General features: G+C 33.0%; 1 protein-coding gene, 1 long non-coding RNA gene and 1 other non-coding gene across 3 annotated transcripts; all 3 read right to left on the bottom strand.

Annotated features, from left to right (window-relative positions):
• Positions 1-4,943: 4,943 nt before the first annotated feature.
• Positions 4,944-34,919, bottom strand: LOC109490699. The gene is made up of 5 exons (XR_002144068.2): positions 34,487-34,919; positions 30,110-30,175; positions 19,633-19,773; positions 7,660-7,800; positions 4,944-5,032 (listed from the first exon to the last, which is right to left on the bottom strand). It is a non-coding gene; the product is annotated as an uncharacterized LOC109490699 (long non-coding RNA).
• Positions 13,490-13,595, bottom strand: LOC117803183. Its single transcript, XR_004626877.1, has one exon. It is a non-coding gene; the product is annotated as a U6 spliceosomal RNA (small nuclear RNA).
• A 120-nt stretch (positions 34,920-35,039) lies between the features above and the next one.
• Positions 35,040-48,248, bottom strand: CYLC2 (cylicin 2). Its single transcript, XM_034665565.1, has 7 exons — positions 48,219-48,248; positions 39,113-39,153; positions 37,780-37,901; positions 36,191-36,389; positions 35,984-36,061; positions 35,573-35,899; positions 35,040-35,501 (listed from the first exon to the last, which is right to left on the bottom strand). The coding sequence occupies exons 1-7, from the start codon at positions 48,233-48,235 to the stop codon at positions 35,146-35,148; spliced, it is 1,140 nt and encodes a 379-aa protein (XP_034521456.1). The 5' UTR covers positions 48,236-48,248; the 3' UTR covers positions 35,040-35,145.
• Positions 48,249-63,395: the final 15,147 nt, after the last annotated feature.

Genomic DNA, 63,395 nt, shown 5'->3' with positions numbered 1-63,395 from the left:
GGAGCCTGATGTGGGGCTTGATCCCATAACGCTGGGATCACGCCCTGAGCCGAAGGCAGACGTTTAACCACTGTGCCACCCAGGCGCCCCTGTTTTCATTCTGACAGTAAGACAGTAAGACACTCTAGTTTCCTGTTGATTTATTTGCAAACTTGGTTTCCAGGGGCAGTGCTTTAATCTCAGGCCTTTTAAGTTGCTTTCTTATTCTTTGGGTTTGCAATAATTTCACGAATATTTTTTTTAAACGAACTCGACTTAAGAAATTGGCATATTTTCACAATGATAAGAGAGAGCCATCATTACTTTTTATTTGTGTTTAAGTAAACTCTAACACTTTTTCATGGGAAAACTTATGTTTGGATCTCATACATAATTTATAAACCTAGAATTCATGTGAGACCATATATGACCCTGATTCTTGTGTCTGGAGACAACCACATGCATCTAAGTTTGGATATTTATTATTCTCTTCCTCATTTCTAATCCCAAATGGAAGTAGGGGTAGTCTATCCAGTATTGCCTACCTAGGAGCACTAAAAAGTTAAAGCTAGAAGCTCACACATAATTGCTTTGTGGGACTTATTGAAATCAACAGCTTTAAAATAAGGACATGTTATTTTGTTCAACATTGCATAAGAAGGATTGTATTCAGCTTCATTATCTCCTGCAATAAAAGGTAAAGCTAAATATATATAATTGAATATCAAGATCTCATACTGTCAAGGCCACTACTGTTTATCTAAATCCACCAGTGAGATCCCCAGGCTATTTGAATACATTTCAGCCCTGCACACTGCAGCTGAAGTTTTAGGCTCCTGATACACCTCTCTGAAGAGAAGCACAGCTACTTTTACTGAATTTAGTCTAGTGGAGGAAGCTTGGTTGAGTACTAAGGCAGGCTGACTCCTAAGAAGTAGGTAGAAAAGGGTGATTAATTAACTATCACTTATTTTTATGAAAACAAAGTCAAAGAAAAGGAGTATATGACTGTGTTAATGAAGTTAGAGCAGGAAAAATAAAGAACAGAGTGATGGAGTGTATTTTTAGGGTAGATCAAGAAAATATATTAAGGCAATTTAAGCAGAGAAATAGAGTGCAGTGTTAAGGCTCTTATTTCCTGACACATAATAAGTGTTTAATAAATTTCAGTTTTTTAAAATATATGCCAATATGACAATCTATGTTTTTATATTTAGTCAAAGATATAAAAGTAATTTAGATTCTATGCAGTTTCCTATACCTTGTGTGACCCTGTTATTGTCTCTTTTGGCTAGAAACAGTGACTCATTAGTTCCATGGTAAATAAAATGATTTCTGAATAAACAAACTAAAAAAGAATTTCAGCAGTGACAATAGCCTTGCATTATTTTACTGTCAAAGTCACTGAAAACTAAAGTTCATAGGTGAAATAGAGACATCTTTGCCATCTTTGTCTCTGCCTTTTTTTTTTTCTGATTTCTGTAATGTCATCTATCAAATAAATACCAACTTTCAAATCATATGCTCTGGAGTCCTCAGTACAATCTCAGTAAAGCAATAATAATTGTGAAGTCTAATTTAGAATACTTTTACCCATTTTTATACAACATACTATGAAAAATGGAATAGAAGTTAAAAAGATAGTCTAATTGGAAAATATTATGTTGACCAGTCCTGAATAAATAACATCACTTACCATATCATTTGAAAAGACACAGATTGCAGACTGAAATAAGCATAAAGTTAGTACAGTAAAAACTGTTTCAAAAATCTACTGTCTTATTGCTGCTGGGCCATCAGAAATATGACTACAATATTCCAAGCAATTGAGAAGGAAAAAAAGGAATGACTCCTAACCTATTGTGGAGAAAAAAAGTGCATTATAATGGTTTTGCATTTCTGGCTACATATTTCCCCATGTGACTGAGAAAAAGAGAAAAAGATCCAAATTAGTATAAATCAGATGTTATCTAAGGAAAAACTGAAATTACATTTACCTATATTAGGAAACTAAAAAATCAATACAGAGGGATAATGTGATAAAGAGGTTAAAGGCATAAGTTCCGGAGATGAAGAATCATAGTTCAAATCCTGGCTATTCCACTTGTAATCTCTTTGGTAGTGTGCAAATCACCTCTCTGTGCCTTAGGTTCCTAATCTGTATGTTCATAGTATCTGTCTCAGAATAGTTTTTATGTTGTATATGATAGTGTCCATAACATATTTAATCATATCTCAGTGTTTGCCCTAATTTTTGGTGTTAGTTCATTATTATCCCATTCTCTCCAGCAAAGGTGGTATAGGAAGCTCACATATTCGGGTTGCATTCTTAGTCCTGGTGAACTAACACAGTTGTTGGACTATGCCAGGTTCATGGGTTATCTATCACTGGTCTGCACTGTAATGCTCAACTTTAGTAGATCCCCATTTACCTTGTCACTCTTCACAAAATTATTGCTCAAGGCTGCATGTAGTTGTGACTTTTATTGAGTAGATTTTCTGATATTCAGAAATGATATTCTGAATATAATTACAATATAACAAAGACTTCACCCATATTCTTAAAAAGTCTTTCATTTATTCTCACTGACCATTAACCCTTACGATGTGCCAGTTACATTGTCTGCTTTTTTTCTCTTTCTGTAAGGCCCCATCTACCTTTTCCTCAGATTTTCCTGGAAAGTCCAAATTTCTCACTTAATCATAAAAATTAATCTTGCTCTTTTGTGTCAATGTTTTTATTTCTAGACAATGCCCAAGGCAATATATTTTAAGAGCTAATTAACAGCTCACTGTATGTTCCTAATGATAGAAGATAATTATTCCAGAGTAAGAAAGTAATTAAAAATTATTGAGCATCTATTTTATTTCAGGTATATTTTTAGTTTTAAACAAATAAAAAAAAAATACGCTATTTGGAAACCAAAGAATGTTGGAAGAATACATATCTAGAAAATGGCAGGTCCAGAATCTAGACACATGTTCTGTGTACCACACTATGTTGCTATGTTTTTCTCAACTTTTACATAGAGAATCTTTCTTTTAGATTATACTTATGTAATCTAATCAGCTATGTACATATCTTGCCTTCAGAGCTGTATTAATTCAATTTAATAGTAGTATTTATTGAAACTATTCAAGAGAAAAAAATACAAACAATGGCTGTGGAATGCCTTTTGCCCCTTTTACTCTTATTTTAAATGCTGAACTGTGTGAGTAGCTGGGAGAAAAGGAGCTCCTATTACTTTATTTCCCCCCCCTTTTCCCCTATTATTTTAGAACAATTGGTAGAGTGATTCTTTGTTGAAAGACTCATTTGAGGCATGGTTTGCTAAACAGTTTAAGGGGTCCAGTATAAAATGAAAATGCAGGGCACTGGTTTGGGGCAGGAAATCATTTTCTTTTTCTTCAGAGCCTACCAACCTGGCCCATAGAGACCTTGAAGGGATTGCAGCTTTCATGCTGGGATGTACTCAGTATCTGGATGGGGAGTACGTGAGAGTTCCCCATCAAGTCCCTTTGGAGCCACCACTGAGTTGCCGCCAGAGTCAGGGAGGCTGCCACCTTGCCCAGCCCCAGATGCTACAAGGCTCTCACTTAAATCTGACCCTATCCACTCCATTTATAAAACATAAATTCAAAGATAATTTTAAAATGATGACAACAGAACATGAAACTTAATTGCAGGGCCTTTTTAAGTGCTGGGCACTGTGCAACTTCACTGACCAATGGAGCCAACCTCTATTAGAGGAATTGAAAGAGACTTCAAATACAATTCCTTTGGAAGGGTTACACTGCTGTCCATAGTTAATGCTGATTCCTGCTCATGAAGATAAGGAGAGCTCAACATTTCTCTGGTAGATGCCCACTGGGGCCTTAGGCTCAGATTATAGAAGATGGACTGGAAACTTGCCACGAGGCTAGCTGCCTAAATAGGGATATTAGGGGATATAAAAATGTTTGACAGATACAATGGAAGAAAATGATATTCTAGATCAAGTAAACAGTATAATAAAAATACCAGGAGGGGGAAGGATAAAATATATTTTGGAAAAAAAAAAAGAATGTTGATATATATTGTTGGATTAAAGGAGAAAGGTAGGAAAATAGTGGGAGTAAGATTGAAAATAAGTTAGTACCCAATTGTAAATGTTTTACATTTATTTATTTATTATTTATTTATTTTTCATGCTAATTCAAACAATTTTATTTTAATGCTTTACATTTAAATTGAAAAAAATGTGTGAAATTGAAAAATGATCCATTAAAGGGAAATGGTGTGGACTGGTATTGGTTGATACATATTTTAATTTTATTGACATCAATTTTGTTCCCTGATGATGGTTTTGAGTTTACTCAAAACAACTGCATGTTCACAAAGTTTATTTGCTAAATTTCAATCTGTCAAGGAGAACTGTGTTATAAATGGGGAAAACTAGGAATTAGGAACCTGAATGCTAGCATTTTTGGTATTTTTAGAACATCCAGGTAGAAATAAGCCTTGTAAAGGGGGAATTCTGGGGGATAATAGCCTAGTGTAAGTGTAGATTTTCCAATTCATATAAGAACCAAACCAAATTATGAAAGTATAAAAATATAAAATGAAAAAAAGTTCAGTGTGGAAATTAGAGAATAATGTCAAACACATAACTGCAAACTTTGAGGAAATCCTGAAATTCCTGACAAAAGAATTATGTGGTGAAGGAGAGAAGCATCACTCTGTATTCCAATCTTCAAGGGGCAAGAGCTGAAGGCAAAGCCAAGGTAGGATAGTAGGAAAAAAATGGATGACTTAACTAAGACTGTCTTAACAGTTTGACAAAACAGAATCCACAAACAACTATGTGTAGGTGGGATGTGAGTTAGGTCAGAACACACACGGAAAGAGACATGGTATGGAGAGTAGATTTTTAATTGATATTTTCACCATTGTGTGATGTGTTCATTCAAAATTAGAGCTGGCAAGCAATTTCCATGACAGGAAGATAGCAACTGAGTGGGATTTTATACTCCTCCAGGGTGTTAGAATTTTCAGTGTGTCTTCATGGTAGTCCTAGAATATAATCAGACCAGAGTTGCATCAGAAGCTAAAAATTCCTCTATTCCTCTACTGAAGCTGTGAGTTCCAAACTCACTACTATAGGATTCTGAGTTATTAAGTCTGTGAAATAAACTAATTTCATATGCCTCCTTTCATGGGCAGAATTGTGTTCCCAAAATTCAGATGTTGAAATCCTAACCCCTAGTATCTCAGAATGTTTCTGTATTTGGAGATAAGGACATTAAATAGGTGATTTTGGTTAACTGAGGTCATTAAATTGGGCCCCAATCCAATATAACTAGTGTCTCTATAAGAAGATATTAGGACACAGACACACAGAGGAGAAACAAATGAAGAGGGAAATGTTATCTAGAAGCCAAGGACAGATGTCTCAGAAGAAATCAACTCTGTAAACATCTTGATCTTAGATTTCTGTCTTCCAGAACTATGAGAAAACAAATTTGTTGTTTAGGCCATCTAGTCTATGATACTTTATTATGGAATCTCTAAAAAACAAACACACCCCTCCTACATAAGTTCTAAGAAAGACTTATTAACTATAACTACGAAAAGTTAAAGGCTGTCCGATTGATATCCATTTATTACTAGGTTTAAGAAAATATGTGTTTTGAATATAATTAGTTCAAGTATAGTATTCCCTCCCTTATCTGTGGGGATACATTCCAAGACTCCAGTGGATGCCTGAAACTACAGATAGTACTGAATCTTATATATACTGTGATTTTTCCTATGCATACCTAGGAAAAGCTTAATTTATAAATCAGGCATCATAAGATATTAACAGCGATGCTAATAATAAAATAGAACAATTATAATAGAATGCTGTAGTAAAAGTTATGTGGATGTGGTCTGTCTCTCTCCCCCAAAATACCTTATTGTATTGTGTTCACCCTTATGATGATATGTGATGAAAAACTGCCTACATGGTGGGATGAAGTGAGGTGAATGATGTAGGCATTGTGACATAGTGTTAGGCTACTACTGACATTTAACAATAAGTCAGAAGAAGGATCATCTGCTTCTGGACCAGTTACCATGGGTAACTAAAACCATGGAAAGTAAAACCTTAAACGGGGGAGCTACGGTAGTTATGGATAGGAGGGAATGCTATGAAAGAGAAGTCTCTGAAGACATAAACAGAACATACTGAATTCAGTTGATGGCTATACTTTTTTTTTTCAGATCAATTCATTTATTAAAGTAAATTAGCAGCAACAAATAGCTCTATTTCCTTGAAAATTAAAGACCTCTTTTATTAAATGTATTTCAGATGATTCTATTCCTTCAGCATTCTATGGATGGCATTTATGTCTAAATAAGAACACTTTAGCTATAATCAAATCATCTTTGAGACTTTCCAACTACCTAATATTATTTTGAATTTCAGGAGGATTCAATATTAATAGGAGATATATATTAATGGTTGGTTCATTTATAAGCTGGTTTCACAAGTGCTGCACATCTTAAATCCCCTTTTGAAATTTCTTCTCTGTCCTCTTTATTATTACCATTTTCCCAACTAGTATATCATTTATTCTCCAAAAATTCCTTTAAACAAAACTAGTGGTGCAAAAGTTTTTCTTTGTAGGTATGATAATAATAGGTGAGGCAAAAAAAACCTTACATATTAAACATCACTATCCTAAAATTAGATGTCCATTACACTAAAAGAGTATTTCTCCTTTCTCTTCCCATCCCATCCCTCCCCTCCTCTTCTTCCTCCCCACTCCTCTCTTTTTTCTTTTTTCTTTTCTTTTCTTTCTTTTTTCTTTTCTTTTCTTCTTTTCTTTTCCTTTCTTTTCTTTTCTTTTCTTTTTTCTTTTTCTTTTCTTTCTTTTCTTTTCTCTTTTATTTTCTTTTTTTTTCTTTCTTTTCTTTTTTCAGTAGGCTCCATGCCCAGTGTGGGGCCACAAACTCATGACCATGAGATTGAGACCCAGCTGAGATGAAGAGCTAGACACCCAACCAACTGAACCACCCAGATGCCCCTCTCCCTGGCTTTCTTATGCTCTTTATTGCTGTCTTACCCTTGCCTCTTAAAATAACTTTCTCTAGCACCAACTGTCAGCTTCCTTCTCTCCCCATAAAAAAAAAGAGAAAAAAAAAAGAAAAAAATAATCCCTGTTTATTTCTTATGTAGAGAAATTGACTTTTTGTAAAGTAAACTCTGGGTTATGCTTAGAAGGCCTCATCTTTCATGCTCAACTATCCCATTATTCTGTTAAGGTACTTTACCTGAGATGAAGAGAATTTCTTTTACTAAGTGGAAGTTACTTTCCCTGGTAAATCAACTGAATCAATTGGTATGCAGCTTTTTCTTTTTTGTTAATTTTTACAAGCAATGATTAATGAGAAGCTAAGACAACAACATGAAATTAATAGGGAACTATCAGAGATAAAAGAATTTAAACCAAAAAAATTCTATACTAGAATATAATGCCCTTAGAAGTAGTAAATACAGTAAATGTAACAATGATGGGTTAACTGGTGTGCATACACACACAAAGTCTATTAAAATTCTAAAGAAAAGAATAAAGCAATGACATGAATAAAAATTTAAAAAATAGTTGTTAAATCAAAAATGTAGTGTTTTAAAATTCTTAATACACTTCACCTACAGGCAATTCACAGTAGGGCTTCTGATGGATGGGAGACTGTTCACAGAGTCATAATCTTGATCATCCTCTTTTGCTTCACTCCCGTTAGGTGATTTAGGGAATCATTCCCATTAAAGCTGTTCTCCTTGTTTGCCTGTAATCCTTGAATAAAGGTCAGGGGAAGAATAATCATCCTACATTCATAGCTACCTATATGTCACAACTGTGGTACCAGCGTGATGATCCTTTTGTATCTTTTCTGCCTAGAAAGAAAACCAGGTGGCAATGATCTTTACATGGCAATGTGTTAAAGAAAAAAGCTGTCTCATAACCTATTTTTGGACCATGGTGGTGAACTACTGCTACCAAAGGTTTCTGCCTTTCCTCAACCTTAGGCTACTCTCTTTACATAGCTTTTCAGATCTTTATCAGCTTTCTTTCTTTCTTTCTTTTTTTTTTTAAGACTTTATTTGACAGAGTGTGTGAGAACAGCAAGCACAAGCGCACAATCAGGGGAGCAGCAGGCAAAGGGAGAGGGAGAAGCAGCCTTCCCTCTGAGCAGGCAGCCTAATGCCAGAATTCATCGCAGGACACTGGGATCATGACCTGAGCTGAAGGCAGATGCTTAACTGACTGAGCCACCCAGTGTCCCTCTTTATCATCTATTAATATTCATTCATTCATATCTCCAGAACTGAGCTTGAATTTCAAATCAGCAGTTGATATTAATTTTCATCTTTCCATTTTTTTCTGGTTTTTCATATATCTGAAGTTGAAAAGATACTGATATTTGTGCAACCCTTGATGTAAGAAGATCTAAAAGTTAAAGCTAGTCAAAGACAAAAATGCCCTACTGTGTGTCAAATCATTATGTTGTACAACTGAAACTAATGTAAAATTGTGTGAAGTATACTTCAATTAAAAAAAAAAAAGCCCTATTCTAAAAGGCACTTGACATGCTCAAATAGACCTTCCAAGGAACATTCAAGAGAAATGTTTTAGATGTGATTTATGTTAAAATTGTCTTAAGTATGCTTTTATTTAAATATATCATTAGATTTCCAAACATATTGTATAGTGCTTAATCTTGGTATCAATAAAAACCACACCTTTCCTTTTTTTTACTCTACAAAAATGTATTTCCAATTCCCAGGCATATTTTTGATTTAACTTCCTTTACTTCCTTTATCCCAAGGCTGAACTGCTCCATTCCATGTTCTTTACCCTCTATATACACCATGAAACATCTTTCTTTTATTATTGCCAGCTATAGGAATAAGAAATGAAATTACTGTGGCAACTATTCCTGTTTGCATGCAATAACTTAGGAAATGTAAAATATTAGTATATAATTTTTTGAAAACCACTAAACTAATTCTTGAACAGATTTAGCACCTTGATTAGATTTCCTGTTATGTTTTCCCTAGTATTTTAATTAGGAAACTAGGAGTTACTCTCTGGATATCCTCCCCCCTATATTTTATTCTAAAAAATATTTTTCATTTGTAACATATTATACTTTATTTCCACAGGCAATTTTGTTTTTATCAAGTGTTAGGCTCCAGATTAGGTTGAAGGCACAAGTATTATTTAAATCATTTAACAAGGAAAAGCTTGAAATGGAAGCAGGGCTTTCTTAGAAATTATTAGATGTCTCCAGATGCCGTATTGAATGATCAAAACACCAGAATTCATCCCTCCAGTGAAATTTCTAATGATTTATTGTCTGATGGATTAAAAATAGTTGTGAAAGAGCATGATGCAAAAATACTGAAATTACCAAAAAAAAAAGTCCAGGAGAGATAGATGAATATTTCACATTATTAATAAGATTTTGAGCATTTCTTTGTCTTAAAATGATTACTCCCCTCTCATTTTTAAAGAGAATAATCCAGGATTTAGCAAGTTATTCTTTCGTTACTTGACAAAGTCCAAGGGAATTTGAATAATGTTTCTTTAGAATTTTTTTTCATATAAACTCTGGACTATCACTTTCTCAATGAGGCCAAACTTTGTGTAAAAAATAATGCAGGTGTCTACAAAACTTGCATATAAGTTTTGAATGTTTATGGGCCTTAGGTTAATACCTTCTCCTTGGGAGGCAAACTTTTTGTGTACTTCATGAAGAAACTTTAGAAAACTTTACTCTGTAAACCCACAGAGTAGTGGTTTTGGATTTCTGCTATCTCTTGTGAAACTGAGCCCTACCTTAGAACTGTATTAATGATGCTTTATCTACCTAGCCATCCTCCTTTCCCCCCAGTTATCAAAATAGGTTAGCTTCACTTGGACCTCATTTTTGTCACTTAGGTGGTTTCATCACATTTCAAGAACCATTACAGAATGACTGTCACCTCTTCTACAGAAATAACTTAAATTCCCTTAACCTGAAGTAGCAAAGTTCAGTAGTAAGTTACTTAGCCATCAAACCTATAAGACAATGTCAAACATGAAGCATTTTTTGAAAAAAATAACTATTTCATGTCTTGTAGTACTTGGAAAGCCTATATTATCAGAGTTATATAGGAACTTAAAAGAAGAAAATCCAAGCAGCTTCTAGCTTTATAGAAGCAAAAGCTACAAAAGAAATGCAGGCTGTGTTTATGATGCAAAAACAGCAGAAAAATGAATAGCCCAGCCAATTAGTTATATGTACGGGCGTGTATGTGCATGTGTGGATAGTTTGGGCATTAACGGTCAATCCTTTAATATATGTATACCAAGGAAATCCTTATGTAGGAGGGGTTAGAGAACAATCTTGATAATTAAAAGATAGTCTTATTTCTCTCCTTTCATCTAATATGATATCTGGTATGACATACTCACCTCAGCTATGCATTATTTTCTAGTTCAGTAGGAACTGACCTATTTGTGATGCAGTATTAATAGGTTACACTATCCAAAGCTATAATTTCTCAAGTATCTGTCATCATATTATAGCCTGAGTTCTTATCATTCTCTTTCCTGGATCCAGAGTCTCATGGATTCTTACTACATTCCTGTCTTGGGTTCTGAACAATATCTCTAAATCCTTTCAGTAATCGTCATTTTTTTTATCTAAGTAATTTGAATATGTTCCTATTACAAGATATTTCCTGACAAAAATAGACTGGACTTTACATATATATAAAGGAAATATTTTAATTGACTTAAAGGTTCAACTACATTAAAAATTATGAAATTTGCATGAGAAATGTACTTTTTCCCCCCATTGGAATCTTGTAAATAGCTCAAACACTGGGGATAAAGGATTTTCAGCTGAAGAAAATGATGTCCCTGCTCTTAATCACCATGGAAAATAGAGCAGAATATGAGGCAAACATTTGGACTATAAGAGTAGACATCTCCTGTCTCAATTCCAGGTTTTATGGAAGTATAACATCATAAGCAATTCCAGTGGGGGTAGAGTGATATGCCTCTGGGCATATATGTCAGAATAGAAATGAGAAATTAGTGGTACCACTGTCCTTTTCTTTCGTTTGGGTTTAGCAGCAGAAACAAATTCTGGCAGCATCACCAAATCAGAAAGCACAAAACCATTGTATTTTTTAAAAATTCTAACTTAGAATCAATGTCAAAGTAGTAGTCCAGCAGAGTTTAAGATGCTGTCTCCTGGTGAGAACCATGAGGATCAAAGACTCATCCTTTGGATATAGAGAGAACCATGCCCTTTCTTCAAGATAGGAATAGAGCAGCGTAGATATAGTAGGGGTCACAAACAGAGAGTTGCTGGGCTTGCAGAGTGGATTTCTTTTTGGCATAATCTATAGTAGTGGTGATGTCATGGCCAGAGAAGAATTGGAAAAAAAAAATTTAAGATTTTATTTATTTATTTGGGAGAGAGAGTGAGAGCATGGCCAGAGTGAGCAGCAGGCAGAAGGAGAAGCAGGCTCCTCACTGTGCAGGGAGCCCAATGTTGGGCTTGATCCCAGGACCCTGGGATCATGATCTGAGCCAAAGGCAGATGACACTTAACTGACTGAGCCACCCAGATGCCCCTGGAAAATTTTTCTAGAGCACATTTGTCAGAATTAATGTATTCTGTCACTGGCCCTTCCTGTTCTACAGGGTTATGACCAGTAAGCATTACATGCATAGATCACTAGATATGGAAATCAAATATCAATATAAATTAATTTTGGCAAGAATTTGAAAAAAAATGTCAATAGAAAACATGGCAAAGCCTGATGACAGAAGAGAAGCTTCCTTCTTTTCACCTCACATTTAAATTTCATAACCCCTTTCTTTTTATCAATTTACCTCTTAGACTCTATCTACAGCAGCTCCATACTTGATTATCTTCCAGATGAAACGATTTTTTATTAAATATCTCTATAGTTGCATGGCAGCAACATTATGTTTATAAGATAGACATATATAAGCAGATATTCAGTAATGCAACATTTATTCTATGGTATGAGTTCACTTCTAGTTGGTACATTCCCTCAGCCTTCAGAATTTCAATGAAAAGTGTGCTTTATGTTCTTTCTCACAATTTTTATCCATCAAATTTTTCATAAACTGGGTCTTAGTTAAACTTCATTGTTCCAAAACAACCAGAATATATTTTTGGCTCCTATTTTCTTGTTGCAGTCTTAAATAACAGACTACTAGCATTTCGTGAGGGAAATAATTAAAGAAAAGCTATCCAGAAATATAATTCAGGTTTCCATTTATCGATACCTAATACTTCAAAGGAAATCTCACACAGTGGACTTGCTAGACCTTATCTTCTCCTTAACGCTGAAAGCCAAATGTGAGATAAGTTTGATGTGAGTTACATCTTACTTGGCCCTAGAAAAGGACTGAATTCTCAAAATAATACTTTGAAATTTCTGAAAAAAATGAAGGTCTTCTTTATTCTAATTCCTTGAGGAGAAAATTTCTTCATCTCAGGAAAGTAATCTATGTACCTCTACCCATAAATAGATCTTTGCCCTCTGAAGTTCCAGATATGCACATTTTGATTCCCATAATGATTCTTATTCTTTTTAACCCCAGTTGTGATCTTATGTGTGAACACAACAGTCAAAACTATGTTAATAATCTACCTGTGTATACTAAAGCCAAGCAGGAGCGAGGATGATTAAAATGATGGTATTGAATTTCATCAACAGAGCCCTTCATCTCCCCTCGTGGCAGTTAGATACCAAATATTAAAAATACTGCATATATTTATTGAAGCTTAGCCAGAGCACCTTTGTGTAAAGTGTACAGTGTGTTCTACTTATGCTCTCTTTAGGATTTGTTGGATGTACTGTGTATGCACACAGACACCCACACACACAGTTGCTGTCTGCATATAAGTGTGTGTGTTTAATTTGAACAATATTTCTATATCACCAGTGAAAGACTCTGGTAGAACCTGCAGTGAAAAATATATCTTGTGCCATAGACTAAAATGGGACCACCTAACTCTTTCTTGAATCAAACTTATTGCCATTCAGAGGAAAAAAATCAGAGAAAGGCTTATTTTTGTTTTGATGGGTTTTATTTTTCATTAATAATTATTAGAATTAACTATATATTTTACCAGCTTTCTTTCTCATCATTATTTGTTATATTTCATGATTCTTTATTGATAAATTTATTAGTGTGCAAGAATACATTTAATAGTAATTCATTGTTAGAAGGTCATTGGGTAGTAGATTTTGAGTGCTTACATTTCTGAAAATGTTTTTATTTAGCTCTCTGTAGTATATGCTACTGTGGTTGGGTATGAGTCTAGGTTCTGACTATTTTGGTTAATACTGATTGATTGACCTCTAGAGGATTCCAAGTATGTCTCATGTCAGTCAGATTTTTATTCCTTTGTAGATAATCTTGTGATACTATTGTGTTTGCTATGAGTAAAAATGTTTATTCTCTCTGGAAACATTTTGTGTGTCATTCTTGTGCAGGGGCCATTACTAATTTTTGTGCTGTTCCAGTTTTAGTATTATGTGCTGCTAAAGCAAGTTCTCTCTGGAAACTTCTTATATTGCACTTTTTTGTTTTTCACTTTTTAAAAATATATATAATTTACCATGTTGTTCCTTAAATTGTGCAGTTTTATATGAAATACATCATAAAACACATATGAAACATATATGTGACACATGAGGAAAAAGAAAACAAATATCTCTGAGCCCACAAATCAGCTTCAATATAAAATTTTCTGTTCTTCAAGCGTCCCCAGTGGGGTTTCCATGACAACCAATCCCCCCTTCTCTCTATTTTTTTTCCCTCTTCTCTCTTCTAAAGGACTGCTAGCCTCAATTTTGTTTTATCTTTTGTCTGTGTTTAGAATGTCATCAATGTCATCAATGTGTGAATTCCTAAAAATTATATTTTAAGTTACATGTATTCGACATCTAAATACATGATATCATACTGTAATTTTGGGGCTTTCATATTTCCTTTTCTGTAAATTGCCTCTATGTATGTCCACTTTGCTTCCGGATACTTTGTTTTTTTGTAAGTTTATAGGCATCTTATGTATAATCTCAGTCCTAAATTGTGCAGTGAAATGTGTTGAAAATATCATTGATTAGTTTAAAGCGCTGTCATATGACACTGCGATAATTATGGCATCTTTGGAAATAATACTTGATACTTATCTGGCAGGTAAATCCTGGGAATTCCTGGACTATTCTTGGCCTTTTACCACTTAAAATTTGTAGTGTGTTTATTAATTTCTACCAAATCCTTTTGGGATTTTGATTAGAATTGAATTGAATTTATATATCATTTTTGATAAATGTGGGATCTTGTGGTATTAAATTTTCTAATTTATAAGTATGTGATGTCTCTTAATATCTCTTTCAATATATATCAGTGAGCTTTATGTATACTAAATATAAATTATACATAAACTGTATAAATTATACATAAATATGATAAATGCATTTTTTTTGTAAAAATTTTGCCCACATTCTCTTAGATTTTACCCCTTAGGTACATTAGAATTTTTGGTGCTATGTTAAGTGATATATTTTAATTAGTTATTAGTTTTAATATAAGGTGTAGTAAAATTTCAAATATTAATTTGTATACAAATGTTCCATTGTTAATTTTAATAATTTTGTACAATCTACAATTTTTACAGCCTACTTGTAGATTCTTTTTTCTATACCATCTGTAAAAATAAAGAATCTGACTTGTTTTTTCCTATATCATTATCTATGTTTTTTACTTGATTTATTGCCCTAGACAATGTCCCCAGAAGAATATGAAATAAAATCAGTAAGAATGGATGTCTTTTACTTGTTTCTGGTCATAAAATAAGTACTTTAAATATTTCATGTTATGTATTTGTTTCAAGTTTTACAGTAGTTAAGGATTGTCAGGTTAAGAACATTTTATTTTCTGCTTTTCTTGCTAAGGATTTTTGCGAAAATAATGAACAGACTGTGATTCCTTAATCCCCATTTTTGTAACTATTGGGGTGATTACTTGATTTTCTCATATACAAGTTAGTTTATATTAATTTTTTTGTAATACTAAAAAATAAATTCCTGTAGAAAGTTTAAATTATCCAAGGTGTATTATCACCTTAATTGGTTCTTAATTTGGCTTGAGGATATTTAAGATATTTGCATTTATGTTTAATGTGAGATTTTCTTATAGTTCTATTTTTAATATTGTCTTTATTAGAGTTGGTACCAAGGTTAGGAGATTTGGTTAAAGTAATATAGATATGTTCTCTTTCTGGACTTTATAATAATTGTGGTAAATTTGATTTATCTGTTATTTGAATGTTAGTTGGTAATACTACTTGGACCTGCCCTTTTTTGTAGGATGATTTTTAAAAATCGTATCAGGTTTTATCATGATTAGAGTAATATTAAGCTTTTTTTGCTTTGAGTCAGCTTTGGCAAATATGATATTTTCTTGGGGAGTATAAGTTTTTAAATTTATTGGGATAAAGATTTCACAGTTTTTAAATATTGGTGTCCACTGTTTTCATTCATGTTTTACTTTCCTAATATGGTGTGTTTTTTGCTTTCTTGCTTTCTTCATCAATCTTCATAAATCTTAAAAGCTTATGAATCTTATATTTTTTAAGAAGCTCACTTTTGTTGATATGTTGATCTCATATTTTTAAATTTATTTATGATTTCTTTTTGGTTTTTGATATTTAATTACATTATGTTTTAGTTTTTCTAATTTGTTAAGTTGCATTATAGAAAGTCTCTACTGCAATTTTTTTTAAAAGGTTTTATTTTACTTATTAATTTGAGAGTGAGAGAAAGAGCATGAGTGAGGGGGAAGACAGGTGGTGGTGGGGAGTGGGGGTGGTGCAGAGAGAGAAGAAGAATCAGAATCCCTGCCAATAGCAGAGCCCAACATTGGGCTCTATTCCAGAACCCTGAGATAATGACCTGAGCCAAAGTCAGATGCTTAAGTGCTCCTCTACTGCAATTTTAATTAGATCCACAAGTTTTATTATACAGTTTTGTTATTACTTTTTCCTCATGCTTTTATTAAAAATATGTTATTCCTTGATTTATATAAGGATAGTTATTAATTTCCAATCAGAATTTTCCTAAATTATGTGTACTCTTGATTTTTAACTTAATTAATTTGTGACCAGATTTTTTTTTTTCATGTTTTGAATCTTGCTTTAGAGCTTTGAATGAGATCAGTTTTCATGAGCGGACCTTGCATACTGGAGAAAAAGGCATATATTTTCTTAGTTATTAGGTATAAAGTTATATATTTATCTAGTATATTTAGGTGTTCGTTATGTTGAATTTTCAAAATTCTTACTTATATTTATTGTCTGTCATTTCCAGAGAGAGATGAATTAAATTTTCCCAGTAGGATGTTGGATCTATGTCTCCTTTTAATTCTGGCAATTTTTGCTTTATATTTTTAAGATACTTTTGTTAGTTGCATCAAAGATTAGAATCATCATATTTCCCTGGTGCACTGAAACATATGTTATTGGTAGCAACTCTCCTTTCATTTCAAACTTTTATTTCTCCATTAGTGATTCTTTTGATTTATTTCAAAATGTCAATACCAATGATCTTTTGGTATTAATCTATAGTTTTTTAATCTGCCATTGTATAATTATTATTTTTATTTTTTATTCATAAAATTTCACTGATGTTTTTATTGATATGGGAAATACTTGTAATGGGCTGCTTTTTGTTTAGTGTGAAACATAATATTTATATGAAATTATATGGAGATATATAATGTATCTATTTTTCATGAGTTTAGGAATGTTCATTTATGTCAAACTACACTTGATAATTTTATAGAAAACCAGAATGTGCTCCTGCGATTCGGATGTGTCACCCTCATTCTTTTGGAGTTCAAGGTTCCAATTTGCTAAGTACAGCAAACTACCCAAAGGCATTGTCCTATCTTTACCAATCCATAACTTCATAACAACTATTATAAATATAGAATAATGGGGGTTGGAGAGAAAGATAGAAACACACATAGAGGGAGAGAGAGAATTTTACATAAAGTATTTTTTAAGTTTGTTGGACTTCCTAGTTTATCATCTTGTCTTGAATTATTGCAACACACATGTCCTGAGAAAAGTAACTAGATTGCAAAAATAAATGAGGTTAAACTTGTCACATCATGCACTTCTAAAGAAGTTATGGACAGTACTTAAACACAGACTATTTATTCTGAGTAATTCTATCTTATATTGGAGTGAAGGATTTATCTACTCTGTAAGTGCTTACTAGCTTACAAGAAATTTCTCTAGAAAAGCTTTACTTCTGCCAGGGTTTACCCCCAGATTCATAAGTCGATTTAAATATGCTTTTAATTTTTTAGAGATGCTTACATATGTCTAGAATAAAGAATTACAATGAATCAACCTAAAATTCTAACGTAGCATTTCTGAAATAGAACACATATATGTACACATGCATTCACATATACATACACAAACATATATACATGCTCTATATTTACATAGAATCACCTAAATTTTGCACGTTTTTCATTGCACATGCCATCAGTTTTAATGAAAGGTACATTGCCAAAAGTAGGACAAAATATTAGTTTCCTTTTACAATAAAAAATAAGTTCAATGTAGTAATTATTTAATAAGTATTTCTGTGTATCATGACTCTTGAATGCTAAATCCATCATAAATTTTATCTTATTTTCATAAAATTTTAGAAGCATAATATTGAAATCTACAGTTTATTTTTCAAATCAAATATACAATTTTCTAGATAGAGATTTTAGTGACTATCATTAAAATTTCTTAGAATTGTTAATATTTCTTATTGTAAATAGTTGAATTCATTCCAGGAAATTTAGTTTACTGGTTATTTTTCTATAATGTAACACCTGATTTTTTAATTTCTTTCGGTTGCCCTCAAATGTATAGCCTTCAAAATTAGAAGACAAAGTGCATTAAAAAACATGTATTTGAAAAAGAGTAAAACCATCTGATTAGAAAATACTTAAAGTAATAAAATCATCATGAAGGAAAAATATATTTCCCTATATTTTTAGTAAAGTGAGACAACATAGGGTCCTCTTAATTTTGACTTATAATTATTTCTTTATGCTTTGCTTTAAGATAAGCTAAATTCCATCATTATTTTTTGAATGCATGTAAATGGATTCACATAGCATGCTGGCATTTAAAAAAAATCTTGGCTATCAGTTTTCTAAATTGTCAGAGCAGCAGAGTATTTGGTATTTCAAACATTTCTTTTTCAGAAATAATGTGTTTATTGCTTATTGTTTTATAATTCCCAGTGATTGAAATGGATATTATGAAGGATTACAAGCAATCACTTATCATTCTTCGTTTATATCTCTGGCATTTGTAATATTTTATATTACTGTGGCTTAAAATAGCACATACAGTGAAAGATTGACTTTGGTCTATATGACTTGCCATTTATTAAAAATATTTGTTTTCAGTTTATTAATGAGTTTTAAAACCATACAATTTAACTTATTAGGAAATTAAAATTTCTTTCAGTGCCTTTCTACTACTAAGAAAACCTGAAGCCCAGGGCCATCTGGGTGGCTTGGTCAGTTAAGTGTCTGCCTTCGGCTCAGGTCATGATCCCTGGGTCCTGAGATGGAGCCCCCGCATTGGGCTCCCTGCTCAGCGGGGAGTCTGCTTCTCCCTCTTCCCCTCCCCCTCCCCCCTGCTCATGCATGCTCTCTCTCTTCTCGTTCACTCTGTCTCTCAAATAAAATCTTAAACAAAAATAAAAGAAACCCTTAAGTCCAATAATGTTCAAATTACTTGTCTAGATTAACTTTAGACTTTAACTCCACTCTCCTGAATACTAGTTAACCAGCCTAAAGTCCCTCTAATTTAGGGTATTTCGATAATGACTAAGCATGAGTTTATGTGGATTTATAAGTATATATCATTTGACCTCCAACCATCATCCATTGAAATCTCCTTTTATGGATATGAGTGTGACTGTTTTAAAAAGTATCAGTGCTGGGGGATTGGGTGGCTCAGTCATTTGAGTGGCAGACTCTTGATTTTAGTTCAGGTCATGATCTCAGTGTCCTGAGATTGAGCCTTAGGTGCGGCTCTGCACTCAGTGGGAAGTCTGCTCGGGATTCTCTCTCTCTCCCTCTCCCTCTGCCTTTCCCCTTGTTTGCACGTGGGCGCATTCTCTTTCTCAAATAAATAAATCTTTAAAAAATGTATCAGTATTAAAGTAAAACAATGCAAAAACAATTTAGCCAGTTACCAATATTCACTACGTTCAGAAATCATACATGAAACAGTTTTCTAGTGGACTTTATATCTATACTCATCATTATATGATTCATATGACACTAGATATATCAGTTTTCCCTTATTCTATTCAATTGTTAGTAGAATATAAGACAATGTAAACTGATTAATTGAAATGTAAAAAAAAATAGGAATTATGGAAGTACTTCTTGATGACATATAAAGATAAGGGGAAAACATGAGATATTCTGGAAAGTATCTTGTTAGAATTAATTCCTTAATAATATTGTAGGATAGATAAACAGATGAATCTTTACCTTTTCTCCAGTCATAATTCATTTTTTTCCTCATGCTCTTTAGAATCAGTGCTATTTGGATGTGAGATGATATTTTTCCATTGGGTTCAGCGTTTTATATTCTTTTTCTTGTCCCTCCTTCATGACTACATAATGGGTGAGCTAGGATTCAAATGCATGTTTTCAGTTTCCAGGTCTTTGTTCTCTATAGCATATTCCTGCAAATACACTTCATGTAACTTAATAATTAGAGTGCAATATTTATGAAGAGACACACTAAAGTATATAGGGAGTGGGGAGAGTAGTAGCAGGACAGGTTCCTTTGAGACTGATGGTACCAAGCAATTATGCATTGAACAGTTGCCTTTCTTAAGAAATTATATAGTGGGGACTTTACACATATGATGTAATTTTAGCATAACTATGCATTTTTGCAGATATAGAAATGATGCTATGATGAAACTGAGGCTGAGGTGTTTAAGAAAATTCACCAAAATCTCAGAACAATTAAGCCACAAAATCATGGTCTAAATCCTCGTGTCCAATGAGATTTAAATTCAGATTGCAATCTTGGTTTTACCATTAGCTGTGAAAATTTATTCCTGTTACTTAACCTCTCTGTGCCTTAAACAGAGATGACATATTTGGATTGTTATGAGGATTAAATAGCAATGCAAGAAAAATGTTTAGCAAATAGTTAGTGGTCAGTAAATATTAGTTGATTTTGCTGTTGCTGTTGTTTCAATTTAGAAAGATTTTGTAGTTTAAGCATTTCATTAGTGATTTGAAATATGATTATAATATTGAAATATTTTTCTATATTTTGCCATTGCTTTTACAGGATTTTCCTGGTTCTATAGTAATGTGGTCTATGACTTCTCACTTAGTAGGTGACTTCTAAATTTCTGTCTTTTTTTCAGTGATTGCTATTTGTTTTTTTCATTAATGGTACTTGATACCTCCTAGAAATAAAATTGAATACATACACAAGTAGTGATTTATATTTTAAATGTATCTAATAGTTTTTTAAATTTTTAAACTTTATTATTATTATTTATGTTTCTGATATAGAATTAGGACCATAGATATAAAAACAGATTTCCTAAATTTTTACTGCTACTCAATTAATAAAGCAAATAAATGGGCTTTTCAAACTAGATTATAACGTTTATTTATACCTCCAGAATGTGAAATGTTGTTTTAATCTGTGATAATACTTTTTAATGATTCACTTTAAGTTCCACATTGAATACATAGAGAAACAATATTTTGTTATCTTATTACTAAACTCAATCTTTTGATAGTTTAATATTTATTGTATGGTATAATAATGTGAGAAATAGAAATATAAATTACTCAGCTATCAGAAAGAACGAATTCTCAACATTTGCTGCAAACATCGACGGCACTGGAGGAGATAATGCTAAGTGAAATAAGTCAAGCAGAGAAAGACAATTATCATATGGTTTCTCTCATCTATGGAACATAAGAACTAGGATGATTGGTAGGGGAAGAAAGGGATAAAGAAAGGGGGGGTAATCAGAAGGGGGAATGAAACATGAGAGACTATGGACTATGAGAAGCAAACTGAAGACTTCAGAGGGCAGGGGGTGGGAATGGGATAGACTGATGATGGGTAGTAAGGAGGGCACGTATTGCATGGTGCACTGGGTGTTATACGCAATTAATGAAGCATCGAAATTTGCATTGGAATCTGGGGATGTACTGTATGGTGACTAACATAATATAATAATAAAATAAAAAAAAGAAATATTAAAATAAAATATAGAATAACAATTAGAGTCTAAATAATTTCTGTTTTTCTCCATGTGACATATGTCCTACCAAAAAGCACAAATAAAGTTTAATTAGTGGATAGAGGGAACTCATGCACTTTTTTTTTTTGAAATGTAATTATACACACAATTGAAGAATGGCTGAAACTATGAGTCAATCCCCTTTCATTAATAGAGCATAAATTCTGACAATTGTCTAGTAATAAAATCTAGGTTTATTAATATCTCTGCTACTTCTACTTTCTCTAGACTATACAATAAGATATTTATGGAGTAAATGATGTGACCATCTCTACTCTGCATAGTTACATGAATTAATTACAGCCAGAATGGAAAATCTATTAAAATTTTCATGCAAATAAGTTCACCATTTTAAATTAATTCTTTGTAGTGCCAATAATAAGAAATGTTTCTAAATCTATAAAACTGAATTGATAATTTAAAGACATTTTAACTCATTGCAAAAGCTGGGGCACCTGGGTGGCACAGCGGTTAAGCATCTGCCTTCGGCTCAGGGCATGGTCCCGGCGTTATGGGATCGAGCCCCACATCAGGCTCCTCTGATAGGAGCCTGCTTTGTCCTCTCCCACTCCCCCTTCTTGTGTTCCTTCTCTCACTGGCTGTCTCTATCTCTGTCAAATAAATAAATAAAATCTTTAAAAAAAATTCATTGCAAAAACTGATGCATACTCCACAAAGATTGGACAGAGAATATTTTGATGAAATTTGAATGCCCAGCAGACAAGGATCACATATGAGTTAAATGATAGTTTCTCATATACCATCCTACTATTAAACATTATTAAAATTCAGCAAAATTAAAGTTCAGTATGTATCATAGACCTTAAATAATAAAACCTTGAAAAGTCTTCATTGACAAAGTTCTGTTGTACTTCTGGAAGGACCTTTAAAATTTCCTTTTTCTCTATGTCTTTCCTTCTTAGTTTTTCCATGCTCATGTTTTCAATTATTTCTATGCTGTTTAGCATCTTTTTTTCTTATAACATTCTCTACATGATATAACATTACAGAGATAGAATTAATGATTGCCTCTGGGGATGAGTTTATAGCCAGTATTAATGGAATAAAAATTTATAACTCCAGAGCCACACCTCTGTTTCTAAATTTAAAACTTGATGTACCTTGGGTATTGACTATTGCTTCATTCTTTCTAAACAATGTCTCTACCAAAAATGTTTTCTTTTACAATAGTGTCTATGTAATACAAAAATCATTTTAATTTAGTGAAAAGGAAATAAATTATTGACTCTAGAACTTAGGAATTTGAAGCCAATTTTATTCCAATAATTATTCTGTATGATGATTTTATATAGAGAAATATATAACGAAAGTTCCTGTATCTAAATGGACCGATAACAATACTTTGAATTTTTTACATTAAGGGCCTTGTCATAGGATATCCAAGCATCGCGAATATTTTATGAAGTACATCTGCAAAAACTCACAAAAATGCTGAAGAAAGAATTAATTTTGTTGCACACACACATACATATACATATACATTAACACATCGATATATGATATATATATACTTATATATATGAGATTATATGTGTATATGAGATAGTGCTTTTTATTTTGTCAAGTTTTTTCAAATACAAAGAATGTAATACTTTACTAGTGATGATGCCTAAGTTAGAATGTTTTAGTTTTCAGTAGCTTATTTTAAACTTTTTATTTTGTCATAAGTTCAGTCTTCAGAAATGTCGCAATAATAGCTTAATTTTTCTTACTTCTTTGGTAACAGAGAACCCCTATCAAACTTAATAACCTAAAACATTTTACCTTATAATTAGAAATTTTTAATGCAGGTAACAAGAAAGTGTATCATTCATCTAAATTTGTTGCAAGAAAATCTTATTTCTCTTGAAATTTAGAGATCAATTTATTATAATTAAAATTGTTCTAATCTTCATTTAAATGTATACATTTTGTTTACAGTCTGATTGAAAATATACTGACCCTATCTCTAAGAATATTCATGAGAATTTATACATTTAGGACTAAAGATGAACTCTATCTGAGGAAAAAAATAAGTTCAGTTTTCTTGGACATTTAACCCATATTAATGACAAAATTTAAAAAAATCATTGTTACCAGGAAATGCTAAATTTTACATGTCAAATATATTTTTCTTGAGAATTAAAATATATGTATTTCTGTGGTTTTGATTAAAACATTAATTTTTTTTTCTATCTCCGATAAAGCCCGAAAATACTGATTCCATTTCTCCTTTTAAGTAGAGCCACCAAAGAAAACTTAGAGATGACCTTGTTAGAAGGTTGAATAGAGATATAAATTTAGTAATCAAAATTTTTGCTTAGTAGGCATAAGCAGAAACAGTGGAATGGGAATTTGAAGACCAGCATTCTCACACAAATTCTGTCACTGATATATAATAAAAACTTGAAATATTACTCAATCTCATTTGTTTTCATTCTCTTCATTAAGGGGTATTGGAGATAATCTCTCAGATTTCACCTGTTAAAATATCTACATAGTGTATAAAATCCAAATTTTAGAAAGTTTAGAAAATTTGATACATCTAAAAGAGGTATTGTAAGATTGAAAAGCCAAAAGAAGTACTTTTCCAAGAAAAAGGTACAAATGAGAGATTCTTTAGGAGAGTAGGTAACTCTTCAAAGGTTAGCTATCTAATCCTAGATAGTAATTCTTTTTTTAATTATGGTAAGAACACTTAACATGAGATCTGTGGTCTTAAAAACTTTTTCGGTGCACAGTACAGTATTATTTACTAATACATGATATACAGCAGATCTCTATAAATAATTCACCTTGTATAACTGAAACTTAGTACCTGTTGAAGAGCAAATCCTCATTTCTTCCTCCCTCTATCCCCTGGAAACCACTATTACACTCTCTGTTTCTATGAGCTTGACTATTTTACATGTCTCATATAAGTGGAATCATGTAGTATTTGTCCTGTGACATATTTATTTCACTTAGCATGATGTTCTCTAGATTCAATCATGTAGTTGCATGTAACAGAATTTCCTTCTTTTTTAAGGTCAAATAGTGCTCCATTGTATGCATATATCACATTTTCTTCATGCATTCACTTGTTGATGGACATTTAGGTGGTTTTTATATTTTGACTATTCAAATAATTCTAGAGTGAATGTGAGAGCACAGCTGTCCTTTGAGATCCTGTTATCAGTTCTTTTGGATATATACCCAGAAATGGGAAGACTAGATCATTCGGTAGTTCTATTTTTAATTTTTTGAGGAACCTCCATATCGTTTTCCATATGACAGCTCTCTTACATTCAAATCAACAATGTATATGGGTTCCAATTCCCCACATTCTCATCCATACTTACTAACTTTTGTTTTTCTGATAACATGTATGAGGAGATTAGGGATAATGATTAGGGATGCCAAGCATATTTTCATATGTCTGTTGGCCATTATATATTTTCTTTGGAGAAATGCCTCTTCAAGTCCTCGGACCATTTTGCTGCTGAGTTGTAGGAGTTTTTGAAGTAGTGTGGTTTTTTTGTTTTGTTTTGGCTTGGTTTTTTGTTTTGTTTTGTTTTGTTTTTGCTTTTGTTGACTGTTTTGATGATAAATCTAAGGAATTACTGTCAAGAATAATGTCATGATGTTTTCCCTTATGTTTTCTTTTAGGAGTTTCACACTTTAAGGTCTTGTGTTTAGGTCTTTAATCCATTTTGAGCTCATTTTTGTGTAGTATGAACTAGGGGTCTAATTTCATTCTTTTGAATGTAGGTATACAATTTTTAAAACACAATTTGGTGTCATTTCGTCCTGTGTATTTTTGGTATCTCTGTTAAAGATCAGTTGACTGTATATGCATGAGTTTATTCACAAATGTGTGAAAATTTAACAACGTACTCTTAAACAGCCAGCGGATAGAAGAAGAAATCAAAAGGGAAATTAGAAAATGTCTCAAGATAAACAAAAACACAAAATACCAAAACATATGGGATGAAGTAAAAGCAGTACTAAGAGGAAAGCTTGTAGCAGTAAACACGTACATTAGAAAAGAAGTTAGATCTTAAATAAACAACCAACCTTACAACTCAAGGAATTAGAAAAAGAACAATCTAAGCCCAAAGCTAGGAGAAGGAAGAAATAATAAAGATTAGAGGAGAAATAGATGAAATATAGAACAAAAAGTACAATAGAAAAAATCAAAACTGACTTTCTCTTTGAAAAGATAAACTTGAAAAACCTTGTACGAGACTAAGAAAACAAGATAAATCACAAAATAAGAAATGGAACAAGAGACATTTACAACAATGTTTCAGAAAGAAAAAAGATCATAAGGGACTACTATGAACATTTATACACCAACATGTTAGATAACCCCGAAGAATGGATAAATTCATCGAAACTTACAGCCTACCAAGACTGCATCGTGAAGAAATAGAAAATCTGAAAGGATTAATAATGAGTTAGGAGTTTGAATCATGAATCAAAAATCTCCCATCAAAAAGTCCAGGACCAGATGGCTTGTCTGATAAATTATAACAAGTATTTAAAGAAGAATTAACACCAATTCTTCCCAAAGTCTTCCAAAAAATAGAAAAGAAGGGAATACTTGCAAAGTCATTTTATGAGGCCACCATTACTCTGATACCAAAACCAGGTAAAAACACTCCAAGAAGAGAAAACTACAGGCCACTATCCCTGATGGGTATTGATGAAAAATTCCTCAACAAAATGCTACTAAACTGAATTCAGCAATACATTAAAAGGATCATACAGCAAGATTAAGTGGGTTTAATGCAAGGATAGTTCAACATATACAAACAAGTAATGTGATACACAACACTAACAGAATGAATGACAAAAATCATATGATCAGTTCTATAGCTCCAGAAATATCATCTGACAACATTAAACATGTTTTCATGATAAAAACTCTTAACAAACTAGATATAGAAGGAATTTACCTCAACATAATAAAAGCCATATATGAAAAGCTCACAGCTGACATCATACTCAACCTTGAAAACCTAAAGCTTTTCCTCTAAGATCTTTATCAAGGCAAGGATGCCCACTCAATCAACTCCTATTCAACATCGTTATACAAATCTTAGAGAAATTAGGCAAGAAAAATAAAAGGCATTTAAATCAGAATGGAAGAAACAAAATTATCTTTGTTTGTAGGTAGCATGAACTTTTAAGTAGAAGACCGAGAAGACTCCACAAAAAAATTAATAAACTAATGAAGAAAGTAGTCAGCTCACTGATTTAAGATATTAAATGTAAACTGTAAAAAGAGTCCTGACCCTAGATTCATGCTTGTGCAGAAAAAGTGACTTAGGAAAGATCACACAACTTGTAGTATTAGAAATCAAAACAGATGTCAGTGAGTTGACTCCTTTATGCAGCAGCAGCAATTGTAGTAATAAAAGCAGTGGAAATGATAATGGCAAGCCTTCTGTTGTGTGCCAGCCACTGTTTTAAATACTTTATACACATTAACTAATCAAACTGTCACAACAACCCTATACAGTAGATTCTATTATCATGTTCATTTCACAGATGTGGAAACTGAAGTATAGAGAGGTTATCTAAGCAGATACCAAAGTTGGTACGTTGCAGAACTGGATTTAAAAATGTAGGTACTCTGGTTCTCAGAGTACATACTAGTTTCTTAATAAGTGAAATAAAAAATAATTAAGTTGTCATTTTCTTCCAAACATCACAAACATAAATCTTTTTTAAACTCATGAAAACAATTTCAAAGGCACAACTACTCTGTTTTGGGTCAGCTTGATTATTAGCACAGATAATGCAGTGTTTTAGATATAGTTGACCCTTGAACAACATAGGGGGTAAGGGCACTGACCACCCTGCACAGTTGAAAATCTGCGTATAACTTTTGACTTCCCCAAAACTTACCTAGTAGTAGCCTACTGTTGACTGGAAACATTACCAGTAACATAAACAGTCAATTATAACATATTTTTGTATGTTATTTGTGTTACATACTGTATTCTTAAAGTAAGCTAGAAAAAAAAATGTTATTAGGAAAAACATAAGGAAGTGAAAATATATTTACAGAACTGTGCTGTAAAAAATCTGCATATAAGTGGATCACACTTCAAAACTGTGTTGTTCAAGCATCAACTATATCCATCTTTAAAGGACACTTTTATTTGTAAAGAAAATAGGTAATCACTGCCTTCTTTTCCTTGTGGTAGCCCTTAAGCCAAGTTCCTTTGCACTGTAGAAAACGACAAGAGGCCAATAGGCAGAGTTCTGATATTGGATATTTTTCAGTAAAAAGAGATAACTGTGCTCTCTAAGATTAAAATCAAAACAACAAAAAAAATGGACCAATCCTCCGATCTTCCTATATGAGTGAGGCACAGGCAGTGGTTTGCTGATAAATGTTTAATAACTGTCTCTCTGGAAAAAAATGTATGTGTTCTACATATAAGGTTATTATAAATTTTATATATGGAATTGTACCACACAATTTACGTATAATAATAAATAACTATATTATTATTGTAAACTTATTGTAAACTCAGAAAAAATGAACAAATTCAGTAAATTCATGAGATACAAAATGAGCGTACAAAAATCAGTTGTGTTACTTTGTTTTGTTTCTTCTTAGTTCATTTTTTAAAAATTCCACACATAAGTGAAATTTATATAAAATATTCAGAAATACTTATATCACATGGACTCTTAAATACAGAGAACAAACTGATGGTTGCCCAAGGGAAGGTGGGTAGGAGGATGGGTTAAATAGATAAAGAGTATTAAGAGATATAACTTGAAGTTATAAAATAGTCATGGAGATGAAAAATATAGCTTAGGAAATTTGGTCAATAATATTATAATAATGTTTGGTGACAGATAGTAACTACATTTATCAAGGTGAGCACTAAGTGTTATAGAGAATTGTTGAATCAATATGTTGTACACCTGAAACTAATATAACATTGCATGTTAATTATACTTCAATAAAAAAAAAGTTGTGTTATGTAATAACAAACTATCTGAAGAAAGAAATGAAGAAAATGATCCTATTTACAATAGCATCAAAAAGTAAAATACTTAAAAAATAAACATAACCAAAGAGGTGAAAGATTATGTATACTGAAAACTATAAAACATTGATGAAGGAAATTAAAAAACAAACGGAAATCATTTTGTGTTCATGGATTAGAAGACTTTAGACTGTTAAAATGTCTGTACTACCCAAAACAGTCTCTGGATTCAGTGCAACCCCTATCAAAATTTCAATGACATTGTTTACTAAAATGGAAAAAAAAAACAATTCTAATATTTATATGTAAACATAAAAGGCTCCAAAGAGCCAAAACCATTTTAAGAACAAAGCTGAAGAAATCAACATTCTAATTTCAAAATATGTTACAAAGTTACAGTAATTAAAACAATATGGTGCTTACATAGAAACAGACATATAGATAAGTAGAACAGAACAGAGAGGCCAGAAGTAAATCCACACATATATAGTCAACTGAGCTTTGAAGGGGTGTCAGGAGTACACAATGGGGAAAAAAGGGTCTCTTCAACAAACGGTGTTAGAAAAACAATATTCACAAGCAAAAGAAAGAAAATGGGCAATTAATCACCTTATCTTACCCCGTACACAAAAATCAACGTAAAATGGATTAAAGTCTAAAATATAAGACCTAAAATTGTAACCTAGAAGAAAATTTAAGGGAAAATATTTATGACTTTGTTGTAGACAATGCTTTTCTTGAGTCTGACAACAAAAGCACAAGCAATAAAAGCAAAAATAGACCAGTGGTACTACCTCAAAAGATACCCTCACAGCAAAGAAAACAATCAGCAGAGTGAACGGCAATTTATGGAATGGGAGAAAATGTTTATAATTCAACTAGTTTTTTAAAGCAACATTTCTTAAGGAACTAATATGTATACTGCAATGTGGCTATCACTGAGGATGTGGAAGGATAATGTATGACCCTTTGAAGGAATCTCATGATTATGAGCAATTGAAAGGAGACAATGAATGGCAAAAGAGGTCATGTAAATCTCCAGAAGTCTACTTCATACTATAGTGTGGATTGTAATACAGGCATGAGTAGATTTTTTTTCCTTTTTCTTCAAAGTTTTATTTAAATTCTAGTTGGTCAACACAGAGTGCAATATTGGTTTTAGGAGTAGAATTCAGTGATTCATCACTTACATACAACACCCAGTGCTCATCACAACAAGTGCCCTCTTTAATACCCATCACCCATTTAGGCCATCCCTGATTTTTTTTCAGTTGTAGTAGCATGTTAAAAGTCTAGGACAAGGCTTAAACTATTCCCAACTATAAAATACAGAAGTGGCACTTTTAGCTCTGTGAAGCACAGGTGGGAAATACTGTTTTGAGTGCAAAACAAAGTGTTACTAACATTAGTATTTATTATTTATATGTTAAAATTGTTGATAGTGATTTTATTACAAGAAACTGATAATATCTAAAGTTCTTACAATTTTAGAAATCAGTGTCTGTTTTATATTGGTCATAATGTGATGTTTGTTCCCCCTACATAAAACAGTTCTTAAAAAGTATTCAAATCCATCAGTATGAGTACTATAAAAGTCCTCATTACAAATTATAAAAATTTGAAACAGCCACAGTAAGTTTTCTAAAGAAAAAAAAAAGCATAACATGTAGAAATCCATGTTCTCACCTTAATAAAGAATATAAGTAAATCCTCAGCCCATGATTAGAAATCTTGCAATGTTCAGTATTCACGCTGTACAAAAACAAGCAAGCATGATTGATCAGGGATAAAAACAACAACAAAAACAAACAAACAAACAAACACCAAGAAGTTCTGGTAGCCTGAATAGACACATAGTTCATAAAATCACTACATAGTTCATAAAATTTCCCATACATCATCACATTAAATGAACACTGCAGCCTGCTGTCCAAATTGCCACTAACCATCAAAACTACCTTCTGTGGGACTTTCCCCTTTTTGAAAGGACACTGATAATCATTTTAGTTTGACTTTACTGAGAATGGTATTTTCCAGTTTGGGATTTTGGAAGGGCTCACCCCAAGTAAGTCATACTTTTCACTAGGTACTCCAAATCGTATTTATTCATTTACCTAACCTATAGTTAATGACTGTGTCCTACATGCTTGAGATGGTTCTGTATACTGAAGGTACAAGCAGTAAATAAGTCACATAATTTTCCTTTTCTAGTGGAGCTTTTATTCTTGTGGGAGAGATAGGCAATATGTTATACATGATTTAGACAATAAATAGATACACACAGACTGGTAGTTGTTTATGTTACATAGAAGAATAAAGCATGTTAGAAGATAGAAGTTACTAGGTAATAGGGAAGTGAATAATGAGAGAGTGGGCAGTGAAATATGTCTATATCAAAAGGACTACAGACCTAAATGTAAAATGCAAAACTATAAAATTCCTAAAAGATAATATAGGAGAAAATCTATATGCTTGTGGGTTTGCTGATGACTTCTTAGATACAACACCAAAGACACAATCCATGAAAGAAAAAAAAATGACTAGCTAAATTTCATTAAAATAAAAAATCTGTTCTGTGAAAGACACTGTTTAGAGAACAAAAGACAAGCCACACACTGGGAGGAAATATTCGGAAAAGACATACCTGATAAAGGACTGTTATCCAAAATATAGAAGAACTCTTAAATCTCAATAATCAAAGAAACAAGCCACCTGATCAAAAAAATAAACCAAAGACCTTAACAGATACACTAAAGAAGATAGTCAGCTGGCAAATAAACATGTGAAAAAACGTTCCACATTAATTGCCCTCAGGGAAATGCAAATCAAAACAACAGTGAGATACCACTACATGCCTATTAGAATGACCAAAATCTAAAACAATGGCAACACAAAATGCTGGGGAGGGTATGGAGCTATAGGAACTCTCATTCATTCCTAGTGGTAATACAAAATGGTACAGCCATTATGAAAGACAGAAGTTTCTTTTATATATGTGTGCTATATCTATATCTATAAATATATGACACTCAAAAAGCTGTGCAAATTTAATGTATGCAACCTGATGACCTGATGATTTGGGAAATAAGTATACACATATATACCTGTGAAACCATCCCCACAGTCTACACCATAAACATATCCATAACTTCCAAAAGTTTCCTTCCACCCTTTTTATGTATTATTATAATCATTTGCGTAATAAAACTTAACATAAGATCCCCTCTTAGCAATTTATTAAGCATAAAATACTTGTCAGAAAACTAAACATATTCTTATCATATAATCCAGCCATTGCACTCCATGGTATTTTCTCAAATAAGTTGAAAATATACGTCCTTTCCAAAACCTGCACATGAATGTTTATAGCATCTTTATTCATTATTGCCAAAATTTACAATCAACTAAGATGTCTTTTGGTAGGTGAATGGATAAATAATCTGTGGTAAATCTAGACAATGTAATATTATTCAGTGCTAAAAAGAAATGAGCTATCAAGACATGAAAAGACAGAGGAATATTAAATGCATATAACAAAATGAAAGAAGCCTGCCTGAAAAAGCTACCTATTCATGATTTCAGCTGTATGACTCTGGAGACAGTAAAGAGTGGTTGCCAGTCATAACAGGGAAGGATAGAATGAAATAGTAAAGCACAGAGGATTTCTAGGGCAATGAAATTACTCTGTATGATACTGTAATGGTTGATATATGTCATTATACATTAAAAAAACACAGAACGTACACCACCAAGAGTGAAACCCAATATAAATTATGTGTTTTGGGTAATGATGATACATCAATGCAGGCTTGTTAATTGTAACAAATATACTACTCTGGGCAGATGTTGACAAATAGGAGGAAAGCTATGCATGTGTGGCTATAGGGGATAAGTGGAAAATCTCTGTATCTTCTCATCAATTTTTCTGTGAACCTAAAAATGCTCTGAATATAAAAATTTAAGCTGAGAATAAATAATTTGGAGTCAGCAATATGAAGTTCTAGAAGAATTGGGTTATAGGCACAGGGAACAAGTTTGAAGCCTTGAAACCATCATGATCTGTATAGTTAAATACAGAAAGAAATCCAGTGTGACAAGAGCCTGGTAGACAATTTTTCTACCACATGAAGGCAGATACGTAGTCAGAAGCCAAATTATTAAAGCTAGAGCAAAAGAAAAGCTATGTTAAATGTAACATCTGTACACTAGAAGACTTAGAGTAATGGAGGAACATGATGATTTCTGCGTTGAGAATGGGATGCTGGGTGGTGGTGAGAAATGAAGTAGGTGTCTTTCCCTATGTAGTGAGATTTGGGATTTCCAAGTGAAATATAATGGCTGATTGGACTTTCTAGTGTAGGAGTGATGGAAATGGAGTGAAGTAGACCAATTTGGTGATAGCCAGGCAGGACTTAACAATACATAAGCATGGTGAAAAAGAAAAGAGAATTATGAATGACCCACCAATTTTTTATTGAATCACAAGTTAGATATCAGCATCGTTTACTGGGTTGGTAAAAACGTGGGGAAAACTGGTTTGGGTGGAGAAGTATTGAGTTCTCTTTGGGACATGTTAATTTTGAGATGTCTGGAAGACAGTCAAGCAGATGCTTTAACTTAATATTTGGACACATGATTTTGAACTGAGTGAAAAAATCAGTACTGGATTTAAAATGTAGATTTCAACAAAATAAGAATGATGTATAAAGCCATGGGAATGGAATGGAATAATTTTAGAGAAATATATAGACAGAAAAGAGGGGTTAGGGTAAAAAGGCACTTCAGTTGGAACTCCAAGAGGTTGGGGGGACCTTCGTGCATTTCAGTAGATCAGTAAAGGTAGGAGCTCAATTAATCTTACACAATACATTAAATTTTAATCTAAAACTTGATTTTGAATACCATGTTAGAAAATAAGGTAAGGGCTTTTTGTTAGAGGAATAGGTTTTTTTAAAATGATTCCCTAAATCCTCATAGAAATGGTAACATTTCCAGAAAATTTTGAAAATCTGAATATAGAATTTTACTTATAAGCAGAGGGAGAGGAAGAATGAGTTCTCGGAAGAGGGAAAGAATATTGGGGCAGGATTTGACTCTTGTCATTACAGCTGATTCAGGTCTGCCAAGTAGGGCCACCTGGACGACCGCAAATTACAGATGGCCATGAATCCTTCAGTAATTGATGTAGGATAACAGGGGCCAATGTTTAAAGGGCAGATAACACAATTATACCTCTTTATTCATAGAAAGCCAGTTCTGGAAAGCACGCAGAACTAAGAGTATCAAAGAGAAGTTTTATTTAGCATCCAGAATTTATATTGTGAGGGATAAAAGGGAGAGAAAATCACTTAGTAAGTTCTGCAACAATGTTGAGTTTATCTGAGAGAATGGTAAAGTGATTTAATTGCTACTAATTAGATATTTGAAGAGTTTTGCATTTTGCTTTATGTTGCTTTTTATTTGTCTTCACATTAATAGAATTTATGGATCACAAGAGAGTTTAATATAGTTATAAGAATATAAAATTAATTGTTTTCACATCTAAATAATATGTAGATGCTTTCACTCTGTTAGACTTTGTTGAATTCTGGTGAATTTGGTTTTGTGCTATGTATTAGCAATTTATCAGGCATCTCTTTAATATGCCTTGTTTAAATTTACCTATATTGGTAATTTGGAAAATTTTGATTTTCATCCTGTTTTAAATGGAGAGACTGGCTACTATTTTCTGTTTAAAAAAAAAACTCTTGATAAGAAAGTAATTGTTAAAGTTATCATGTATCATAAACCAGTCGCCTCTCTCATGATAAATAACTCTACTTAACTTTTTTGTTGATACTTTTAAAGTCTTCATTCTGTGGTATTCTCACCAAATTCATCAGTAATTTCATATTAATGAGAAAGCCCAAAGTAAGTGCTACTAAATTCTGCCAAATTCCAGTAAAAACATAGTCAGCAGATTACACAGATTTTTATAAGAATGGTAGATTTCAATTCAAACTTTAAATTGGCTCAATTATTGTTTAATCCAATTTGGCTTATTATAAAACAAAACTAACTTACCAAGTGTGTTTATCTTGGCTTGGAAGTGGAACATTCAGCATCCATAAACCTGATTGTGGCTGTTTACACTTCAGGGATGGTGGTATAGGTTCACAAGGAAATCATATTTTCTTTCCTTCTTTCTCTTTCTTTCTTTTTTAAGGAATGCTACCTTTAATTTATATTTGCCTTTATTCGGAAGTACAGTTTCTGAAATTTTCTTGGCTTCCCCTCATTACTCCTGCCGTTCTTTATTTAAATCTGTGGATGCAGCTTCAGACTTTGATACTATAGATTGAACATCTGCCTCCTTGGATTTTTTCAAAGTCTTTATTTATTTATTATTGTTATTATTATTCTTTTGTATCCACAGATTCAGGGTCATTAACTTCTACATCCTGGTTTGAATATTCTTTTTTGAACCTTTCTAGGGATCTTTCATTTACTCTTTCATATTTCCAGTCTTAGCATAAGTATCCTCCAAGTCCTTCAATGAATCATCTCTTAATTCTTCATATCTTTCTTATATTTTATGATGTTTTTCTGAGTCTTTCTTTTATTCTTCTTTGTCCCATTTTAAAAATTATTTGATTAATTCTTTAAATCCCCTTGTCACTCATATTCAGTTTCAGACTACTTTAAAATTGCTTATCAAATGCTTTTGAATTATTATTCAAGGCTTACTTGCCCTTCTTGGCATCCTTCTTGGCATCCTTCTTGGTATCCTTCTTGGCATCCTTCTTAGCTTCCTTCTTAGCATCATCCTTCGATTCAGTATCTGTCCCACCGGCCTTCTTTTCATCTTTCTTATCTTTTTTACTCCCCTTTCTCTTTGCATCTTTCTTGTCTTTTGATTGATCATCTTTCTCTCCTGGTTTCTTTGAATCTTTTTTCTCATCCTTAACCTTCTTCACATCTTCAGATTCTGTAGACCCTTTTTCTTTCTTTGAACCTTTCTTGTCTTTCTTGGCATCTTTCTTGGCACCTTTCTTTTCACCTTCAGATTCTGTAGCAGACTCCTTGCCCTTCTTTGAACCTTTCTTGTCTTTCTTGTCATTCTTTCTTTTCACCTTCAGATTCTGTACCTGACTCCTTGCCCTTTTGAACCTTTCTTGTCTTTCTTGGCATCTTTCTTTTCACCTTCAGATTCTGTACCTGACTCCTTGCCCTTCTTTGAACCTTTCTTGTCTTTCTTGTCATCTTTCTTTTCACCTTCAGATTCTGTACCTGACTCCTTGCCCTTCTTTGCAGCTTTCTTGTCTTTCTTGGCATCTTTCTTTTCATCTTCAGATTCTGTACCTGATTCCTTGCCCTTCTTTTCAGCTTTCTTGTCTTTCTTGGCGTCTTTCTTTTCATCTTCAGATTCTGTACCTGATTCCTTGTCCTTCTTTGCAGCTTTCTTGTCTTTCTTGGCATCTTTCTTTTCATCTTCAGATTCTGTACCTGACTCCTTGCCCTTCTTGGCAGCTTTCTTGTCTTTTTTGGCATCTTTCTTGGCATCTTTTTTTTCATCTTCAGATTCTGTACCTGACTCCTTGCCCTTCTTTGAATCTTTTCTTTCTTTTTTGGCATCTGTTTTTGCAACATCTTTTTCATCTTTAGTTCCTGTTTCTCTATCTTTATCTTTCTTTAACTCTCTCTTAGTTAATTTTGCCTCCTTTAAAACTGTAGGTTCTGTTTCTGATTCCAATATGCCCTTCTTGTCTGCTTGCTTGTCCTCTTTACCTTTCTTAGCTGTTTCTGGAGATACAAGTTTTTCTACGTCTGCTACTTTAGCATCTTCCTTTGGGTGATGGGTTGGTTTATATGGACGCTGCCTCCTGGCAGCTAAATACTCAGATGGTCTCTCAGAAATCCTCATTAAAGAACTGTGCATCCATAATGGTCGTTTAGGACCTTCTTTTATTTTGTCTGAATCATGTACCTGGAATATTGGTTAGAATAATAATGAACAATTTGTATGTTACACAGCTTATTACCACATACCAAATGCATTTTAACTTCAACCATTAAAAGATTTTAGATTTTGATAAATAGTGGAACAATTGTAGATGTCATAGTTTATTCTGCTTTTCCAGTTTCATTCTTTTTTGGACTAACGGATAGCCATGTCTCATTGGGGGCCTTATTTCAGTTTAAAGGATCTTCATAATTCCCTCAAGATACTATGTTAAAACTGGTAGAGACCTCACTGACTAATGACATATCCAAATCTCTCTTCACAATCAGGAGATGGCTTTTTTTTTTCCTTTCTCAGTGTTCTCAAGAATTCTTAGAATATCTTGCGCACTTTCCATTCCTGGCTAACTCAGAAACTAATTGTTTTCTAATATGTAATAGCTTTATGTTCAGACATATCCTGGTCTCTGTTATTTCATACAAGGTCTCTGGAATTTGGAATGCCACCTGTAGTTAAAACTACAACTCTGAAACTCCTGCTAACTACAATAATAAAAACTATAACATTTGGTGAACAAAAATTTGTGCAGAATGGTGCATTTTATTTTCACCTCCTAACCAGGTATTTGCAAAATCTTAATGCAGAAGTAGCAAACTTTGGAAATGATGTTAACAAACAGTAGAAAAATAAATTGAATAAAGAAAGAAAGGAAGAGCAAAGAGTGTGAGATGACAGAATAAGCTAGGATCACTACTTACTGGAAACACTCCCTAAAATAAACAAGAGTTGATGATACTTTTATCTTGTGAAACTTTTTTTAAGCATTTCATATCCCATGATGACTCTAAATTGAGAAATACTTATCTTCTAATATTCAGAATCCTAAATGCTACATTACAGAAAATGAGGAAGCATTAAAACCTTATCAAGATATAATATAATCCCATGATTCTAATGAGGGAGTTTCCCCCGCCGGAGGACATTTTTTGAATGTTCATATTAACTGTAGCGTTAGGATCTCCAGATTTTTATGCTTCTTGGACACATATTTTCTATAGTGTGGGGTTACTAAAGAAATAGTTCATATGAAATAAGGGGCAATGTTTATACAGTGAAATGCAAATAAAATATATCTACTTCCTTCATGTAGTAGAATTTGAATTACCTTTAACTTTGCTGTCCAATATATTTAAAAGCCACAAGTGAATTGAATTGAATTGAGATGTAAAATTCAATTCCTCAGTTGTACTAGCCTCCTTTTAAATGTTCAATAACCACACTGGAATGCAAAGACATAAAATATTTCTGTCATCACAGAAATCCCATTGGTCAGCGCTGATCTGTAACACATATAACTATACATGATTTCACAAGTTTAGCACTAGTAAAATTATATGATCTTTCCAATACTCACAAGAACTGCATTGTCTCGTAATTGGGATGGTTTTGATCTCCTTTTTTTTCCTGGTCTTGGTGGTTTGGGAAATCCCAGGGCAAAGTGTTGCTGATTCCATGATTTTTTGCTTAATTCACTGACTAAAATAAGAAAACATTAAGTGTTTTAGAGTAAGTAGTGTTTCATCAGAACTAAAATGGCAGTAAGATAATAGAGTCCATGAATGAACAAATGATACAAATTACAGCTTCATTTAGTTATTTATGTTTGAAATTCTCTGCTATCAATATATGAAAATAAAAATTTATTTTCTATTTTGATCAGTTTTACAGAAAACTACATAGTCATTGTGAAACTAATATACTCTGTAATATAAATGCAAAAAAGATCTTCACTGCTTTTTTTAATCATCTGTCTCTCCCAGTCTTGATTTTTGCTTTAGATTCTTTTGGTTAGAATACAACTCTTTGGAGATCAGAAAATATGATAACTACTTCTGTAGCCTCCAAAGTATTTAGTACAGACAGTACTTGTTATAAAATATTCAATAAATATATATGATTGAATCTAAATGCTAATGCTTAAGGTTCCTTTAGTTAGTAATAATTTTTCAAGCTACAAGAGTAAATGTTATACGCATAAGAATGGTATTGTTGTTATAATTTGCATATTAATGAAGTAAACTACAAATAAAGAGTATGTACAGAATTGTGACTGTGAGGGGAAAGTTACCTGGAGACTATAAGAGAAATGTTTAAAGATGTTTGGGGTACTAATAGGAGTGAGAGAGATTTTCATTTCATTTAAACATGTGCAGTATAATACTTTGTATAAGAGAAAATACACGTTCTTGTGTATCTCCTGAAAACAGTCAGGATCAATGAGAAAATATACAGAATGAAAGGCATATTTAAGCTCAATATATGAGGGAAAATCATTCAATATATGAAGTCCTTCAACATCAGATTGGTGAATTTTTGGCCAATTATAAGGGGGATACAGTCTATCATGAATGTAGTAGAAGTTATTGCAGACATGGGTGAATTGTTTATCCAGTTTCTATACTACTTTTCAACTGTAAGATTATCTGATTGTATGATTTCTAACATGTATGATTTCTAACATAACAACTTTGTGTTGCTGAACATATTTGCTTAAACTTTGTTGGATTCAAAAACAAAGTATCTTTAGAAAGTGTTTGCCAAGTCCATGAGAAAGTTGAATTTTAATGATGTTCCATGAGCTACTGCTTTATCATCTTGAATAGAGGATAATAATAATTTATCCTTAAAAGTAATCATAATCCTAAAATTAATCATATTTCAAAAATAAATATTGAATTCTTTCTTACCTGGAATGTAATTATCATATGTTCCAAAGTTTATTTTTTGGCTATTAAAATAAGAGGGAAAGGTTTTAATTAATTTATATAAAATCACTGTATTTAATGATCATTATTGTGTGTAAGCACTTGACATCACCAACTAGAGAAATATATTTTATTCTCAGATCTCTACTATTATGTAAGATTACTTCATCCTAGAAAAAATAGAGATGAGCAAATGTGTGTTTTTAGCACAAACTTCAACATAACTAAAACAAAGTAGAAACATTTAAAAAATTACTAAATGTTGCCATATCGGTAATAGAGACTTTTATAAAAATTGTGAATTCATGGTTGAATTATTTTTCTCTATCTCATACTTCAAATTCTCTTGAAATTAAATTTTAGCAAAGGCATCACTTTAGAAGCACTGCTTAAGCAAAATCAGGTCCTCAAAATATTCTCAAACTTAAGCAAATCCAAATCATTCAGTGGCATACTTGTAAGTCTGTGAATGAGTATGTGTGTGTATGTGTGTGTGTGTGTGTGTGTGTGTCAGTGTGCACTGTAAGTATTTATATGGATTTTAATTTTTTTAAAATTTTTGTTCTTTAGGAACATCTGAGAAATAAAAGTATGTTGTAACGTATTTTTCATTTAAAAGTTTCCATTTGCTTTAGTACTATGTGAACATGTTTATTCTCACAAAGAGGAACTCTATAATCCCATTTTATTTATTTGTAATGGAGGCATATACTAAGATCTGATAGAGAAATATTATTTTACAACATCCTGTTACATTACAGAAACCAACAATGATCACATGTGAGTTTTGGACTTACACACACATACAAACAAACATGCTCACATAGTATTTTACTTATTTTGACATTACATAAGTATTAAGGAAGAAGTACATTGTAGAATCTAAACAAACAAACAAACAAACAAACAAAAAACCCAAGTGAATAAACAAACAAAAAGCAGAACCAGATCCATAAACAGAGAGAAGTGTTGGTTGCTTGGGGGGGTGCAAATTGTGGGAAGGGGGTGGAAGATAGAGACTTTCAGTTATGGAATGACTAAGGCACAGGAATAAAAGGCACAGCATAGGGAGTATAGGCAATGATACTGCAATAGTGTTGTATGGTGACAAATGGTATGGTACACTTGTGATGAGCATAGCATAATGTATACAGAAGTCTAATCACTATATTGTACATCTGAAATTAATGTAACATTGTATGTCAGCTGTACTCAAATTGAAAAAAAATTGAGGAATAAAGTACATTAAAATAAATATCTCGATATCTTTATTTAGTCTCTGTTTCCCAACACAAAACTTGACACATTTTTGTCACTCTATAAAAATTTACATGATTTTGGGGCACCTGGGTGGCACAGTCGGTTAAGCCTCCTGGTTCTTGGTTTCAGCTAAGGTAGTGATCTCAGGATCATGGGATCCAGCCCCATATTGGGCTCCATGCTCAGTGCAGAATCCGCTTAGGACTCTCTCTGTCCCCCTCTGCCCCTCCCCCCCCAGCTCTCTCTCTCTCTCTTTCAAATCTTTAAAAAAAATAGGAGCGTTTGTGTGGCTCAGTCAGTTGAGCTTCTGGATTTTGATTTTGACTGGGGTCATGATATTGAGGTTCTGGCATTGAGCCCGGCTCAGCAGGGAGTCTGTTTGTTTCCCTCTCCCTCAATCCCTCCCCCACTCATGCTCTCTTTCTCTCACAAATAAATAAATCTTTTTAAAAAATTAAATGATTTTAATTGAATAAAATTTAGGATATATAATCAAAAAGTTATCTAGTCCAGTGTTTTTCTTTTGTTTTTTTAAGAAGTTTTTATTTAAATTCCAGTTAGTTAACATACAGTGTAATATTAGCTTCATGTGTACAATATAATGATTCCACACTTCCATACAACACCCGGTGCTCATTACAAGTGCCCTTCTTAATCCCCATCACCTATTTAACCCATTCCCCCCCCACCTCACCTCTGGTAACCATCAGTTTGTATGTAGTTAAGTGTCTGTTTCTTGACTGGCCTCTCCTCCTCTCTCTCTCTCTCTTTTTTTTAATTATGTTCAGTTAGCCACTGTATAGTACATCATTAGTTTTTGATGTAGTGTTCAATGATTCATTAGTTGCATATAACACCCAGTGCACATCACAACATGTGCCCTCTGTAATACCCATCACCCTGTTACGCCCTCTCCCTACCCCCTCCCCTCTGAAACCCTCAGTTTTTTTCCCGGGGTCCATAGTCTCTCATGGTTCATCTCTCTCTCTCTCTCTCTCTTTTTTTTAACCTTTCCTTATTTGTTTTATTTATTTTTTTCTTAAATTCCACATATGAGTGAAATCATATGGTATTTGTCTTTCTCTGAGTGACTCATTTCACTTAGCATGGTACTTTCTAGCTCCATCCACATAGTTGTTGTTTTTTAAGTGCAAACATGCATTAAAATTGCCCCACCATATCTAAATCTCTAGGTTTGGATCTAGCCAACGGTCGTTTATACTGTCCTGAAGAAATTTTGATGTTCAACCACGGTTATCAACATCTCTGTTTTAAATACTCTGAAAGAGGAAATATTTCAGGTTCATGAAACAATATTATTAAATTTGAGATCTAAAAAATTATACATAGCTATGATCCATTAATTCCTTGTATAATCCCTGGGGCATGTTCTTTAATCACCAAAAAATTGAATTAGAAATAAAAAACAAAATTATATAGAAAATACACAAATATTTTTTTAAACTAGTTCTTTCTAAATAACCAATGGTCAAACAGGAATCACAATTCACACTTATAAAAAAGAAGCAACTAAACAATAACATAGCATCAAAAATTATGGAATACTGCAAAAAGCTGAGAAAAGAATTTATAGCTTTAGTGTCTTATATTAGAAAAAAGTTTAAAACATTTTTTAAAAGATTTTATTTATTTGAGAGAAAGAGAGAAGACGAGCAGGGGGTAAGGGTAGAGAGAGAGGGAGCAGCATACTCCCCATTGAGCGGGGAGCCTGACCTGGGGCTTGATTCTAGGACCCACAGACTGTAACCTGAGCTGAAGGCAGATGCTTAACCGACTGAGCCACCCAGGCACCTCTAAGACAGTGTTTTAAATCCCTGCTTTAAAATTAAGAAAATATCAAAATAAATTCAAAGTTAGAACAAGATAGAATCAAAGTGAAAACAAAATTAGAGCAAAAAAACCCAAATTTGATTTTTCGTAAAGATTATTAAAATTGATTAACTCCTAGAAAACTGACAAATAAAGAGAAAACACAAATTACCAATATCAGGACTGATGCAAATTTTATAATTACATAGATTTTAAAGGATAATGGAGAATATTATTAACAATTTTATGGTGATAAATTCAGCAACTTAAGTGAAATAGATTAGTTCCATGTAAAACTAATCTACCAAAACAGACACATGATTAAATAATAAATACGTGAGTAGCCTCATAATTATTAAGCAAAATGAATCCATTATCAAAAACCTTCCCAGAAAGAAAAGCACAGACCCAGATAGTTTTACCGATAAATTTTTTTAAATTAAGGAAAAATACTAATTCTATACAAATTTTTCAGAAACGAGGAAGAGAAGGATATTTTAACTCATTTTTTGAGAACAATATAAATAACCCTGACACCAAAACTTCTTAAAGACATTACCAGAAATGAGTATTATAGACCAAAACCTTGTATTAACACAGACACAAAAATTCCTTAACAACTTGTTAAGTAATCTTACTGAACAATAATATAAAATGACAAAGACATCATGGTTACTGAGATTTACTTTCTGGAATGTAAGATTAGTTTAACATATGTAAATCAACCCATGTAATTACTCCAAATAACAAATAAAATTCATCTGATCATTTCAAGATATGCAGAAGAAATTTTGAAAAAATAACACTCATAATTAAAAACTCTGAGAAAACTAGGGATAGAAGGCATCTTCCTGAAATGGATAAAGTGTCTTGAAGTAATACTTGTTCCATTTCAAATGAAACTGAAGGGGATACCACATTGTTGAGAGTCCTTATCCTTTGAATTTATTATACATTTTAAAAGGTATCTGAGATATAGTTGAAGGCAAGAGTAAGGGCAGGTGTATTCTGTACTAAGATCAAAATTTTTCAGACTAAGAGGAAAAAAAAAACCCACAAATGCAGTGATATGTTTACTCCTTTAAAGGAAAAAGAAACCTTTTCCAGTGGTAATATAAAAAATAGATTTTTGTTCTAAAAAATACAGTCCCCCATGTGTCCCTACATTAGGATCTCAGCTTTTTATTTAGGAAACCTAAACACAGCTCCCTTTCTACATCATGAATACATGACATTCCACAATGTTAACAATGGGTACCTTCTTTACTTAAAGCTCACACATACATGGAATCTAAAATAAAAAGCAGAATCAGACCTATAAATACAGAGCACAGACTGATACTGTCAGAGGGGTGGAGGATTGAGGGTATGGGCAAAATGGGTGAAGGGAGTGGCACATACAGGCTTCCAGTTAAGGAATAAATAAGTCATGGAATAAAAGGCACCGCATAGGAAATATAGTTAGTGATGCTATAGTACTATTCATTGTATGGTGACAGATGGCAGCTATACTTGTTGGGGGCAAATCTTAATGTATAAACTTGTCCAATCATTATGTTGTACACCTGAAACTAGTGTAACATTGTGTGTCAAATATGCTCAAATAAAACAATTTTTAAAAGAATAAAAAGGAATCCTGAGATTTAAAAAAAAAGTCTTAGAAGTCCTGAGATTGATATTGAAATGTTTGGATGTGTGCACTGCACCTGAAGTGAAGGCAGATTCTGTGGCATCTGTTTCCCATTTCACCTTGTTAAAATGAAGTATTAGTTATTATGTTTCCTTATATATACATCCAGAGACCTTAATTCAAAAACCAGTTATATCAAGAAAGAACAACCCTTTTGACTTGTTGCAGTTTTTTTTTTCTTTTTAGATAATTAAATTAGACAATAGTCTCAAAAGAAAAAATAAAACATAATGCTGACAATGTTTTTTGTTGTTATTTTTAATGGGGAACTTCAAAAATGGAATCTAAATATATCCTGGTCTAGAAAATTTCTCGACTGTCCTGGAAAGGTAGAGATGCTATCACCAGCAACACCCAATTTAGATGAAAGAGTGGACAAATGCCATCTATTCCCAAAAGGTTAAATGTATAGAATCCTTAGGACATGTAAATTTACATAGGGAGTGAGAACTAAAGTATTCAGATTGTGGCTATTTTGGGGTCCTATAAACTCTTCCTAGTGAAAATGAAAGAACTAAATTTATTTGTCACTAACCCTAACCTAACCAACCTTAAGAAACACAGGAATTTTCAACCATACCGTTAGGTTACATTGTACCAGATTGCAATCAATCCACTCTGCCCCTCCCCCACAAAGGGCTGTTGAGTTACCGCAGACAAACTTGCCTGTGCTTGAAATTCGTACATATTATAACATACAGTATATGCTTTTGTGTTTCTGGATTTTTCCAGTATAATTTTTTTTATTTATTTATATCACTTAAATGAATAGTTCATTCTTTTAGATTGCAGTGCAGTATTCCATTACATGATATACACTACACTGAGTTTTTCCATCCTCCTGTTGATGGACATTTAAGTTACTTTAGTTTGGCTTATTGTGAATAAAGCTGCTATACACATTTTGTCCAAGTCTTTTTGCGAACTTCTCTTGGGTAAGCTATAGTGGAAATACTGAATCATACATATAACATGTGTGTATGTTTAACTTTATTTTAAAATATCAAGTGATATTCCAAAGTGGTTGTACCATTTTACACCCACCACCAATGCTGAACATGTCAGATGCCTTACACTGTTGCTGACTGTTGGTGTCATTAATCTTTAATTTTAGCTGTTCTAGTAGGTATAAAGGGTGTGAAGGATAGCTTTGAATCAGAGGATATATATTTATTGCATATAATAAAAAATATCAGTTTATACATTATGTATATTTATATATATGTATATAAAACTTTCCTATGGGGCGCCTGAGTGGCTCAGTCAGTTAAGCGTCTGCCTTCATCTCAGGTCATTATCCCAGGGTCTTGGGATTGAGCCCTGCATTGGCATTGGCATCATGCCTGCTTCTCCCTCTCCCACTCCTCCTGCTTGTGCTCTCTCTGTCAATTAAATAAATTAAACCTAAAAAAAGAAAAGAAAAAGAAAAACTGTCCTAAAAAAATTCCCTGAAGAATATTTTTAGTTTTCTTATCTATGTCTTGCATATATTTCAATAAATTTACTTTTAAAGTTTTTTGTTACTGAAAATTGTACTCTTTTCTTAAATTTATATTTTCTATTTTTTCCAGTTATAGAAACATAATTTATATAATTAGATCCTGTATCATACAATCTTATTACATTCACTTAATAGCGCTAAATAATTCTTTTTGTAGATGTCACTGGATAATCCACTCAATCATGTCCTCTGTGAATAAAGGTAATTTTACTTCTTCCTTTCCATTCTTAATGTTTTATTGCCTTATGGAACAAAATAGGGTCTAGATTACAAGGCTGAATAGAAATAATGAGCATCTTTGCCTTGTTTCTGGTTTATAGAGGAAAGATAGTCAACATTCCACAATTAAGTTTGATTTTAATAGTAAAATGGCTGCAGATAATCATTATATGTGAGTGTCACAAGATATCCTGCCAGCTGATTTTGGATTTTAGGATTCTGTATCAGATATATGCAAATAAAGCCATAAAATACTTGGCAGAATATTTTCCAGGAACTGACTGGGGCCTAAGTCACTCATTTTTGCTGTAGAAGTCTCTTTTTTAAGGCAAAGGTCAAGTGCCATATGGTTATTGTCTTGGTGAAGGATGGCTCTATGTGTAGTACGGTGAAATTTCCTATCTTTTTCTCACGTTTCCTAGAGTAATATTTCTCAATCTGGGATTATTATGAATCTCTTACCCGCGAAGGCATTTGCAATGCCTGAGATATCTTCATCACAATTTTGTGTATGTTTTGGAGTGTTTGTGAGTGTGTGTGTGTGGGGGGTGTACACGTACCAAGTACTGATAGTGGCACCTAGTGGGTAGAGACCAGGGATGCTGCTAACTACTTACAAGACAGGTACTCCCTGCCCCCTCCCCAGTCCTCAACTCCAGTAAGGAGTTATTCTTCTTAAAATGGCAGTAGTGCTAAGATTCATAAACCTTATTCTATAGCAAGGTGAATTCCTAGACAAGATAGTAAGAGAGGACCTTATTAATGCAACTCAGGAGACCAAAAAAAAAAAATGTACAGTGGATATGAGATCCAGAGGCTTACACTGGAAGTTTAAAAAGTTCAGATATTTAGATAACTCAGTCTTTGTGAAAACCTCTCCCACTTCCTTCAGAAACCTTAGATCTATTAACTATTAGAAATGGAAGGGTTGAGTTGACTGACACAACCTGAGTTGGAGGAAAAGGCAAGAAGAGGTGAAACACTTGAATGGAGTTGTTGAGATTTGGAAGAACAAGAGTATTAAAGAGGAATAAGTGGTGAGGGGGAAAATTGAACTCAAAGAAGAAAATTTTCTTTATCAACTATAAGTTGATAGCCATGACACAGAAATTTAAGTCTAAAATTAAGGTCCTGTCATAGAATTCAGAGGAAAATCAAAGTAGGACATGATTTCTGCATCTCAAATTCTGTTAAGTGAACTGGAAATTGCCACTTGAATCCAAATAAATATGAGAATTTGTTATTAAGAATTTTTGTGTATGCTTGAGGCCATTTGATTATGAATTTAACCACAGTTTCCTTCTATGATAAAATTAGATTTTTAGAATTATACCAGAAAACAACATAAAGAAATAGTCATAAAACCAAAAATAAGTTTTTAACTCTTGGTGAAGTTCTCTGAAAGCCCTGCAATGCTCATGATAATAGTAATGCCATCAACATTTTATTGTGCTTAAACATTTTAAAGTAATTAGTATACAGTGTAATTCTGTAATGCTCTATGCTAGAGTACAGGTTGTTTTGTAATTATCAGCAAGTCCCTCAGCCTTTAATCATTACAAATTCATTGAATCCTTTTACTGATGCTTGTCCTTTAAAGTAGTGATTGTTGGGGCGCCTGGGTGGCACAGCGGTTAAGCGTCTGCCTTCAGCTCAGGGCGGGATCCCGGCGTTATGGGATCGAGCCCCACATCAGGCTCCTCTGCTATGAGCCTGCTTCTTCCTCTCCCACTCCCCCTGCTTGTGTTCCCTCTCTCACTGGCTGTCTCTATCTCTGTCAAATAAATAAATAAAATCTTTAAAAAAAAATAAAGTAGTGATTGCATTATAATGAGGTAGGCACCAGTGCTTATTAAAGCCCGTTTTGTTTATTTTCAAGTTTTGTGTTTTATCTTTCCTTTAAAAGTACTGTCCAAAGGAAAACCAGTTACAGTTTCCTTTCTATTTCACAGTTCTATGCCTTCACCTTTGTTCTAAGCCTACATAACAGAAAGGTTTACATAATTGAAGATCCTCATTTCAACACAATATAGATTAAGCATAAGGAAACTACTATCATCAAACTTCCCTTGTCTGAATAATCTGCTTTTCATTGAAAAGTACTTTTGCATACTCACTATTTCTCAAGAGGAAATTATTACCAAAAGTTTAGCACCCTTGACCCATGCCCTCTAAAGGTCAGTAGACTCCTCAGTCACTGTGATATTAAAAAAAAAAAAAGAAAGAAAATTCCCATAAATTTCCAAATGACCTCTAAGGAGGTGGTATTCCCCTGAATGAGAACCATGAATTATTTTCTTTTGTATATTAGAAAATACAGTATGACAAAAATAAATGAAGTAAGGATCACATTGAAAAAGATATCCAAAGCTATGTATGTATTTTACTGAGGTGAATGAACTAGTTAATTTTTATATCAAAACAACCTCTGATGTTGCTTGAGAATGTATATGTCTGCTAAACACATACTCTCTTGTTTATAATGAATAATAATGACAAAACATCTCTTTACACTAAAGAAGGTAAATATAAAGCTAACTATAGTATTTCAGTTATCTTAAAACATAACATTTTACAAAAGGACTTACAATCTTGGTACAGACATTTCCCCCACCTGTGATTTGCCAGGACTTAAACACTGTAAGTTCAAATTAATGATGTTGAGAGGTGACATCATAAAGAGGCCAGGAGCACTGGGAGTTAAAGGGGAAAATAAGAGGAATCACTTTTACTTGTATTTTATGTTCTCTAATATTTAGTCTAAGACTTGTGTTTTCTTTCATTCATTATTACTGACCAAATATAACTGGTGGCTTAAAAATAACTGCTGGTTTTACATCTTAATAAAAAAAACTTGATTGAATTTTTCATGTATTTATAATTTATTGACTGATATGACAAAAAGATGAATCTAAGCACCTATTAAAATCAATTGTAATCTGATATTCATGTGTCTTTTGTTAAATCCTTTACATAACGTTGTGCTTTTTACCTTTTCCCATCCTAATCACATGTGTTGCTCATAGATAACAAATTTTTAAAGAAGGCTAGGTGCTTATTAAAATTATCGACTTATTGATGGATCTGAGATAATTTTTACTATACTCACCACTCCAACCCACTAACAGATGATGCAAATACTATATACAGTAATATTTGAACATATTGCCATTACCTAGCTCCTTTTAGAGAATTCCAGCTGATTTTTTTTCCCCTTAAGGAATAGCTTCATTAAACATCAGCTCCTGTAGGAGATCAACTACAAAAATCTCAGCGGTTTTAACTCAGTGAAAGTTTTTATCTCATGTCTCAGGCCATACTATGTTCTAGAGTGGCTGGGTAGGAGGTTTCCTTAAGGTGATTTAGTAATTTAGGTTTCTCTGATTTAATTGCTTCATTATCTACTGACTTAACACTATCAATGCTGATGTTTTCCTGCAAAGTGATGTCTCAGCAAACAATATATGATTTCTAAATCCACAATATTTTGTTAATATTTTATAATATATACCTCATTTATGAAAGTATATTTACCCAGTGCCTTTCTTCTACAAGCATGTAGTAAGATCTGTCATGACTGAGCAGCCAGTAATGCTTGCCTTCTGCAACATGACCTCTTGAGTTAATTTCTCATTGTCATCTTAAGTAAGTGTGTGTGATCTATTAAGATCTCAGAGAGCTAATTATCTTTTTATAATAAACTTACTGCTTTTGTGCTTCCTACTTTTCTCACTCCTACTTACAGTCTTTTCTTTGTATTCAAATAGTCCCTTTAACATTTATCATAAGGCTGGTTTAGTGGTGATGAATTCCTTTAGCTTTTGTCTGGGAAACTATTTATCTCTCCTATTCTGAATAATAGCCTTGTTGGATAAACTATTCTTCGTTGTAGGTATTTTTCTTTCAGCACTTGAATAGATCTTGCCACTTTCTTCTGGTCTGCAAAGTTTCTGCTGAAAAATCCTCTGGTAGCTTTATGAGGTTTCCCTTGTATATAACAGTTTTCTTTTCTCTTGCTTTTAAAATTCTGTCTTTATCATTACTTTTTGCCATTTTAATTACTAGATGTCTTGGTGTAGACCTCCTTGGGTTGACTTTCTTGAGGGCTCTCTATGCCTACTGGATTCTGGTTCCTTCCCTGATTCAGGAAGTTTTCAGCTATTATTTCTTCAAAAATTTTTCTGCCCCCTTTTCTTTCCTCCTTCTGGGATCCCCATAATGTGAATGTTATCATGCTTGATGGTGTTTCTGAGTTATCTTGATCTGTTTTCTTTTTTTATTGTTCTTTATTCTCTCTCTTGTTCAGCTTGATTGCTTTCCATTACTCTGTCCTTCAGGTTGCTGATCCATTCTTCTGCTTCCTCTAGTCTATTATTTTTTCCCTCTAGTGTATTTTTAATTTGTTGTTGAGTTTTTCAACTCTTATTGGTTCTCTTTTGTTTTCTGTCTCTATGTTGAGGGTCTCACTGAGTTTCTCCACTCTTTTCTCAAGTCCATTGAGAATCTTTATGCCCATTATTTTAAATTCTTTATCAGGCATATTACTTATCTTCATTTTTGTTTACTCTTTTGCTGTGATTTTTTTCCTTGTCTTTCATTTGAGACATATTTCTCTGTTTCCTCATATTGTCTAACCCTTCATGTCTTTTTCTGTGTGTTAGGAATATCAGCCACATTGCCTGCTCTTGACAGTAATGGTGTTATGAAGAAGAGATCCTGTAGTGCCTTGCAATGCAATGTCCCCTGTTCACCAGAACCTGGTGCTTCAGGGATGTCTCCTACGTCTACTGCATGAATGCTACTGTTTTGGTTGAGCTGCATTTGCCTTCAGAGCAGTTGTCTGCAATGGCTCTCCTTGCCTGTTGTGGGCAGTGTTTGGGCACTGTGTTGTTATTGGGCAAGTCCGAGGCTGACTTGGGTTTGCATTGAAGCATACCAGGCATTTACCAGAGCTGTAGTAGTGCTGAACTTCAGGACACTCTCCCTGTATTGCCTGTAGAAGCTTTGGTTGGTGGGCAAATCCTGCAGTCACATCAGACCATTTCTGGGCTGCAGTGGAACTGGTGTGTGTGGTTAGTCTTCTCTCCTTGGGGTAGGAATCAGTTTGAGGTAGTGCTGACTTCTATCTGTGCTGCTTGCACACTGCCACACTTGTGCTGCCACTTTGAATGAATTTTACTGAAGGTGTGTTTGAGGGGCTCAGTCTCCAGAAGAGTTCAGAGGTGGGACACTTGGTATTAGCAAGGTTTGCACTGGTTTGCTGTGTGAGGACGCCTGGTTGGAGTGATCAGATCCACAGAAGTGTGTGGGGCAAGGTGTGCTAGCAAGCTAGGCAGAGTGTTCACAGTGCGCAGGTTCCCATTCACATCTGTGTTTTTTAGGCTGGGGACAGGGGAAGGAAATGATGCCTACAAACTTTTTTTTTAGAAGTCTCCCTAAAATTCCTGCCCCTCAAGCACATGCCCTAAGATTAGTAAATAAAGCTCCCTCCCGTATACCTGAGGCATTTTTCAAACTGCTGCTTCTATGCTATAAATCAGCAGGGCTATTTATTGTGCTGTCTCTTTAAGTTCAGGTTCTCAGTTTCCCATCATCCTCACATTCTCCTGGAAATCAGCCCACTGATTTTTAAAATTCCTTGTGGTAAGCCCGCCCCAGTGATTATAAGAACTCAAGAAGTTAAGACCCTCTGGTTTTCAAAGTGGATTCATCTTTTCAGTATGGCCCCCCTGTATCTGGTGCCTTTTGTGTGGGGTCTGATCCTCCCTCTCTCTATGCCTTTGGAGACTCTTTCTTCTTCTGATAGTCCTGTGGGTTAGTTTGGCTCCTGCCTGTGTTTCTGCCCTTTCTACCACCTTTGATGTGGACTTTTCGCTACATTTAGCTATGGAAAGTCCATTCTGCCAGTCTTCAGGTCATTTTCTGGGTTATTTACACTGATGTTGGTGTTATCTAGGTGTATCCAAGGGACAAGTTGAGTCTAGGATCCTCCTATTCTGCTGTCTTCTCTACTATCACACTTTACTCCTCTTAGTAATCAATAGAAAAAATAGAAAACAACAAGAACATAAAAGACCCAGCAAACCATCAACCAACATGTACTCATTTACATTTAAAATAGTCCAATAATAGGAGAGTATTTATTCTTTTCAGGTTTTTAAGTAAATATATACAGCTTTCTCCAATATAGAGCATATTATGAACCATAAAAAGAAATCTTGAAAATTTACATCGTACAAAGTATGTTCATGGACCATAATGGAATTAAACTAGAAAATAATAAGATATCTGGAAAATTGCCAGCTATTTGAAAATTAAACAAAATTCTTCTAATAGTTCAGGGATCAAGAGGAGTTAAAGTGAATTTATAACTTTGCTTAACTTTTTATTTTATCTAATTTTGAAATTGCCAATAAATTGTAAAATGATACAGATCCCCCTGTCTCATTCATCCAAATTCCCCTAATGTTAACACCTTACATTGTAACCAAAACTTATGTTAACATCATGCATAACCAGCAAAACTGAAAACAATATTCATATAATACTATTAAAGTAACTATCAGTTTTATTCAGATTTACCACTCTTTTCACAAATGTTGATTTTCTGTTCAAGGACAAGCCCAGGATTTTACATTGCATTTAGTTGTCATGGCACCTTCTCCAAATCTGTGGCTTTCCTCTACCATTTCTTGACTTTCATGACTTTGGCACTTCTGAAGCATGCTGCTCTATTGTTTTGTAATATTCTCCCTGATGTGTGCTTTCAACATGCCCTGTGCTTTTGCTTGAATATGTCCTTACGTTTTGCTCCCACAGGTTACTCTAGGCTCATCTGTGTTTTTTTTTTCTTTCTCTGGCTCTAAAATCAAACACTTTCTCCAAGAAGCCCTGGTTCTTTATGTTAGAAACCAAGATAGTAACAGCAACTCACTGCCAGCTCTTGGTTTTACATATCTATTTATTTATTTTTGAAAATGTTCTATAGATATGTCAAATTCAAGACGTTAAAACTGAAAAGTCTGCCACTTATCCAGAATGTATTACTTCTTTTCAATTTAAAATAGTCTTTCTCAGTATCAAATTAAAACTTACTCATGCTAGAAAGCAATTTAAAAATACAAACATATACATTAGAATTTGTTCTTTTTCCCCACTTCACAGAGACAACACAATATATAGTTAATATCCAAAAATATGTGTTAAATTATAAACAATAGATTTTTAAATCATGGAATATAATCTATTCCACACAAATACTTATTAAATTAAGATGATTTTATAGAGTTTTACATATTTGCTGAACTTATTAACTTGAAAGCTCTGCATGATTAAAATAAAATGAAAACTGAATTGCTCAATAAAAAGGATGGGGATAGATGGAAAGCACATAGGAGCTAAGTTGATAGAGCTTCCAACAGCAAAATCTGGAACAATTTGAACAACAAAAAACATGTGTATTGGACTACAATCCATAAAATAATATAAATATCCATGAGTTCATCAATAGTAGGATAAATAAGGGAGAGAGAAGAGACAATTCTTCCTTAGAGAAGAACTGCAAGTAATAAATACAGAAGCGTTGTGAGACCTAGGAAATATCATTAGAATATGACATGAATAAGTCTGAATTTAAAACTCTGAATAGAAAAATCACCACTATAATATAATAAAAAAATTATTATAAAAAAGAAAAATCACCACTACAGAAAAATAGTCATATTGCATAAAAATAAGTAACTCAGTCACATTGTAAATTAAATGGCAAATGTTTAAACCATTTTGATACAACAACTTTTCATATGTGATGCTTTAATAATTTCTCTGCCTATAAAATATTTTATACCTCTATATTCTTGCCTGCATTTGTGGAATCATCTTAAACTCTGTATGTGTATATTTAATATTTTGTTGTTACAAAACTGGTCATATTTTTGTTTTTGCTTCTCAAAATAAGTAATTGAATTTAGAGAATTCTCTGGATCACGAGCAGAAATACAAAAACTTCTCTCTATATATTTTTTTCAATTTGGTCTTTTAAGAGTGTTTTGAAATTTCAGTGGCAGTTTGATCAGACAAAACTCATGATAGAGAGATCTTAAACCAAACTTGCCCTTAGGTCAGAGGATCAGGGCTCATTGAGCTCTAATGTGCGTGCATGTGTGTGTGTGTGTGTGTGTGTACATACATAGTTCTCTAAAGAGCTTGCAGGAGTAGGATGAGAAGGGTAGGGATGAGAAAAATCAGAGTCAGCTCTTGGATCAGAAAAAGTGTAGAACAATTTGGCCCTGGGTAGGAATGCTGGGTTGGCAGTGGTATTAACGTGATTTACAAGTCATAGATTTAGTTATATGGCATGTGGGTTTACATCTGTATTCTTGTCCCAGCCCCTGCAGATGTTAGAGGAGAGTATAATCTAAATCACAATTTTTGTAATTTTGGTCAGGTCTTTTTTCACACTAAGTTATTTTATTATGTGCTCTTCTTTTTTGTCAATCATGTTATGCCATGCCTTGATTTATGAACCTATAAACTATGTGTAGTAGCAGAGTGAGAGAATAAGACTGTTCAAGCATCAGTGCAAACTAAGGTACCACCTTGGCATAAATCACTGAAGTTCACAGAAGAGAGTTAAAAAATTAATGAACTAAGAAAATAGAGAACATCTAGAAAGACACATGAAAATTATGTTTGCATTATACATATATGTATACGATTTTAACATTTAATGTGGAAGGACTAGACATAAACAACTCTTGATACTGTTGTGCAAAGGTGTTATCAGAAAATATCCATCACATATTCCTATGTGTGATTCATTAGCAACTATTCTATCTCTTTAGTCATCAGACATTTGCCGTTATTTTTCTCCTGCCCATTGTAGACAAATCAGGTAAACAGTTTCTCTTATTTAATGATGCTCTATACATTTTTAACAACCACATTCTATAGTTTATGAAGAGGGCATTATAAAGAAAGGTAAAAGAGATGATTTTGCAAATGCTATCTAAACCCACTTTTTCAGAAGTATGCTCCCAGTGTCCTATACTGGGATCTCATGGTTCCTTCATATACATCAGCCAATCAACACTAGAACGCTTCTTTAAGATAAAAATGGTCTCTTGGTATCAGAAATAATGCCCAGGATCTCAATTTTCTTAAACACTAAACTCCCATAGATAAATTCAAATATTCAATATAGATTCTAGCAATATATATACAGATATATCTGATAAACAAAGGTGATTATAAAACTGCAAAAGATATAAAAGGTAACCTACAAAATGGGAGAGGATATTTGCAAATGGCATATCTGCTAAAGGGTTAGTTTCCAAAATACATAAAAAATTTATAAAACTCAACACTCAAAAATGAATAATCCAATTAAAAATGGGAAGAAAACATTAGACATTTTTCCAGAGAAGACATACAGATTGCCAATAGATACATAAAAAGATGTTCAGCATCACTCATAATCAGGAAAGTACAAATCAAAACTACAGTGAGATATCACCTCACACCTGTCAGAATGGCTAAAATCAACAACACTAGAACAACAGATGTTGGCAAGGATGTGAAGAAAGGGGAACCCTCTTGCACTGTTAGTGGGAATGCAAACTACTGCAGCCACTCTGGAAGAATATGGAGGTTCTCAAAAAGTTAAAAATAGAACTACCCTATGATTCAACAATTGCACTACTAGATATTTACCCAAAGAATACAGAAATACTAATTCAAAGGGATATGTGCACCCTGATGTTTGTAGCAGCATTACCTACAATAGACAAATATGGAAACACCCCAAGTGTCCATCCAGTGATGGATAAAAAAGAAGTGCTATATATACACAATGGAATATTACTCAGCCATGAAAAGAATGAAATCTTGCCATTTGCAACAACATGGGTGGAGCTAGAGAGTATTAAATTAGGTGCAACATGCCAGTTAGAGAAAGATTTCACTCATATGTGGAATTTAAGAAATAAAACAAATGAGGAAAAGGAAAAAGAGAAAGAGATAGAGGAGAGAGAGAGAAAGGCAAACCAAGAAACAAGCTCTTAACTGTAGAGAGCAATCTGATCTTTACCAGAGGGGAAATGGGTGGGGGAATGGGTAAAATAGGTGATAGGGATTAAAGAGTTCTCTTGTGATGAGCACAGGGTGTTGTATGGAAGTGTTGAATCAGCATATTGTACATCTGAAACTAATATTACATTCTGTTAACTAACTAGAATTTGAATAAAACTTTTTAAAAAACTGCAAAAGATAAATGTAATGAAAATAGTAGAAAAAATGCTTAATTTAGCTAGGGATAAAGTTACTCTTGAGAAAAACAAAATGACAAGACACTACAGATTAAAGTAAAATTGACATATTTACTGATTAATGATGTTCTTAACATAAACCAAAGTTTTGGGGCACCTGGTGGCTCAGTCAGAATGCATCAACCTTCAGCCGAGGTCATGATCCTAGAGTCCTGGGGTCGAGCCCCAAGTTGGGCTCTCTGCTCAGAGGGAGTCTGCTTCTCCCCTTGCCTCATGTGGGTTCTCTCTCTCTCATGTGCATGCTCTTTCAAATAAATAAATAAAATCTTTAAAAAAAATCCATAAGCCAAAGTTTTTAGTATAAAAAATTAGATCTTTCTAATGCCATAATGATTTTTTACAAAATAAAATATCTCAAACAGATCTATATGTTTGTTGTTATTTTTCCTTATTTTTTTCCTCAAGTTTAGTTAGGTTTTTGTTTTGTTTTGTTTTTGTTTTTGTTTTTGTTTTTGTTTTTTTCAAATTACCAGAATCTGGATGCACATATGTGTAGCGGCAGAACTCCCAATCATTTCTTGTGTAATTATCCAGGCTTCTATTGGAAATCTATATAATTCTATTTGTAGTTTTCTTTTGGTAAGATCTCTATTTCTGGTGTCAAACATGACTGTATTCATTTAAATATATTTGTCTAATATTTCTGTGTGTGGAGAAGTTATTAGAGATTTTTGTCAGGTGCTCAGTTCACTGCCTATCACAGTTTTTGGGTTTCAGAAGGTGTCTGTGGATTTGAAGATAGAACTATTGAACCATTACTATTGAAGTAACCTCTGAATTTCCACATCAAATATGAACATGAAAATATGGAGGGATTATCAGTGAGAAGCAACTGAAATATTCTGCTTCATATAATATCTGATGCCAAAAGCAAACTTCATAGCTTTTTATATATTTGTGAATTATCAATATATATTGAAAAAATATATATTTAAAACCTGAAGATACTTAATATCCATTTAGAAATTACCTGATCATAGTCCACAGGGAAAGGAAATTTAACAGGTGATTTCTCTGTGGCCCTCAAGAATTTCCTTTCTTTAAGTTGATGTCATCTGTTTAGGAAGCATCAGAAGAGGTCTGACTGGAGTAAAACAAATGCTCAAAACACATTTGTTGAATAAATTAATAGTTGGAAACCAAATAAACTATTGAATAAGAGGTCAAGTAAATAAGTTCCAGGGTCTTCACCACTGTCTTCCTGGAAACACAACTTAGAATTTGAAAGAGGCGTTTAGTTTGGGCTTACCACCCCCTTGGCCAAATGTCTGCAAAGTTAAGTGTTAAAGTGGTCTCATTAAACAGACGTTTAATAATAAAGTTAGATTGAGTGTTTCCAGGTATGATGAGTTTTGACATATTGAAGAAATCAAGATAGAAAAAAGAAAAAGATAGAAAAAGCTTATTCCAAAATATTAACTTGTATCAGTATATAAAAGATCTAACCATTCTTTTTCTCAAAATTTTATCTGTAAATATAGATATAATTATTGATTATCTCTAAGAACTTTTTTTAATTGAAGTATATTTGACATAATCATTCAAAACAATTCAACAAGTTCATACTATCTATAAGAACCTTACATGGCTAAACCAGTGATTTAGTGTGCTCCATTAAACTGAAGAATTAACATACATCTACTCTCCTCCATTTAATGCTAGTATTAATATGCATCTTTTAATTTGGGAATATTTCTTTAGCATATATTGGAATCACCTAAAGGACTTGTTAAATCCTCTTGGTTGGGACCCAACTCTGATTTAATGGTTGTCTGGTAGGCTTGGAAATTTGAATTTCTAACAAGTTCCCGGTGGATATAATGCTTCTTCCTGCTCAGGGGACATGCTGAAAACTCTTGCTTTATACTATGACTTTATAAATTTGTAAATGACTATTTATTTTTGTTATAGGAGATTGTTGGCATAAAGCAAGTCATTATTGCTATATATAAACATCTATTAGTAGTCTTTTTTTGTAGAAAAATGAAAATCTCTTTCTTCCCTCTGTATTAAAATGAAAATCTGGGACCCCTGGGTGGCTCAGTCAGTTAAGCAGCTGCCTTTGGCTCAGGTCATGATCCCAGGGTCCTGGGATGGAGTCCTGCATCAGGCTTCTTGCTCAGCAGGGAGCCTGCTTCTCCCCCTGCCTACTGCTCCTCCTGCTTGTATTCTCGCTCTCTCTCACTTGCGCACTCTCTCTCTAGCAAATACATAAATAAAATCTTCAAAAAATAAAAAATAAATAAAATGAAAATCTACACAGGTAAATATAGGAAAATCTACATTTAAAATTTATTCATCATTTTGGAATACTACATTTTGAAATAGGGAGTAATCTGGGAAACTTAAAATTATAGATAATAATTCTTAGTTCATTTTTAATACATTTTACACTGTATTTCATGTTTCTGTTACAACCAAGAGAATGCAGATGCTATTGGATAAACAGTTTGTCATCAATGACATTTATCCATGAATCATTTTTTGGCATGGAAAATTATCTAAACTGCATAGTTAGAAGACTGCTTTCCCTCCTTTGTGCTTAGCTGCAAATTTAATTAGCTTCAATGTCTTTTTCCCCTTACAGTTTTTTTTTTTTTGGCTTACTTAAGTGACAGTAATTAAACTGAGTGAAAGGGACATTTAGAATATGCAAGATATGATACGTGCAAATTCTGCTTTTTCTTCTATGCCAAGTACAGAAAAACTGGTATAAATGAGAATAATAGAACAAAATACATTGCCCTGAAAAGAACTGATTTTAGCTATTGATTGCAAAATCTTCTTTTTCAACTACTCCATTCAACTCTGGTGTTAAAATACATCTGTTTTATTTGCTTGGGGACTATTCTCCAAATGCAAATATCTGTCAAATCTAAGCATCTTTTGTACTGTGAATGTCAAAACATAGTATTTCTGAATATGGGATTTTAGAGAAACCACTTTCGGTTAGATCATTTGTTATAGGATTACAGATACTCAGTTATTCACTCATACAACAGGTATTTATTAAGTTTTTATTGTATATCATAAATTGTACTATTTATGACATGCGAACATGAGAATTATAGGTTTCCTTGAATATAGTAAGGGGGAGAAACATAGAAGCAAGTAATTTCACACAAATTTAAGAGAAATATGATAAAAGTAAAGATTAAAAGTAATCAGAGATTTATTATACTTTTTTTAATTAATTCATTTAATGAAATAGTTTCCATTGTTATCCCTATTATTATCCTGATTCCCAATAGCAACATTCGATTAAATTGCAGATTGAGGAGTTGTACTCAGGTAATTTGGCTCCAGAATCAGTTCTTTAACCACTGTACATATAACTCATAATTTTTCTATTTGCAGAAGCAAGTTTGAAAGATTACATGATCACAGAGAACCAACCCTGCCCAGACAATTCATAAAGTAATGTTTTATAAAAAGTTAATATTTAATCTGGTTTTAGGGACAAGAAGTATATGAGCATTTATAAAGCCATAGAAGTATAAACAATCAAGGAGTAAAAAAAAAGTTTGATGTGGAACAACTGAAAGAAAGGAAAAGATATTGGAAGATGAGTTTGAGATTGAGATAGGATAATGTCTATGCAAAAAAAAGTTAAGGTGATGGTAGAAAAGGAGGCAAGTGCATGGTTTGGATATATAGCAAGACAAAATAGTGCCATGTGTGAATAGTGTGTTGGGATGAGATTCAAGTGTTACATATAGGTTCCCACATAGTGTCTCTGTCATCTTGCATGAGACATAGACAAGGGTCTTATCTCAGTTTCAGTGTTCCCATGTGTAAAAGAAAAGTAATGAACTTGATGTTCTTTTCAGGCCCACTTCTACCAAATCAACATTTTTATTGAGGCAAAAAAAAAATCATGGGTGGAAGTGATTTTCGTTTAGATCTTTGTGTGTGTGAGTAAGTTAATAATTGCAACCTGAGTAATGAGTGTTAAAGTTTTACATGCATAGCTACATAAAAACTGGCAGCAAATGGGTTGTGTTCCTTGTACTCTATCAATATTATTAATGACTTTATATGATATTTTCTGCTTCAATTGATGTTGTAAGTGATGAACAAACTATGGAAACCAATGTAACATAAAGATAGCAGGAAAGATTTCGTATGCAATCCTCCAATAGCTAACTGAGAGTCATGGGAAGATTTTAAGCAGAGGTGTGATCATTTGACTTATAAAAGATCATTCTTGCTACAGTCCAATGTAGGTCTTCCAAAATTACTCGGCCTTGAGGATATTTTAAGAGAATAGAGGAAGTGACCCTTTAAAACCTTTCTACCCATCTGAGTGTATTTGGGTTCAGTATTAGATTTCTTTAAGTTAATATTGGGCATTGTAAAGTTAATATTTTCATAATTTGGAAATATGATTCACAGGGTTATGATATGGATTATATTGAGATTAGGTAGGGCAAGACAAACTACAAAGGACAACATTACAGTGTTATAAGGAGATAATGGTTTCCCTTGCCATTTCTTGTCCTCAGAATGCCCGACACACAATAATAGGGGGGTAATAGTTTCATGAGGGTAAGTGCTGAGTAAAAGTAAAAGACAAGAAGCCCATTAGTCTGAGCATAAGTTTTAGCATAATGTTAACCTACAAACAACAGAAGTCTCTTCCTAAGTCTTTTTATCCACCAAGAAGCACTGAGAACTACTTCTTGGAGATTAACCTTGAGTAAGAAGTTGACTATAGAATTCTGGTCCAAAATAATAATAATAATAATAATAATAATAATGAACATTCATGCTGAATAGGAGTTTTCCTGTACTCATTTTAAAAAGTTATCTATAAAAATATGATATTAAAATTAATACATTAAAGTTTAAACAATAAAAATGTATGATATTGTTCTTATAAAAGTTAAACATGCTCATTTTATAAAATGGAATAGTAGAAATAAGAAAATACTTTTCAAGATTAATTAAATTTTAACAATTTTAACATTGTTTCCTAGGATTGAAGGGAGGATAACTGAGGTTTTCTCAAACATGTTACTCATTTTTCAAAGATGCCACAACAAATTTACAGCAATTTTTAAAAGAACAACAATAAAAGTTAAGCCAATAAAAAATTACTTAAAAGATATGTTTTTGCCCTCTAGCATGTGATAGTCTCTACATGAAAATAAATATATAAATATATTTCTAATTTGAAGTGTAACAAATAGTATTACACAGCAGAGAAGGGTTGATATGAATATAAGGATTGGTTTGGGTATGTGTTCAGCGTATCTTTATTCAAAGATGAAAAATTAGATGAATATAGGTAAACGATAGTTGGGTTTTTTCTTTTATAAAATATGTAAAATATCGATTCACTTATATTGTCCTCTAATGCAAAAATTAGCATCCATTATTCTAAAACTGTAATAGAATCAGTAAAATGCTAAAATAATTACATCTGATGAATTGTGTTACATCAAACAGTAAAATTTTGCATTTAACTTTTTAAAAAGGAATATAATGAGAAAACAAACAGCATAACAGATGTCTAATTGTTCCAAAGTTGTGTTTTTGTAAAATGAGTTCATTTTTGCTGAAAATACTAGATTTTTCATTCTATACATAAAATATTAAAAAGTCTGTGAAGAGAATATACATGACGTATTTATGTAGTGTGAGAATATTTTCTGGGAGTTGAAAACTAATTTTTATTTTTTTTCTTACTGACTAGACCATTTTGATGGTATTATTGAAAATTTAAGCAATCTTAATTATAAGAAGTATTTTTGTCTACATACCTGTATATTAATAGAATGTTTGAGATGTTTTATAGTGAATTAAAATAATTGATAAATCCATTTATTATTTGAAAAGTACATACTTGACAACACAATCTTGAGGACATGTGCCTTGAAGATTTTGTTTTTCATTGTTATAGCCAGTTTTCTTTTCTTTGGCTTATGTAGGTTTTTATGTAGCCATTGGTCCTTCTGTGAGATGGATAATTAATTATATTGTCTTTTCTCCAAAGTAGTATTTAGGTTACCCTAGGACTCTCTCTTATCACCTAACTTTCAGTATTGTAGGATAAAAATGCAATTACACTCTGAGGGAAGATTTTAATGTTATGTGTAAAACAAAAAGGCAAGTTTGATTATATCAAAAATTTTTCAGGACTCCTGGGTGGCTCAATTGGTTGAGCAGCTGACTCTTGATTTCGGTTCAGGTCATGATCTAAGGGTCTGCTTGAGGGTTCTCCCTATCCCTCTCTCTTCAGCCCCCTCCCCCCACTCACTCTCTTTCTTTCTCTCTAAATAAATCAATAAATCTTTAAAAAAAATTTTCATTGTTTTCTTACCTTTGTATTAGGTGTTTGCAAACAAACTCTGTCTTTCCCTATATTTCTTGTTAAAGTTACCAAACTAATTTAAACTTCTCTGGTTCATAGTATTGTTTCCATAAATCCATCTTACTACAAGCTCTATTCGTACCTTGACAGCACTCAATTACCAAATCATCTTTTACACACAACTTTTCTCTGCAGGTCCCACTAGAACACATGCTCCATGAAGGGAATTTTTTTTAAAGATTTTATTGATTCATTTGAGAGAGAGAGGAAGAGAGAGAAAAAGCACAAGTTGGGGGAGGGTCAGAGGGGCAAGCAGACTCCCCGCTGAGAGTGGACCCTGACACAATCCCAGGACCCTGAGATTAGGGCCTGAGTGAAAGTCAGATGCTTAACAGACTGAGACACCCAGGTTCCCCTCACAAAGGGGAATTTTTATCTCTTTTCTTCATTGATGTATCACTAGTTCCTAGTTCTTATGTTATTAATGTATAGTGTAGCTAGATATATAGGTATTGAATAAATAAAGGTCACTGGTTTGTCACCAAGCTTCATTGGCCCCAAATTTATATCCTCCTCACTACACATCTCCTAAATATATTATTTCTTCAACTCAGCTACATTTTCATCACCTCCCAACTTAAGTCAACCTAAGCCCATTTCAACTGAAATTCAGGGTTTTTTTCCTTCTTTATTTTCATTATAATTAATGGTTTATCTGATACCTGTCTCCTTCCTGGGCTATTTAATAACTTCAAAAGTACCATTATTAGAACATTTAAGGCTAGAACCGCAATTAGGACACATACATTCTATTGTGACTTGACCTGCATTTCTCAGTTCAACAAAGGATTAATCTATGGAAGACCTCTGGGAAATCATAATTAATTGCTGTGGAAATGTATGTGCATAAATTTCATCTATTCTCAAAAGAATCTATTTCTTCACAAAAACCAGTGATTTGGAAAATTTTGATCCTGACCCACAACAACATACTTTCTGTTTGTCTTGACCATTATACTGGTATAGATATGAATATGAAAAAAAGTTTATTGTAAAAAATTATCCTTGTTATGCATGAGCCATACTTTCATTTTCATTTTCATTCTATTCTATTCTATTCTATT

The sequence above is a fragment of the Ailuropoda melanoleuca genome, chromosome 7 (genome assembly GCF_002007445.2).
Source record: "Ailuropoda melanoleuca isolate Jingjing chromosome 7, ASM200744v2, whole genome shotgun sequence".
NCBI classification, from domain to species: Eukaryota; Metazoa; Chordata; class Mammalia; order Carnivora; family Ursidae; genus Ailuropoda; species Ailuropoda melanoleuca.
Note: the sequence above shows the minus strand (reverse complement) of the source record. Positions and strands in the feature narration are given on the sequence as shown.

Bases quoted from the DNA above. Each gene is read 5' to 3' on its own strand.
- CYLC2 (XM_034665565.1), bottom strand. The intron at 36,390-37,779 runs GTGAGTATTGGA...CCAATATTCCAG, and splicing joins TACGAGACAATGCAGTTCTT to GTACATGATTCAGACAAAAT. The intron at 36,062-36,190 runs GTAAAGAGGACA...CAGGAACTAAAG, and splicing joins TCCAGAAACAGCTAAGAAAG to ATGAAAAAGATGTTGCAAAA.